Raw genomic sequence first — 72,089 nt, forward strand, 5'->3', positions numbered from 1 at the left:
AGCTGGTTTAAGGTGGGTGAGGGGCTGGATAGTAGTTGGGTGGGGAGGGGGAGGGCGGTTTGTAGGGACAAGCAAGCAGTGATATGCGCAGATAATCAAAAGTTGTTACAGACAAAGGAAAAGAGAGGTGTTAAAGGTGGTGATATTATCTAAGAGAATGTGCTAATTAAGAATGGATGGCAGAACACTTAAGGTACAGCTCTCGGGGGTTGGGTTTAAAGGCTGACAGGGTATTACAGTTATAGATTTAAAAATAATGGAAATAGGTGGGAAAATATAAATCTACATAAATTATTGGAAAAAACAAAAGGGAGGGGGAATAAACCGAAATTTGGGTGGGGATGGGGGAGGGAGTTTGAGATCTAATGTTGTTGAATTCAATATTCAGCCCGGAAGGCTGTAAAGTGCCTAGTTGGAAGATGAGGTGATGTTCCTCCAGTTTGCGTTGGACTTCACTGGAACAATGCAGCAAGCCAAGGACAGACATGAGGGCAAGAGAGCAGGGTGGAGTGTTAAAATGGCAAGCGACAGGGAGGTTTGGGTCTTTCTTGCGGACAGACCGCAGGTTTTCTGCAAAGCGGTCACCCAGTATCCGTTTGGTCTAGTTTGGTCTCCGCAAGATAAAACAGGTTTTTCACATCTGCTTTGTCAATACAATTCAGGGTCCCATCTGCTTCAATCAATTTATTCCAAACTTTTCAAAGATCCAAGCCAAGTTTGTCCAGCCCATTATTTATGACAACCTTTTCATTTCAGGTATCACTCTAGTAAACATCCTCTGGACCGCCTACAAAGCATGCAGGGAAAGTAGTAATGCATTCTGAGATAGTGGATACATCATTTGGAATCTTCCAAAATTATTTACGTTCTGGGAGGATCTTAGTCCATAATGCGTTTATTCATGAAAGGAGGGAAGCAGAGCGTCTGAATTACAGGGCAGATAGCCTATTATCTGGAATGAAGCAATTGCTGGAATACATTATTGTCTTCATAGTACTGTAATTAAAATCATAGTTTGATCAAGCAGTGTCTACGTGGTTTGATGTTTCAAAAGGCAGAAAGTGTTTCACTAATTTCTTACAGTTCTCTTGTGGAAGTAAAAAGAAAGGCTGATAAAGGCGGCATTTTCATATCATCCAATTAAATATGAAGAAGGACTTTGATAATTGTGTCAAATCAAAGGTTGCTATTAAAGATAAGATTACATGGCGCAAACACATTATGAAGGATGCATAATTAGTTAGCTAACAAAAAAACAGTGAATAGGGAAAAAATGGTTTTATTTGGCTGGCAAGTTGCGGCAGGTGGGGTGCCACAATGATCAGTGCTGGGACCTCAACTATTTATAACCTACATCAATAATGTGATCAGGGAACCAAATCCATTGCACACAATTTTCCGAAAACGCAATGGTGGGGAGGAACTTAAATTGCCAAGAGCAGGCAAAGAGACTGAACATGGAGGTAGGCTGGCTAAAGAAGAAAACAGATATTTGACGGATGGTGTATAATGTGGGGTCATGAGAACATGTCCACTTTAGCAGGAAGAATAGAAAAAACAACATACGATATAGGTGGAGAGATATGCAGAACTCGATTATGCAAGTGAATCCACTTGTCCTTGTTCACGAATTACTAAACGTCGGCATGCAGGTACGGCAAGCAATTAGAAAGGCAAATGAATGTAGTCACTTATTGCATGAGCAATTGAATATAAGAGTAGCAAAGAATTATTGCACCTGCAAAGGGCCTTGTTGAGACCTAATCTGGACACTGTGTACGGGTTTGGACTCCTTATTTGAAATACAAATATAATTGCATCATAAGCAGCACCGAGAATGTCCATTCGACTCATCCCCGGGAAGACGGTCTTATCTTAATCAGGAATTTACTGCAAGTTGGGAATATGCCCTTTGGAGTTAAAAGAAAAGTTAGTGGCGATAATATTGAACAATATAGTATCCTTAAGGAGGCTCGATGCTGAAAAGATGTTTCACCTTGTGTGGAAACGGAGAGCAGGTCACATTGTTTTAGAATAAGAAGTATACAGTTCAACCCGGAGAAGAAGAGATTTTATTTTTCACTCACACTATCGTTATCATGTGGACTTCCCTTCCCCAGGAAGCTGTGCAGGCTGGATAATTGTCGTTATTCAAGCGAGAGTTAGACATAACCTTGATGGACAAGGGAGAGAAGTGTTATCGGGCAGACGGCAAAGTGGATTTCATAATAGAACCAGATCATCAGTGATTTTCTGGGCATTTGTCCCTCACTTATCAAGCGAAAATATATAGTCCATCTAAAGCGTTGTTCATAAAAACCCGAAATATTAGACCCAAATATATTATATCAAATTTAGTTCGTTATCAAACACTTGCAAAGAAGAAAGTACAACTCAATGATGGGTGAATCGTTCTGGATAAAAGCATTGATATTACAAATTCTATTGAAGCTAAGTCAAGCCTTGGTCGCTTTGACACGACATATTCCTGATGTCAATGATTATTTCATTTTTCATGCGAAGGTTATTTCAGGGAGAATATTAAATTATTCAACAACAACACCCCTTTCTTTTCCACTTGCAGAGCTTGAGAAGAAGGACGAAGGTAAAAGCAGAAGCAAGTGACCAATTGTAGGATATCTACGTGGAAATAGACAAAATTTTATGTTGGTGGGAATGATGATTGCATCTGAATCTAATTATGTTGCGGAACAAACTGCGCAATAATATTGGTGTAAAGGAAGGTAGAACAATTTCCTCGCAGCTAAGAGCAAACAATGTACAGAAGTGTTTGAAGTATCGTCATTATTCATAAGGATGGAACTTGACTTCGATTCTGACATATAATTTGCTGAAATGTGTTGATAGAGCGATGTGAGTTCAAATATATCGACATGCAGATAGAATGGTAGCAATAACGTTAATTTCTAGCAGGTAAAAAAAAGTAAAATTTACAACAATGGACTGAAAACATGAAGTTGGATCAGTGTGAAAGACAAAATAAAGTAACAACAGATCATTGAAAAAGGGAAGAGAGTGTGAGGCACTGAGAGAGAGAGATATAGAGAAGGAGACACGGAGAGAGAAAACCGTAACAATCAATGAACCACTTAAAGTATAAAATCCAATTATTATCCATTGGATTAAAGTTATGTTTTGTTGTTTTTGTTTTGATATGACACATCATGACATCTCGTCAAACATGGGTCGTGAGTTTTGTTTTGCCGTCATTGCATTGTTAATTGTCCTTTCGAAAGGAAACGCAGAAGTATTTTTTTTTATTCCTTTAAACATGCAGAGCTTAAGAAGAAGGGAGAAGGTAAGCGCGGAAACACAATGATAAATTTGCCGGATTTATATGCAAAACAGGTGAAGATTGTTCATTCTGTATGTATTTTTAAACAAAATATATAAGCCAAGTTTGGCGAACAATCTGTTTCAGCTTTAGTCATTGGCAATGTTGAAGAATAATATTATCGTATGGGGAATCGTTTTTGCGTCAGAGTACAAAGGCAAGAGTTCTGACCTTTGTAATGATTTCGCAATTATGTGAGGAAACTTCAGCTCAAGAAATGTTGATGTTGAAAAATTATTCCCGCAAAGTACAGGATGAGGTCGAGTTCGGGGAGCTGAAATTGATACAGAGCTAAGGCTGCCAAAATAACCTTTCATCCTGAGATTATACATTTAAACGAATTCAATGAAAGGCAGTTGTGGATGCGAAACGGGAGTGGACCAAGTTTAGACCTTTTGAGTTTGAACATGTCATGACGATTTCAGTATCAACACAATGTTCGGGAGAAAGCGTTTTGCTAACATTTGGTTCGACTACCTGGGCAATAATGGGACGAAGCGATTTTATTTTTTCCAAATACAGCTCGAGCACGATGATGACACGTGAAGGAGAAGCAGGCTGTCAATTAGTGAAATGAATATTTGTTTTTATTTTGTCACGGCGACTTAAAATGGTGTTTTACGACTTTGTGGAAAAGGGAATGCACATTGTAAGCCATGTCAGCTGATAGGAATTTATGGAGTGAGGAGTGTAAACTATCAACATCTTCTAAAAGTAATGTGCGCAGTTACAATTTAGCTGCAATTTATTTAAAGTAAATTAATAAAATAAAGTAAGTTTCTTCCCAACTTTCACGAGGATAAACGATCTGTGGATGTGAATATCTGCTAAGTTAATTAGCTAAATAATTCAATCTTCTTTTCGTACTCTCAGTTGCCAAAGTTATAAATATGAAAGCCAGTGAGCAACTCTGCAAACGGAATGCGGATTGGAAGCAGAGTGGCTTGATACGGTTTTCTGAGTGAGAAGATTTCAGTATCAACACCATCTTTAAAAATGCGGTGTGCGGTTAGAAAATAGTTGTTTTCCTTTACTTAAATAAGGTAATTATCTGAAATAATTGTATACATTAAAGAAAGACAATGAAGTAAAGTAATTCAACAAACGAAATTAAGTTTATTCACGCCTTTACTAAAGGTAAACAAGCTCTATTGATAGCAACAGATTAGTTGAATTAATAAATAGCAAAAACTATTTGTTGTACCCTCAGGTCTTTCTGCAGGTATTTGAGGTTTTGAGGTATTCATGCAGGATTCCAAACGGAGTGTGGATTTTAAACAGAGTGAGCTGACGACAGCTTAGTGAGTGGGGCCTTTTAGTTACCCATACCTTTCGCAATATTTGGTATGTATTTAGCGCTTAACAGTTATCTACATGAAGTAAGTTAATATATGGAAATGATTTAATAAACGAAAGTTAATTAATAAACTAAAGTGATTGTTAAAAAAAGACATATATATATATTGGTCGAAGCTTTTTGTCTTGCATGCATCTGGGCAATCCGCAAAAAAAACCAACAATCAGGTCCCCTTGCAGAAAGAGGGGACATTTACCCACATTGTGCAGGTTTCAGCAGAACAAAATACATGACATCCATTCACAGAATTACACAATCACTGAATCACACAATGCAGAAGAGACCGTTCGGCCCATCGAGTCTGCACGGACATGTGAGGTACAAGTAACATCCTAATGTTATCCTAATTAGGATAACATCCTAATCCTATTTACCAGAATTTGGCCCATAGCCCTGAATCTTATGAAGTGCCAAACGCTCATTCAGGTGCTTCTTAAAGGATGTGATGCACCCTGCCTCTACCAACCTCCCAGGCAGCTCATTCCAAGCCATGACCACCTTCTGGGTAAAAAGGTATTTCCTCACATCCCCCCTAAACCTCCTACCCCTCACCTTGAACTTATGTTCCCTCGTGACTGTCCCTTTCACTAAGGGGAACCACTGCTTCGAAACAGCCTGCCCATGCACCTCGTAATCTTCTTCACCTCGAACAGGTCGCCCCTCAATCTCCTCTGCTCCAACGAAAACAACTCAAGGCAATACATCCTCTCTTCATAACTTTAATGTTTCATCTCGGGCAACATCCTGGCGAATTTCCTCTGCACCCCCTCCAGTGTAATCACATCCTTTCTATAATGTGGCAACCAGAACTGCAGGCAATACTCCAGCTGTGAACTCACCACGGTTCTATACAATTCCAAAATGACCTGCCTACTATGGTAATCTATTCGTCGATTGATAAATACAACTGTTCCATATGCCTTTTTCACCACCTCACTAAGATACCGCTCCGCTTTCAGATATCGATGGACACAGACGCTAATGTCCCTTTGTTTCTCAGAACTTCCTACTGTCATGACGTTCACTGAATACCTCGTTGGCAAATTATGCCTTCCAAACTGTATCAACTCACACTTTTCAGGGTTAAATTCTGTCTTCAACTCATCTGCCCATTTAACCTTCCAATCTCTATCTTCCTTTATACCAGGACACTCAATCTCACTGCTAACCACTCTGCCAATCTTTGTAAAATCCGCAAAATTACTAATCCTTCCCCCACATAGTTACCTATGTCGTTTATATAAATGACGAGTAAGAGGGGACCCAGCACAGGTCCCTGTGGTACGCCAATGCAAAACAGGCTTCCAGCCACGAAATAATCCTTCTGTCATTACCCTCTGTCTCCTACAACTAAGGCAATTTACAATCGACCTCACCAAATTACCTTGTATCACATATGCATTTAACTTCTTTATAAATCTCCCACGTAAGTAATTGTCAAAGGCTTTGCTGAAATCCATATAGACTACATAAATTGCACTACACTCATCTACGCACCTGGTCGCTCCTTCAAAAATGTTAATAACATTTGTTAGGCATGACCTAACTCTGAGAAAGCCATGCTGACTATCACTGAACAAACCGTGCTTCTCTAAGTGGATATAAATTATGTCCTTCAGAATTTTCTACAATAGTTTACCTCCCAATGACGTGAGAATCACTGGCCTTTAATTACCTGGCTTATCTCTAAAGCCCTTCTTCAACAGCGGATACACATTTGCTGTTCTCCACTCTTCTGACACCTCCCCCGTGGACAGAGAGAAATAAAAAAAAAATGGTCGGATCCCCTGCGATCCCGTCCCTTGCCTCCCTCAGCAGCCTGGGACCCAAATGATCCGGAGCTGAAGAGTTGTCCATTTTTAAGCCTCCCAACACCTCCATTCACTGGCTCATTCCCCAAGGTAATGCCCCGCCCGATCAGAGTCAAGCTTCCGGGGTGATATGTCAAATAAAACTTGACATGTAACTACCAGCCATCATCATCTGGTGCATTCAACCGTAGCATCGCCTCTACCGGTCAGAATCAGCTTCCAAACAATAAGCATACGGACATACAATTTAGGAGGAGGAGGAGGAGGCCACCAGGCCTCTCAAAATCGCTCCAGCATTCAAGAAGAACATGCCTGCCCTGATTGACACCTGAACCCCACATTCCAGCCCACCCTCGATAAAATTTCACCCTCTAGTTCAGGAAGAAGATAACTAGCTCTGCCTTAATATATTTCAAATAGGCTGCTTACATCTTCTTTTGAGGAAGAAAATTCCAAAGACTCACTGTCCTCTGAGAGAGAAAAAAAAAACTCCTCACTTCTGTCTTACATGAGCGACCACTTATTTTTAGCAGTGGCCAATGGTTCTAGGTTCTCCCAAAAGAATAAAGCTGCCCTCCACAAAGACCCTGCTAAGACCCCTCAGTTTTTTTGAATTATCAATTAAGTCGCCTATCACTGGTCTGATTTTCAGTGGCAAGAAGTCTAATCTATCCAGTCTTTTCTCCAAATACATCCCATCCATTTTTGATGCCAACATAGTCAATTTCCTCTGAACTGCCAGTGATGTTTCTCCATCTATCCTTAAAAAAGGATATAATGTAGATAATATTCCAGATGTTGTGCTGCTAGTGCCCTGCGCATCTGAAGAATGACATCAACAAAAACAGAATTACCTGGAAAAACTCAGCAGGTCTGGCAGCATCGGTGGAGAAGAAAAGAGATGACGCTTCGAGTCCTCATGACCCTTCGGCAGAACTGAACAATAGTTAGGAGAGAGGTAAAATATAAGCTGGTCTCAGGTGGGGGGCGGGGGGAGAGAGAAGTTGAGGGTGGGGTGGTTGTGGGGACAAGCAAGCAGTGATAGGAGCAGATAATCAAAATATGTCACATACAAAAGGATCAAAGAGGTGTTGAAGGAGGTGATATTATCTAAGAAAAGTGCTAATTAAGAATGGATGGCAGGATACTCAAGGTACAGCTCTAGTGGCTGTGGGGTGGAAAGACTAACAAGATATTTGTTGTAGATTTAAAAATAATGGAAATAGTGGGAAAAGAAAAATCTATATAAATTATTGGGAAAAAAAGGGGGAGGGGGAAGAAACGGGGTGCGGATGGGGGGAAGGGGAGTTTAAGATCTAAAGTTGTTGAATTCAATATTCAGCCCGGAAGGCTGTAAAGTGCCTAGTCGGAAGATGAGGTGCTGTTCCTCCAGTTTGCGTTGGGCTTCACTGGAACAATGCAGCAAGCCAAGGAGAGACATGTGGGCAAGAGAGCAGGGTGGACTGTTAAAATGGCAAGCGACAGGGAGGTTTGGGTCTTTCTTGCGGACAGACCGCAGGTGTTCTGCAAAGCCGTCGCCCAGTTTGCGTTTGGTCACTCCAATGCAGAGGAGACCGCATTGGGAGCAACGAATGCAGTAGACTAAGTTAGGTGAAATGCAAGTGAAATGCTGCTTCACTTGAAAGGAATGTTTGGGTCCTTGGACGGTGAGGAGAGAGGAAGTGAAGGGGCAAGTGTTGCATCTTCTGCGTGGGCATGGGGAGGTGCCATTGTTGGGGGTTGAGGAGTAGGGGGTAATGGAGGACTGGACCAGGGTATCCCAGAGGGAACAATCCCTACGGAAGGCCGCCAGGCGGGGTGAAGGGAAGATGTGTTTGGTGCTGGCATTATGCTGGAGTTGGCGGAAATGGCGGAGGATGATCCTTTGAATGCAGAGGCTGGTGGGTTGATAAGTGAGGACAAGGGGGACCCTATCATGTTTCTGGGATGGAGGGGAAGGCATGAGGGCGGATGCGCGGGATATGGGCCGGACACGGTTGAGGGCCCTGTCAACCACCGTGGGTGGAAAACCTCGGTTAAGGAAGAAGGAGGACATGTCAGAAGAGCAGTTTTTGAAGGTAGCATCATCAGAACAGATGCAACGGAGACGAAGGAACTGAGAGAATGCGATGGAGTCCTTACTGGAAGCGGGATGTGAGGAGCTGTAGTCGAGGTAGCTGTGGGAGTCGGTAGGCTTGCAATGGATATTGGTGGACAGTCTATCATCAGAAATTGAGACAGAGATGTCAAGGAAGGGAAGATAAGTGTCAGAGATGGACCATGTGAAAATGATGGAGGGGTGGAGATTGGAAGCAAAATTAATAAGTTTTTCCAGGTCCCAACGAGAGCATGAAGCAGCACCGAAGTAATCAGCGATGTACCCGAGAAAGAGTTGTGGGAAAGGGCCTGAGTACGACTGGAACAAAGAATGTTCCACATACCCCATTAAGAGACAGGCACAGTTGGGGCCCATGCGGGTACCCATAGCCATACCTTTTATTTGGAGGAAGTGAGAGGAGTTAAAGGAGAAATGGTTCAGTGTGAGAACAAGTTCAGCCAGACGGAGGAGAGTAGTGGTGGATGGGGATTGTTCGGGCCTCTGTTCACGGAAGAAGCTAAGGGCCCTCAGACCATCCTTTGGGGTATGGAGGTGTAGAGGGATTGGAAATCCATGGTGAAGAGGAAGCGGTTGGGGCCAGGGAACTGGAAATTTTTGATGTGACGTAAGGTGTCAGAGGAATCATGGAAGTATGTGGGAAGGGACTGGACAAGGGGAGTGAGAAGGGAGTCAAGATAACGAGAAGTGAGTTCCGAGGAGCAGGAACAGGGTCACACGATCGGTCTGCCAGGACAGTTCTGTTTGTGGATTTTGGGTAGGAAGTAGAAGCGGGCCGTCCGAGGTTGGGCGACTATCAGGTTGGAAGCTGTGGAAGGAAGATCTCCAGAGGAGATGAGGTCAGTGACAATTCTGGAAACAATGGCTTGATGTTTTCTGGTGGGTTCATGGTCCAGGGAGTGGTCTGAGGAAGTGTCTGCGAGTTGACGCTCAGCCTCCGCGAGGTAGAAGTCAGTGCGCCAGACAACAACAGCACTACCGTTCTCAGCGGGTTTGATGACAATGTTGAGGTTGGACCAGAGAGAACGGAGTGCAGTAATTTCAGAGAGAGACAGATTAGAATGGGTGAGAGGAGCAGAGAAATTGAGACGGCTAATGTCACGCCGACAGTTCTCAATGAAAAGATCAAGAGAAGGTAAGAATCCAGAGGTAGGGGTCCAGGTGGAGGGAGAATATTGGAGGTGGGTAAAATAATCCGTTGTACGGGGAGAGGACTCCTGCCCAAAGAAGTGAGCACGGAGACGAAGACGGCGGAAGAAGAGTTCAGCATCATCCCGAGCCCGAAATTCATTGAGATGAGGGCGTAACGGTATGAAACCAAGTCCTTTGCTGAGCACTGAACGTTCAGCATCGGAGAGGGGAAGGTCAGGGGGTATAGTGAATATGCGGCTGGGGCTGGGATTGGAAGATGGGGTGGGGACGGAGGGACAAGCAGTGTGTTTTATCTGTTTTACTGTTTGGATAATTGTTACACGGCGTTAATTATAACTATGTTAACCAATGCGGCCTTTCCTGGTTTAATGTAGAGTTAATTAATAAAGGTAACACACTTTCAAATGATATAATTTACGGTGGATCTTCGGATCACTAACCATGTCATCGGCTACCCAGTTTCATCAATACCTAAGTGACGAACTTCCACGCTTGCCAAAATTTTGTTTGCTTCCTACTGAAAATCATGATCAGTCGTCCCAGAGCTCCGCTTCCACCTGATTCACTGTCCTCGGTTTCGGTTTCCTCACTGCCCTTGGATGTGGTTTCCTGGAGTTAAGACACAACATGGACGAGCCACGTAAACACTCGGACTGGACGCTACCATAATTTGTGGGTACTATGTTGTGGAAAATAAAATCTCCATGTGTAAAGGGTAACATTTTTATATGGATAGAAGATCGGCTGGCTAGCACGGAGCAGAGAGTTTGAATAAACCAGACTTTTTTTCTGGTTGGCCGTGTGTGAAGAGTGGTATGTCACAGGGATTGGCTGTGCCTCATTTTTTTTCAAGGGACTGTAGGAAATGCACGTACTATGAAGAATGAAATCCCTACTTTTGTAATCAAATACTCTGAGAATAATTACTAGTTACTTGCTGTGCCTGCATGGTAACATTTTGTGATTCATGCACAAAGATACCCAGATCCCACCGAATCTCCGAGCTCTGCAATGTCTCCCGCAATTTAGACAATATGATTCAATTTTTATCCTTCCTGTCAAATGAACAATTTCACATTTATTCACATAATGCTCCATTTGCTAGATGATTGCCCACTCACTGAACCTATATATCATTTTGTATCTCCCCTACTCCCCTTGACAATTTACTTTCCTAACTATCTTTATGTTGCCAGCAAATTTAGCAACATTTCCTAGAGTCCCTTGAAAAAAAATGAGGTCCAGCCAATCCCTGTGACATACCACTCTTCACATACGGCCAACCTGAAAAAAAGTCTGGTTTATTCAAACTCTCTGCTCCGTGCTAGCCAGCCGATCTTCTATCCACAGAAAAATGTTACCCTTTACACAAGAAGATTTTATTTTCCACAACAGCCTTTCATGTGGCTTTTTAATCAAATACTTTGTGGGAATTTAATACAGTACATCCATCCATTTGCCGTTATCCCCAACACATGTGACGGCTTGAAACGACTCCTGTAAATTGTTGAAACGTGATCTTCCTTTCACAAAACCATTTTGAAGCTGTCTGATTTCCTTTTTTTATAATAAGTTCCCTGCTGTAGCATCTTTAATAATAGATTACAACCTTTTCCATATGACAGATTTAAGGTAACTGGCCTCTCGTTTCCTACTTTTGGCCTCCCGCCCTCTTTGAATAATAATGTTACGTTTGTCCTTTTCCTATCCACTTAATCCTGCTCAGAATATTTTTTAAAAATAAAAACCAATATGTCAACGATCTCGCTGGGCTCTTATTTCAAGACTTTATGGTGAAGTCCTTCTGGAGCTCAGGATTTATCAGCCCGCAGCACCAGCACTTTGTTCAACAGTACTCCCCGAATGATTATATTTTTTTCCCGATTTCCACACTCCCATCCATGTTCTGAATTACAGCTATTTCCGGGATGTCACTTGTGCCTTCTCTAGTGAAGATCGAAGCAATATACTTGGTTAATCCTTCAGCCTTCTCTCTATTTTTCTTTATTAATTTCCCAGGCACATTTTGTATAGGACGAATGCTCACTTTGTTAACTATTTTTTTCATTTAAACATCTATAGAAACTCTTACTCTCCGTATTTATATCACTAGTTAGCTTTCTCTCGTACTCTTCTATGCCTACTTATTAATGTTATTTTCATGTTTTTGCTGTTTTTATATATTTTTCCAAACTTCTGACCTGCCACTGGTCTTTGCATTATTATATATTGTTCTGTTTAATTTTCATGCTGTCTTTTACATTTTTCATTAACAATGGGCTGTGGGCCCTCCCCTTGGATTTTTTCTTTAATTCCAATTGGAATGTGTATATTCTGTGCATTCCGAATTACAACTTTAAATGTCTGCAACTGAACGTCAATTGACCTATCAGTTAACCACATTTGAAAGTTCACTGTAGCTCGCTTTGTTTTAGTTACTACATAATTTCCATTATAACATTTTGAAATTTTCGTATTGGTCACATATTATTTCTCCCTCAAAATGAATGTAAAATTCACCATATTATGATCGCTGCTACCAAGGATTGCCGTCAGCAGCTCTCTCTTCCCATGTAGTTTAACTGTGCTGTTTCTCCTCACATGTATACTTCCTTGCGATTTGGCCCGATGAATGTGATTCTCTGCAGCAATTCAGCACCACCAAAGGCTAAACTTAAGTAAGTTTTCTCCAGCCATAGCCAGAGATAAAAAAGTTATAATGACGAGCAACTGATTAGTTTATTTGCCAACTAGTCCAATCTTATCGTTGTATTCTCAGCTCCAAACTCTACAAACATAGAAATACGGATGCAGCTTTGCAAACAAGGCCCAGATTTCATGAAGAGTGAGCTGATTCCCTTTCTGCGAGTGGGGAGGTTAAAGTATCTATGTCTTTCTGAAAATCTGGTTTGCAGTTGACATTTAACTGGCATTTGCTTAATGAAAGTTAATAAACTTAAGTCAATTAATAAGGTAAAGGAACTTAATAAGCAATAGTCACTTTTTCCTATGCTTACACATGCATTACTGGAGAAAAGCTGATTATTTAATTTGCTAACTAGTTAAAGGTAGTTTGTGTAGTCTCAGTTCCAAAGACTATCGTGATGGAATATGAATTGTTATATATTCCGTGTTCGTCTATATATTCTGTGTAGGTAACCTTGGTCTATAAACACTTAAACAAATTTGAGATTGATGGAGTCTAATAGCATGTATAATTTATGGGAAACAGGAATAAATATATTAACTCTTTGCAATTGCAATTATACCTTATGATGGGCTTTCGTTCATTGGTAAACATAATTGTTTTGCATATTGTATTTGGCATTAAGTGTTAAAATTGTTACACAATTATTACCTTTCAGTAAAGGTGCAAAGTTGACAGGTGCTATTTTCACCTAAAAGGCAGTTAGTGAGTAAACAGTAGCAGATATCTTAATCATTATTTGTCCATAAATAGAGGTAATATAGGAAGATTAAATGTTTTAATAATTGGTGACCATAAGAATAAAGGGACTTGTGAGGGCAATGGAAGGGAAGACGATTTCAAAATTTGAAGAAAAAAAAACATTTATTAGAACAGCTTTTCAGCTGGTGTGGATTTACTGTGGAGGCAGCCCATAGAACACTGCTATCTTGGTGTTGCAGTTGCTGTGGGGAATGTCACTGGAAGCCAGTTCCTTTGTTTTGTCTGTGCTAGTTCTAACTGGAAAAAAAACTTGTGAAACTTGTTTGAATCTTCCTCTGCAAAACCTTATATGCTTCTTTGGTTTGAGAATTTCGTAGACTATAGATCGGCTTTCTGCAATAGACAATTTCTTTTTTGTGGTAATGTTTCCAGGATTTTCCAGTTAAGAACATTTAAGGGTATTTGCAAATGAATATATTTATTGCGTACCTTTTATTAGGCATTTTTGGGGTTATCAGTTAATATGTAAACTAACTTTAACATGTTATATTGTTCTGTAAATATTCATCTTCCTTTCTACGATAATAATAAAAAAAAACATGTTCCGGTCTTCCGAGATGCATTTCTGTCTGTGATCCGACTTATTCAGAAATAACATCAGCTTCCATCATAAAAATATAAATAATTAGGTCTGCGAGCATCTTTGCAACAGAGTGCAGTTTGCAAGCTGGCCAACTGATGCATATTAGTTGGTGTAGAGTTCGGTGGTGGGGTTGGATTTGTACATTGTGATATACATAGGGCTATTTCTAACATCAATTCAGAAAGCATTTAAAACCATTTAACTAATAACGTATGTAAAAATGGCAGAGCTGGTTCTCTGTAGCAGATATGGCATTTGTGGATTCATGTACATTAATGCAATCCAAGAGAAAAACTTTGGAAGAATGTGCAGGCAGCTAGACAGATTCTGGATCAGGATAATTGATTTGCAAGCTGAAGGCAGACACTGCCCAACAACAGGGAGAGGGAGAAATAGCTGGACACGATATAGCAGATGGTGATGACAGCCTGTAGAATAGTGTCACCTGCTTTGATTGCATTGAGGGATAGGAGGTTGTGACCATGACTGAGGAAGGCGCAGACTAAAGTGGAAAAAACCTCAAATTTGCAATTGTTCAACAAGCTTGAGGTAATTGTAAACTCGATAGACGAAAGTGAAGTCTGCAGGGCGGATCAACCATAACACCAGCACCAGAAGCCGTTCGAGTGGTGGGAGTAAAAAGGAATGTAACATTTGAAGGGGAAGCCTAATCAATGTAATATACACTGTTCTCTGCAGCCGAGAGTGATAATTCAGAATGGTGCGTTGCCTGCCTTTTGCCTAGGTTCTGGATATCTGCTCAGGTCTGGAGATGAACTTGAAGTGGGAAGGGGAGAGCCCAGTCATTCTGGCCTACGTAGCTGCCGGCAATATTGGTAGAATTAGCGAAGAGATGACCTGCGGAGATTATAAGGGGCTATGCGCTAAATTAAATGAAGAACTTTAAAGCTGGAATCCTAATATATATTAACCGATCCAAGTGCAAATTGGCATTTGGTGAATATAATTCGGTAGATGAATGTGGGGATCAAATGCTGGAGTGAGGGAACTGCCTTCGGCTTCTTGGGGCACTGGGGCTACTATTGATGAACGAAGGGGTTGTGCATTCAGGGCGTTCAGTTCCACAGGTCACTGAAAGTGGCAACTCAGGTGCATAAGGTAACGAGTAAGACCTATGACATGCTTGACTTCATTGGCGGGGGTATTGAGTATAAAAACTGGGAAGTCATGTTACAGCTGTATTAAAACATGGTTAGGCCACACTTGGAATATTGCGTGCAATTCTGGTCGCCAGAAGGATTTAGAGGCGTTGGAGAGGGTGCAGAGTAGGTTTATCAGGATGATACCTGGTCTGGAGGTTATTAGCTATGAGGAGAGCTGGAGAAATTCGGACTCTTCTCATTAGAGCGACAGAGATTGAAGAGCCCCTTCATAGAAGTTCACAAAATGATGAGTGACATGGACAGAGTAGATAGTTTGAAGCTTTTTCCCAGGGTGGAAGAATCAATTACTAGGTGACATAGATTTAAAGTGAGAGGAGAAATCTTTAGAGGAGATGTGCGGGGCAAGTTTTTTTATTATGCAAAGTGTGGTGAGTATGTGGGATTCGCTGCCAGAGGAGGTGGTGGACGCAGGTACGATAGTGGTGTTTCAGAGGCAGCTTGACAAATACATGAATAGGATGGGAATAGACGGATACGGACCCCGGAAGTGCAAAATATTTTAGTAGGACAGTCAATATGATCGGTGAAGTCTTGGTGGCCCGGAGGGCATGCTCCTGTGCTGTAATTTTCTTTGTTCTTTATTCTCCCAATCCTACCAGTGCATAGATATCGTCCTTCACCCTACAGCAATACTCTTCGCCATCAACAGAGTGTCGAAATCTTGTGCCGCCCACAAACCTCGTCATAATCATCCCTATGCAGCGATTTGGATGGTGATTGCGGGGCGAGCGAGTGGGGTGGGTTCCCTCTGTAGACGAGAAAATCTCTCGTCAACCATAGTCTCTGTTAATTGTTCTTTCTAAAATAAAAACAAAAATAACAAAGAATATACGGGTTGATCTTTTTTTATTTGCCATGCAGAATTAAAGAAGGCCGCAGGAGGTAAGAACAGAATGGCAGTATTTAAATCAATCAATTAAATTAAGGTCGTCGATCAACCTGTTTCAGCTTTAGCCGCTGGTCATTTTGACAACGGTTACTCGAGTGTGTTGATGGGTTTGCGTGTCGTAGGTAAAAGGAATTCTCGTTGGCCTGCCTGAATATTAATTGCGGGAAATCTTTGCTCATCAAATTTTGGAATTAGATAATGTGTGTATCAATTGTTCTCAGAAGTACGACTGGGGAGATGTAGGTTTGATTTATGGATTCACAGCGTCAACATAAGTACCTATCTGGAGATTAAGAATTTAGATTTTTGGCCCCGAAGGGAAAAGTGTTAATGGCTGATGGGAGCCCACCACGTTTTGACCTTCAGAGGTAGCAGGCATAATTTTAAAGGGCTTTGCTAATAAAATAAACGATTTTTGTTGACATTTGATCTACGACTAACTAGTTGATAACTCAACAAGGCAGCTCATGTCAAATCCAATTCGGTGACTAGAAGGACAAGTGGGGAGGGATCATTCCCTCCAGCAGTAAAGAGGGAGAATGTTGCAATCTTGACACTGCAAATTATGAGATGATTGTAAGACGTTGTAAAATAATATTTAATTCTCTACCAGTGGTGGTAGTGTGATACCAGCGATTACAGACGTGTGTTGCCATTACTTAGGTGACATCTCTCGGTCAATGAATCAGAGAAATACATTTGATGCATAGATGTTGCCGAGCACAAGTAAGAGAGGGCAGACCGTTTGTCCAATTAACATCTAATATTGAAATAAATGCTACTGGAATTTCGATTTGAAATGGATTGCAATGCCGAACAAGCTTTAACGTGGAACGTGAGTCCTTTGACAAGTGCGGATTCAGGCTATGTTGCTTTTATGGGTTCCGTAAATACAAAAATAAATCATGGTTCATGAAATCAAGACATCCTGGTTTACGCAGCGAAATACGAAGGGCTTCCTCTTTCACTAGTGTTCAGATTAGACTTTAGAGGGAAGCAATCGTCTCTCAAACACATACGCCAACGCACAACCTGCTTTCCTTTTTCTCGCTTCTTGACTTTCAATTGCCTCCGAGTGATGTTGTGGTGGCGCACAACCAAATAATTTATGCCTGGGCACATAAGTCTTGAAACTGTGTCTGTGAATGAACTATTTGTCATAAAATGGCGCGATGCCTGCTGAAATTTCCGAAGAATGTGTGCATTTACTTATGATGCTCCTGATGTTCACCAGTTTTCTATTTTCTCTCACAGAAATGAAAAAGTGCCAGGATGGTAAGGCAGAAACAATTTATTTGCGTTTAATTTTGATATTGGGTGATACTGTTTGTTGGTACCATTTGCAGAGAGGAAAACAGATAGGGGTGGTGGTGGAGAGAGAGAGAGAGAGAAAAATCCTCGCTCAGATGGATAAAGCGATAGAGATATACAAATACGAATGCTGCCATATTGGCTTGAAGCTAAACCCCTTAATCATCGTTTTGGCATCACAGAGCAATACGTTTCGTCAACACAGCGTGCCGAGTCTTGTTTTGCAGTTATTACTTTGATGGTCGGTCTTTCGAAATGTGTTGCGAAATGAAATGCATTTGTTTTCATCACTTTAAACGTACAGAACTAAAGAAGAAGGAAGAAGGTAATGGCAGTCCGGCAATATTTAATTCAAACAAATAAAACAAGGTTAGCGATAAGTCTGTTTCATTGCTCATTTTGACGGATGATATGAGGGCATGTGGAGTGGCGTTTCCATCAGTGGACAAAGGAAATGACTTTGACATTGTTAATATTTAAGTCGGGGACATTTCTTCATATCCAATTTACGGTGTTACACATCAGTCTCCCACTGTACAGGTAAGGACGGGCTTGAGGGAAATGGATATGATGTACTGCTTGGTATCGTTAAAGTAAATGTGGATGGCGAGATTATTCGTGTAAAGGATGTATGCGAGCAACGAATTGTTAATGAGGTACACGAGAGGATCAAGTTGATTTCGTTGGCGACATCAGAGATAAATGTGCTTGAATTTGAAGGGAAAGAATTGTTGGCAACATTTTGGTGCGACTGGATATGTAATAATGTAACAATGCCCAATTCCGCTCAAGGACGAACAATAGACGTGAAGGAGGATCTTGTGTTGAATGTGAAGAAGGGAGGAAGATTTAACATAATTTTATGATAATGTCCTGCGACATTGTGAAGAAGCCTTTTGCTATGTTGGCAAGCGTTATAAACTGATGATAAGGGTTAAATCATAGAATCTTCATAAGAAAACTATCCACTTGATAGGCGCTGAAGACAATTATTAGTGAAGGATAGCAAATGACGATAACGTGTGTTTTGGTATTTTGAATGCACTGTGCTTCCAAGTGTTCGCTTTTTCCTTGCTGATGCATTTGCGGATAATTGTACAGAATATGAGAAGAATAAGCTGATAACGATTTAGCGAACGTGGGAGCAGGAAATCGGAACTGAGTATCCTCAAAGTTCCAAAATAGTGAATGGAGAGCTGGTTCTGCATTGAAACAGGAAATTTTAGTGCAACTCTTTCTTAAATCAATCAAAAACCCATATTTGGTGAGCCAATGATGCCTAATAAGAGTGAATCGGTTTAGAAAGTGCAGGACACCAGTCAACCTAACATCAAGTAATCCATTAACTGCTACTGGTTTTCGAAATTAACAGGGATTGCGATACAGAAAGCACATTAACCGATGCATAGATGATTGGCTAGCAAGGCTTCATACTAGAAAGCTTTTATAGGTGCCCTCCGATATTCCAATAATTTGTGGTTCAGGAAATAAGTCTTCATATCTGAAATGTTTAAAATTTGCCATAAACGCAGAGATTCCATATTCCTGCAACGACATATCTAATTTAGATTGCATGAGCAGAGCCTGGATTAGCAAAACCAAAATTAAGGGGAATCTAGCAGGAAACAGCCAACAGGGAATGCCGTCCATTGGTTGTGCTCAGATGGGCAATAGATTGATAAAGACACGCCACAGGTTATGGAGTATTTGAAAACCCACAAGTGAGCGAATGATTTATGCTGTAAATGAAATGAGTTGTCTCCATCCATGCCGCACGAATAGCAAGATGCCATTATACATTTATAATTGTAAGGTGACATATATATATATATTTCTGCTAGTAGCCTTCATGAGATGGTATAGTCCTAATTTCAGTGTTAATTAATGGCTCAGGAATATGTCTGGAGTCCCTAACTCTTTCCCTTACTCTGCTCTTGCTTAAGTTTAATGGGTCTCACTTCACCACACCTTCATTTTTAAAGAATATTTTCCTGTTACAAAACATCAATATCCCATTTTGCAACAAATTTAAGATTATCCTGCCATTTAAACATTGGAGCTGCATGCTCGCTCCAAATTCACGATACTGTTAGTGACTTTAAATTCTGGTTTTGATGTTTGGGAATTCAGTTTCTGTTAGCAGAACTTCTGGAATTTACTCGTGAATTATTTTTAAATATCCATCTATTTCTCTCCTTTAGTTAAGATAGTAATAACTACCAGGGAAATATTAATCCTGAGGAGCAAAGTTACTTGTTCTCAGGCAGCATATGGCTTGGATCAGCGTCTGTGATTGATAAACTTGACATGAGGTAGCCTGATATGTTGTTAATATGGGCTGTAACTTTCGATCGTTGCAACGTTGTTCTGGGCATTCAGCAGTTTGTTGTTAAATTTCGTAGAATTGACAGAGTGCCAGGAAGTTTTGGGCAGTAACATTGTGTTTGCATATTAAGGATAAATTGTTTGAGACTTTTTGATGAGACGACAGAGAGAGAGAGAGAGATAATTGTAGGCAGGAGCGTATTGATATGTCAGAGCCTGATGTCTCTTCAAGCAGATTGCTGAAAGGTGTTACAGTCACTCGGCTGTGTTAAATGTTATATTGGCAAATATTCCAGACGGAATATATTTTTGTATCCTTTTAACCATACATAACTAAAGAATGTTGGAGGAGGTGAGAGGAAAACAGGTATATATCACTCACTCATATATGGCAACTTTGGCAAGCAATCTAGTTCAGCTCTATGTTTTGGCCCTGCTGGTCAATGTAATCACAATATATGGGATTTTGATGTCTTGAGCGCCAAATACATTGCATTTGGCCTCCGGAATAAGTAACAGGATGAAATAACTTTTCACCGAATTCCAATACTGCAAATGTTGATCCCAAATTTACAAAAGGCCCGAACGTGAAGAGAATAGTTATACAGGAAATATGCATCTGAAACTCCGGGTTATAAATTGAAATGACTTGCGCTGTTGGACAACGTGCAATTTGGAAATGGGAGTCGCCGAGTTAGAATTTTGGCGGTGGAAGGTGTTTTTGTTCAGGACTCTGAAGGAAACGTGGAAGTCTATAATGCGGTCACATATGGAGGTGGGAGGTAGTGGGGAGGAGGCATGGGGCGGGGGCTGAAAACTAATTATTATCTTTTTCTCAGGGGCTTAGTGTACTATTTTGCGACTTTGAAAAGAATGTTTTGTTACGATGCAGTAGGTGGTAGACTGACACAAGGAATTTTAAATAAACGTTACAAGGATGAGTGACATAGATTGGCGAGACAACTTCATAATCAATTGTGGAAGACATGGAATAGATTAAAAACATGGATTATTTTTTAAGCGGCCCAGGTGCCTAATTTTCAATGCTGGTGCTTGCAGGTTCAGCATTGTGTTACAAACAATGGGTAGATTTCTACTGAGAAGCCAGCAATAGGAAAATTAAATTGTCTGCTAACTTTGTCACACGGATACCAAGAATGTGTTCAGTGTCTGTACAGGAACATAGTTTCGGCGACATCTCTCCATATATCAAACGTGCAAACCAATTTGTTGCAAGCATGACGCCCAGTATAAGTGGGATAACTTAGGCTGTGCAGATCCCTTGTCAGGTTTTCAAGAAATGCTGCTGGCATTTCAATTTAAAATGGATTGCAAAACGGAACACATCATACAGGAACGAGCGACTCTTGACGAGAGCAGCATCATGCTTTGTTGCTATTCAGGTTCCATGCCATCTTTGCTAATCTCCTGGCTCATTAACTTTGATATTATACCTGTTATGTATTTGAGCTTCGAGAAAATCCAGCCAATCAGATAAAACAAGGAAACACCTAGGATAAGCTGCAGGCGCAGTTTTTAACAGAGCAAATTAGAGGGAAGCAATCATCAGAGAAAGTTGTCACATCCAAGTATTCCAATTGGTTTCGCTTGAAATAAATAATTTACACAGCGTTAAGGATAACACTCCCATGAAATTTCTTGGGAAGTTGAAACATGCTATGAGTAACATTAAGAACAGGTGGTTTTACTGTTTCTTTTGATTTGCCTATTTCTCTTGATAGATGATTCTGTAAGAGAAAGCAATATCACGCGACAAAATTGTTGCATATATCAAAAGCACCTTTTTCAGAAATTTAATGCAACCTACATTACCAAGCGGATTAAAACGTTGATGATATTTCAGCCCATTCCACGATCTTACTTCCTGTTCTCGTTCTTGGCATTCAATTTGTTCCGACCGAAAAAACAACAGTTCATTGTTCTAGTGCAACTTATGGCTTGGTGCTCTAAAAGTTCCATAACTGTTTGGCTTATGTTGTGTTGTCTATTGACAGTTGAAGTTGAATATGAGGGTTTATTTTTGTCAGGCTTTTCTGGATATTCTCACCTTTACTATTCATTCTCACAGAAGAGACAAAGAGCCAGATTGGTAAGGCACTTACAAGTTGCATTTCTATGTGAAATTGTGTAAGGCTGTGTGATTGTATCATTGAGAGAGGGGAGCCATGAAAGAGAGGGAGGGTGGGACAGAGAAAAGCATAGAGAGAGATAGAGAGAGAGAGAGAGATATGTATATATATAGAGAGAGAGGGAGAGAAGCCATGGGTAAACCAGCAGTGGAATGTCAAGAGTAAATATCGGTCTACTGGCTTGAACTAATTCCTGAGTTATCATTTCGACATCACGCAGCAGTAGCTTTGCTTAAAGCAGTGTCCTGTTTTTTTTTTGGTCTGTTACTGCTGTGTAATTCGTTGACTGGGAGCGAAATGAGCTGAGATAATATTTTTTATGTCTTGCACTATACAGAAGTAAAGACGAAGGGAGAAGGTAAGTGCATGATTATTTTAGACATTGGTCATTTTGACGAATAACATCAGTGTTTGCGCAATAATGTTTGTTGCAGACATACTCCTAATTAATTACGTCCAGACATATCTGCTCAAGAAATTAGGATGGTGGAAAGCCATCTTCGAACATATAGGCTATGACGGAATTCAGAGAGGTGTACGTGCTGTAGAGTTGTATGATGCCAACATTGTTGTATTCAAACAGGGGATGTGAGAGTCTCTAGCTAGGCCAGGAACTTTTGCCACCCCCAATTGTGCCTGAGAGGATTTGAGTGAGCTGCCATCTTGACATGTTACAGTCTGTGTGGTGCAGGCAAACCCACCGTGCTTTTAGGGAAAGTGTTCTGGGGTTTTGACCAAGTGAAAGTGAAGAAATGGCGGTATATTTCCAAGTAAGGATGATGAGTGGCTTGGAGGGAAACTTACAGCTGGTCGTGCTGCAATTTGGCTGCTGCCCTTGTCCTTCTAGATAGTAGTGGCCGAAGCTTTTGAAGCTTTTAACAAAGCACCCCTGGTGAGTGATTACAGTGCATCTTGTAGATGTTGCACACTGCTGTCAATATTCGTCGGCACTGGTGGTAGTGAGCACTTGTGCATGGGTTGCCACCAAGCAGTTGTGTTTTCCTGGAAGGTGCCAAGTTTCCTGAGTGTTGTTAGAGCTGCACTCGTCCACACAAGTCGGCAATATTCCGTAACCCTTTTGATATCTGCATTGTAGGTGGTGTGAAGGCTTTCGGATTTGAACGGATCAGTTATTCATTGCAGGGTGCCGAACATCTGACGTGTTCTTGCAGCCATAATATTTATTTGCCTGATGTAGTACAGGTTCTGGTCGTTCCTAATCCCAAGGATGTTAACAATGGGGAATTCAGCGATTGTAATGACATCGAATGTTAAGTGGTTAAGGTTAAATTTTCTCATGTTGGAGATAATTATTTCCCGGGACTTATGTGGCGAAAATGTCCCTTGTTGCTTGTTACTCCAAACATCGGCACCATCAAGATCTTGTGGCATTTCGACATGATCTGTTCAGTATCTGAAGAGTGCAGAAGGATTTCGAACAAGGTCCATTAATCAGTGAACAACCCGACTTCTGACTTTAATATGTAAAAATATCATTGATGAAGCAGCTGAACATGTTCGGGCCTCGGGCACTACCCAGAGGTACCCCTGAAATGATGTTCTGGAAATCAGATGATTGATCTCCGACACCCACAACCATTTTCCTTTGTACTCGGTATGAATCCAATGACCAGGGCGGTTTCGCCCTGATACTTTTGGCTCCAGTTTTTGATGGGCTCCTTGATGCCAAATTCAGTGAAATGCTGCCTTACTATGAAGTGCAGTCAGTCTCAACCGATATAAATGGGAAAGGCAGGGTTACTGATTTGGATTATGTCTCCATAGATCATAGCCTAAACGAGATACGGGAGTAGGCCAAATTTCGATCTTTGGAGGAATCTGGTATATCATGTTCACGCAAAACCATTGTTGAACATTGGTCAAACCATTGAATTTCTGGTTATCACTGGTTAGTTAATAATGCAACAAAGGGACTGTTGCCCAATTCAGCTCGATGATGATGAAGTCAAGTTGGGCAGTACCATATGTTAAATGGGTAAAAGGGAGTGATTGTTTACACGAGAACTAGGAACGGAATTAGACCACAGGGCCCTACAAATATGCTCCGCGAAACAATAAGATCAAGACTGAGCTGATTTTCAACTCCCACTTATTTCGGATATCCTCCCCAACCAAACACCGATCCCCACCACCCTCGCCATCCCCGGTAATCAGTAAACTATCTACGTTGGTTTTTTTTTGAAAATACAAAAATACTGTTTTCACTGGCTTGTGAGGAATATAGTAACAATGTATCGCGAACCACTGAGAGAAAAAATGATTTCCTCATCTCTTCTTAAATGAACTATTCTTTATTTTTAAACCATAACCCGTAGTTCCATATTATTCCATAAGAGGAAGCCTTATCTCCACATCTAATCAGGCAATTCCTCACAGGATATTAAACGTTTTGACCAAGACATATCATAACATGGTAAACGCCAGCGGATACAAGCCTAAACTTCTATCCATTGTTCATAAGATAACGCGCCAACAACTGGCATTAGCCGAAAAACAAAACGTAATCTGAACTTCTTCAGGCGTGTTTACATCTTACCTTAAACAGGAAGGCCAATGATGTATAAAGTACTCCAGTTGTCGGCTCACCAGTTCCCTCTACCACTGAAGAATAGCCTCGCTACTTGTGTAGTCAATTACCTTCGCCATGACCGACAAAATTTGGTTCGTTTTTCTAATTACTAGTGGTGCCTGCATGATACACTATCATGTTTCATCTTCTGGGGAACCCAGATCCATTTGACTCTCAAAGGCTGCAATCTCTCACCATTTACACAAATGCGTCCTTTTATTTTTCCCACCGAAGTGGGCAATTTCACATTTTCCCACGTTATAGTCCATTTCCTAGGTCTTTGTCCAATCATCTAAAACTATCGATGTCACCCTGTAGGTTGTTTACGTCCTCTTCACAAGTTACTTTCCGACCATTTGTTGCGTCATCAGCAAATTGTGCTACGAAACCATCTGTCCCTTCAATGAAGTAATTTGTAAAAATTGTTAAAAGCTGAGGGTCTAGTATTGGTCCCCAAGGCACACCACTCGTTAAATCCTGCAAACCGGAAAAAAGTTCAATTTATGGCTACCACCTGTTTACCGAAAGCTGGCCAATCTTGTATTATTGCCAACCTATTACCCCCTACAACATGAGTTATTTTATAAAAAATATTTTGCAATGAGCTTTAATGCGGCACCCAATTAAATGCTTTCTGGAAATCTAAGTAGAGTGCCTCCAGGGGCGCCTCTTTATCCACAACACATGTGATACGTTAAAATGACCCCAAAAAAATTTTTAAACGTCATTTCCTTGAAAAAATAATTCATGGGATGTGGGCTTCAATTGCTGTGCCAGCATTTATTGCCCATCGCTTTTCCTCTTGAGAATGTTGAGGTGAGTGGTCTTCTTGAACAACTGCAGTCCACATGGTGTAGGTGCATGCAGAGTGCTGGTACGGTGGGTGTAATAGGATTTTGTCCCATTAACCGTGAAGGAACTGCATTATATTACGAAGCCAGGATGGCAACATACGTGCATTGTGGTCTTGGAGGAATCGTTTAATTTATCTCTCAGATATTTGGTCCCAAGTCATTAACATCGATTTTAAATTGTTGAAGACCCAGTACTAAACACTGCGGTACACAATTAGTTTCAACTTGCAAGTTTAAATAAAGCCTGTTATCTCTCTTGTCTGATGCTATCGTTTGCTTAACATCCTTTATCTATTCAATATACTAACCTTGGCAACTCTTCCTGTGTGATTTCATCCTCCACTTTTTTGGCAACTTATCAAAAGCCTTTTGGACTAACTACACCACATCAACAGATTCCCCGTTACCTATCTTAAATGCTACTTCGTCAAAAAGAAAAAAAAATAATCATTCTCCAATGTGTTATTTGTCAAAGTCAATTTGGCTCTGGCAAGTCACATCGTGATTGTCAAAGTATTCGGCTGTAACGTGCTTAATGATGGGCTCTCGCACTTTAGTTTATTTTTGACTGCTTCCAGCATTGCTATTTGAATAAAGTATTTGCACGAGCTATGCTCCAATGCTCAGGCACCCTACCAGAATAATTGGCATTCTGGGCCTGTTTTAACTGATACACGAAATATCTTTACCAACACTACCTTTAAGACCACAGGATGCAGGCCATCCGGTGCCTTTTCATTCTATAGGACTTATACATTTCCTCGTGACGGTGAGTGTCTTAATCTCATGTCCCCCTGTCATTTCTTGATTTTCAGTTGTAATTGGAATTTTTTGAAGTCTTCCACCCTGAAGACAGAGACGAAATTCTTGTTCAACGCCATATATGTATTTTATATTTACAATACCACCCCCCCCCCCCCCCCCCCACCCCTCCCACTTCTATCTGTTGTGGACCACGGCCAGTTTTAGTTGCTCTTTCCCTAATCATAGTCTTGCGGAAACAATTTCCATTTGCTATTGTACTGCTTTATAAATTCCTTTATTGTCCGTTTTCTGCCGATTTCTTATCCCTTGAGTTGTCTTCCAACTTGCTGACTGATGCAACGTATCTATTCAGTTCCTCCACAATTTCTTTGTTCCCCACTACTACTTCCCCAGCATCATTTTCCAGCGGCCCAATGTTCACTTTCCCCCCTCTCTTACCTCTTATATATCTAAAAATAGACTTGCAATCTTATTTTATAATGGTGGCTAATTTAACCTCATATGTAATCTTCTCCCTCCTTATTTATTTTACAGTTGTCCTCTCTTGGTCTTTGTAGGCTTGCCAATCCCCTGGTTTCCCACTGCTCTTCGCTGCATTGTATTATTTCTCTTTACCTTTTATGCTGTCCCTGAATTCCCTTCTCAGCCATGGTTGCGTCGGACTCCGTTTATTATGCTTCTTCTTCCTAGGTATGAATTTTTGCTGTGTCTCCCAAATTATTCCCAGAAACTCCTGCCAATTCTGTTCCACTGTCTTTCCTCCTAGGCTCATCTCCTAGTCAATTCTTGCCAACTCCTAACTTATGCCTCTGTAGTTGCCATTATTCAGCGGTAATAACGTTACATCTGACTACAGCTTTTTCCGCTCAAATTGCAGGGTAAATTCTATAAAATTCTGCTCACTTCCTCCTAAGAGTTCCTTCACCTTAAGCTCCCTTATGCAATCTGCCTTACTACACATCACTAAATCTATAATTCCTGTTGCCTAGTGGGCTGCACCGCAAGCTGCTCCAAATAGCCATCTCGTAGACATTCCTCAAAGTCCTTTTCTTGGCATCCACTAACAACCTTACTTTCCCAGTCTACCTGCACATATAAATCCCAAATGATCACTGTAATTTTGCCTTTCTTAGACGCCTTTTCTATCTCCTGGTGTATCTTGTGCCCCACAACTTGACTAATGTTCAGGGGCCTGTACATCACTCCCATTATTGTTTTTTTTTTACCTTTGCGTTTCCTCAACTCTACCCACACAGATTCTACATCATCTGACCCTACGTAATTTCCTGCTATCGATTTAATTTAATTTCTAACTAACAAAGCAACCCTACCCCCTCTGCCAACCTGCCTATCTTTTCGATAGGATGTCTCTCCTTGGCTATTTAGCTACCAGACCTGATACCCTTGCGGCCATGTCTCCGTGATGCCCACCATGTCATGCCTACCAATTTGAATTTGTGCCTCAAGCTCATTTACCTTTTTTCGTATACTGCGTGCATTCAGATATAACACCTTCAGTCTTGTATTACCCGTCCCCCTTCTCATTGTCATTCCTTCAGCTGATGTGCTTGAAATTAGATTCCTAGCACTTTCCAAACACTCTGTTCTGTTTTGTGTTCTGGATACTTTAATTGTATTTCCTGGGCACCCCTTTCCTTTCAGATTTTTCATAATTTCCATGATGATGAATCCAAGCCCACCCCCCCCCCCCCCCCCCCCCCCCACCCAACGCGCTAACATGTTGCTTTGTTTCCCATTAGCCATACTTCTTGGAGTTTTATCATTCCCTCCACCCCGCACCCCCCTCCCCACATTCTAGTTCAAAGTCCTGTTGACCACACTATTTACCCTTTTCCCTAAAAGATTAGTCCCACTTCTGCAAGTCAGCTGATGGAGTTGGGAGGTGGATTTGTGCTTAGCACGGAATACGGGCTCAAGTGTTGCCTTTTATTGCTGATGCTTGTAAATATGTGTTAATTGTACATAGCATTAGAAGAATCTGCTTTTAAATATTCAATGAGCATGGGAGACGGGAAGGAAAGTGAAGGGTCCACTAGTGTCGGTTACAGTGGCAGGGGGCGGTGATAATCCCTCTGCACTGGAACAGAATGTTTTCCAACAACGCTTACTAAATAAATTCATATTTTGTTCTCACATGATGCGGATGAAGAACTAAGTTTTAGATCCTGCTGAATGCCAGCCAACCCCCACATGTTGTATTACAGTAAATGCAACTGCTATTTGATATTAACAGAAACTGTGGTACAGAAACCATTATTACAGAGCCTGAGAGGCTTTGCGGGCTTAGCTTCATTTACTTTTTCTGGTACGGTTTCCTCCGATGTTTCAAGTGCTTCAGGTTCTTGACTTGTGGCCTCGAACCGGAAATGTATTTGAACTTACCAGACATCGAGTAAACTCAGATTCGGAAATGAAAATACCAATGATCCAATGTAATGTCAGTGACGAAGCGAACACCATTATAATGTGCGATATAGACCTAAGCAGTCATTAAGGAAGTATATCGTGTGTATGTGCTGACATGGACTATCACTTTATTAACAAATGACACTGGTTAAGGAACAGATTAAAATCCAGTAGCAAGGTGAAGATTTAGGCAGTTACCGGAGTAGCTGTTTTGATCCGTGCATCACCAAATGCAAGGCTGGTTGAAGATGATTGTAAGGTGTAACATTTTTGCATGGCATGTTTTCAGAATACCTTGATATGTCAGTGGTGCGAGGCAAATTATATATCTTCTTAAATGACCTTCTATATGGTTGCAGTGACTTGGGTTTTCCCTTAACATTGTCTTGGCTTCCCATTTCGACACGACTCGAATTGCAGTAAATTGTTCCTCCTCCGAAAGCACAAATGCATGACTGGCTTTTTTTAAAAACTCATTCCGCTATTTCAAATTCAGAGCAACTTAATAACTCCTACATCGAATTCCCGATCGTGCCATTACTTTTAATTGATTCAACCACTGATTCAGTGCAGTGTCCTGTGACATGCGTTGTTGTTTATGAGTTTTTCATTCATTTGAAACGAAGCTCGGAAAGGAATAACATGTTATCCCTTTAACCGTACAGATCTAAAGAATAAGAAAGAAGGTAATGGAGCAATGGAATTATTTAAATCAAATATATAAATCATGTGATCACTATGTTTCATCTTTAGACATTGGCTATTCCAAGGAATTCCATCAGTCTTTGTGGAATGTTATTTGTACCAGAGGACAAAGGCAACAACTTTAGCCTTTAGAATAATTTAATTGCACAACTTCCTCCTAATAAAATTACGATATAGGAAAGTAAGGTATCGATCTACGGCCCCCGTCCCTGTAAAGAGCTGGGCGTGTTGCCGAGCTCTGTATCATCGAAATAAATATAGATGAGATTTTTTACTTAAAACATGTCTCTAAAGAGCAGAGTGTGCATTAGATACAAAAGTTTACCAAATTTAGATCGGAGTTCTATTGCTTTAATTCGAAGGGAAACAATTGTTCGTGAATTTTAGCTAGCACTGGATAGGCAATAAAGGCACCTGTTGCCCATTTCAACAAGAGAATGATGAAGGCGTTTTTGAGAAGGTTAGGTTGAATATGGTAATGGATAAAAACGTGTACATCTTCTTCATAGAGGCTTTTTTTTTACGATTTTGTCAAGAAACCTTTTAAAATGCTGACAAATATGGCAAATTGATAGTGGCGCCAAGGATGCGAATCAAGAAAACACACCAATTTGAGAACCTCACACACAGAGGCAGCAAATGAAGTTCTGAAAGCTCTTCTTATTCAGCTTGTACAGAGTGGACAAGCTTTCCTTGTGGATGCTGGTAATAGTACGCAATAGTACGAAATTGTAATAACTTCCACTTCGGCCAAACAACTGTTTATATGCACTGCCGTCGCACTGATGTGCTTATTCCAGCTGCTGTTTGGCAACACCACATCAAGCATCTTGGGAAGTTTCACCATGCTAGCAACAGCATTCAATAAACGTGGATATTGCTGCAACTCTCGAGAGATGGCCATATAATCGCAAATAATGCCAATGTATCTAATGACTTCCAACACTTCGAAAATCTCAGAAGGCACATTCGGAGAAGTATAACGTAACGTAATCTTGTTAATGTGATTAAAAGATTGATGATTTCGACTTTCTCCCCAACAGCTGTTTTGCTGTTTTAACTTACTGCCTTTCGAATTCTTCTAATTCAAATAGCTACTTGGAGAGAGAGAGAGAGAGAGAGAGAGAAATAGAGAGAGAGAGAGAGAGAGGGAGAGAGAGAGAGAGAGAGAGAAATATGCTTGCAGTGATGGACGATCCTATAGTGGGAGATAAAAGCCCATTGTGGGCCACTGGTTTGAAGCTAAGTCTTCATCACGAACATTAAGATAAAAGCAAAATACTGCGGATGCTGGGAATCTGAAACAAAAACAAGAATATCTGGAAAAACTCAGCATGTCAGGCAGCATCTTCGGAGAGGAATTCAGTTAACCTTTCGAGTCTGTATGACTAAGGAAATATAGAAATGAGGTGAAATATAAGCTGGTTCACTGGGGTGGGACAGTTGTAGCTGGATAGGGGGCCACCTATCACTGGCCCTATATCCAGCTCCACCTATCCCACCCTCCTCAACCAGTTTATATTTCACCTCATTTCAATATTTCCTTATTTCTGATAAAGAAACATACAGACTCGAAAGCTTAACTGCAATCCTCTCCGCAGATGCTGTCAGGTCTGCTGAGTTGTTCCAGATATTTTTAGCATTTTTCAGTTCAAGAAAACCTTGATATGTTGCAGCCCGACGTCTTGTCAACTCATTTTTCTGAATTGGATTTGCTGTTACTGCTGTCATTTCTTTTTCATAATTAATGTGAAATAAATATAATATTTGTATCCCTTCAACCATAAAGAAGTTAGGAAGACATGGGGGATGTGAGGACAAAAGGACACTATCTAAAAAAAAATCATATTAAATAATATTGGCGAAAAATCAATTTCAGCTTTAACCATTGACTCTGTTGAGAAATGGCATTGAACTCTCTGAAATGGTATTTGTTCCTGAAGTCAAAGGCATTGTCTTTGGTCTTCTTAAAAATGAATGGGAGAACATTTCTGCTCAACAAAGTCGTAAATTGGAAATGTTGTCTCCAAATTAAAAGCAGAGGAATTCGTGGGGAGAGCTGTCCGTGACGCAGCAATTAATAAATTCAATTTAAATGAGAATCGTATTTACATAATTTGTATAATTGGAACTGAAGTGAAAAATGGACTTGGAAGTGGACCGATTTAGATCTATGGAGGTAACAGACATCATACTGAAGCTATTCTAGGTCACCAATTTGAGTAGAACTGGAACGGCAATAATTCAGCAATACATTAATTGACAAATTCCTTTTGTGAACAATAAGAATATGTGAAGCTGTACCATGCCAAAAATTAGGAAAAACGAAGGGTTATTAACTTTGTCATGGAAACTTAGCCTACAATTCTGCGATTTTAAAAGAAAGATCTGTTTTTACACTGTAGCATGAGTAGTCAACTGATACGAGTGGTTATAGAACAATGTTGCATGAAATATAGGCATGGATTTGAGAACAGCAAACGAACAAAGGTAGAAAACGGCAAATGGAGAAAATATGCGCTCTGTCATTGATGTGCAACCGAGTAGACGTATGCTTACTTTTCATTTGCAATGCTGGATTACAGAACCTGAATGGAGGTCGACTGAAATTTCATTAACAGTAGGATGCATGAAGAAAAATTGAATTGTCAGTTAACTTTGGGAACAAGGAGAGCGATAATGTGCTGATTCCCTGTAATTGTACTGCAGGTTCTGTAACACATCTCGGTAAACCTGTCATACAAAACAAATTTGATGTATCTAAGGTTCCCAATATACAGTAGTTAAATTACATTTTTCAGGCTGCTGGCCAAATCAGCAACTCTTATCACAATATGTGCTGTTTGTATTTGAACTTATAAACGACTGTGATATAAAACATGCCATTGTGGAATCTGCGACATTTGACGAGAGCAATTTTACGTTCTGTTGCCATTTTTGGATTACATCCTATCTTCCAAAAACGGATGGTTCTAGTTTTTGATCTCATACCAGTTATGCATTTGGAATTACAGTAAATTGAAACGCTCGGAATTACGCAAGGAAATGCGTAGGATACACTGTACGATCAACGTTTAGCTTATAATGGAACGAGGGAATCGTTGATCAGGGAATGTGACCATTTGGGATTGATCCAATTGGCATGGCGAGATAAAGAAATTACCTAGATTTAAGGATAACACTGCCATGAATTTGGGAATTTTACCATTCTAAGAATAATATTCAGAGCCCGTTGATTTTGCTATTCCTTTAGTTGGATTATTCCATAACAGCATGCAAAGCGACCCGATTGAAACACTCCTATTGTTTTGCATATCTGAAACGCTAAAATTGGAGACAAATAACTTGACCTACATTACTAATGTAATTGAAATGCTGATTATTTTTGCGTTTCTTCCAACACATGTCACTTTTGTTCCCCTTAACTGCCGTTCAGTCTCTTGCAAATGGGCTAGTTGTTTTGCAGAACAATATAATTGGGACTAGTACTCCATACGGCTTGATACTTTGAATGTGGCTAAATTGCCTCCATAAGATGGAATGATGTCTCCTGAAAGTTCATTTGTAATATGAGTGTACTGCAACTTTTCTCTGGATATTCACCAGTTTGCAATTCATTCTCACAGAATTGACAAAGTGCCAAAATGGTAAGGCAGTAAGAATGTTTTTCCGCTTCTATGTAAAAATGGGTGTGGCCATGTGGTGGTAATATTGTGAGAGGAAAAACACAGACAGAGAGTGCGCTGCAGTGATGGTCAACTGATAGTAGGATACTAAACCATATGTTACCCGCTTGGCTTGAAGATGAATCTCGTCATTATCATTTTGACATGACGTAACACCAAGAATCTTGAATGCAGAGTGCAGATCTTTTTTCGTTGCTGTTATTGTTATGTTTTCAGTTCATTACAGATGAAAAGTGAAAACATGTTCCTCTTTTGGTATTGCTATAACGATATAGAGCTAAAGAAGAAGGGAGAAGGTGAGTGCAGGGCGGCAGTATTTTAATCAAATACTTTAAATTATTTTCTCTAAAAATGTGTTTCAGCCTCCAGAATTGGCCATTCAGAAGAATTACGTCAGAGTATTTTCGATAGTTTTTGTGTCAGTGGTCAAAGGCAATGCCATTGAACTTCCTAAGAATTAATTTGCGGCGGTAGGAGTCTCGAGCAGGTCTGCTCATCAAATTACAATGTTGCCAGGTTATCAACTTGCTTACAGGCGATGACCCTGTTTAGGGAGTTGAGCCATTTGTCCCTCTGCGTATAATCAACATAAATGGGAGTGACGAGGTCCTCCAAATAAACCATGTCTCTGAGGAGCTGAGTGCAAAGCAGATTAGGGAGTTAACCAATTTAAAATTTTCTGAGTCTCCTGATCAAAGGCGCATGAATATTGTGCAAGAAAATTGTTAGTGACGTTTTGGCACCGGCTAGTTAGTTACAAACGAGCAGGAAGCAGTTGTAAGTCATTCAGCCCCTCGAGCCTGCTCCATTATTTAATAAGGTTATGGTTGATCTCAGAGTAAGATGAAACCTGCATGCCATCTAGCACGGATAACTCATCGCCCCCTTGCTTATCAATACTCTCTCCACATGTGCCTTAAAAATATTGAAAGTTCCCCGGAAGAGTATTCCAACGGCCCACGGCCCTCAGGGCAAAATGAAAACCCGCCTATTTTTTGTTTTAAATCGACCTTCCGATACTTTTAAGCCCTTAGTTCAAGATAGTAATGAGGCAACAGGGCGGTTGTTGCCCTATTCAGCTCAAATATGATGAAGGCACGTTGGAAGATTATCATGGGTTAAAGGTGGAAAAGAAAGGATCAATGTTAACCTTCTTAGGGCGACATGCGGGAATATTTTGCAACATTTTATGAGACTCATAAATATAATGGCAAGTGTTGGAAACTGATAGAAGTGCTTAAAGCCGGGAATTCGTTGAAATGTAGACACCTGTTGGACAAACAACACAATTATTGGTAGACGGAAGCAAATGTATTTGACAGAAGGCTTGGCATTTAGAAGAGAATTCACAGTCAAGCATTTGCTTTCTTTTCGTGACGCTTGCGCATTCAAGGGTAAACACATATAGACCGAGAACAGAGAGGTTTAAACAGTTCAATGAACGTGGCAGCCTGAGGTGATATGAGATGTCCCTCTATTATCGGGAACATGGATAGTGGATATGTTCATGACATTCTTTACTGCAACAGGAAATTCTTTAACAACTGTCCTTAGTCCCAACTAAATTTAAATATGATGAGTACATGCTGCCCAGTAAGAGCTACTTGATTTGTGCAATGAAGGACGCCAGTCAACCTAGCATCAAATGCAGGAATAACTCTTCCTGGTAAATGGATTTCGCAGAGGATGCAATGCGGAGAACTCCTGAGTGGCACTTGAGATGCTCGAGCAGCGTAGCTTCACGCTGAATTGTTTGCAAAGGTTCCCTTCGACATTCCGAAAGCTTGTGTTTCACGAATTCAGGCCTCATAACGGATATGTATTTGAACTTAAGAGCAAAAACAGATATTTCAGGTCCCCTCACTCAAATACCTCAGGCAAACTACATGCGTTGTGCTTGAATAAGCCCCACCATATATAACATCAATTTACTGGGAAGCAATCATCAGAGAATGCGTTCAATTGAAATTGCTCACACGGGCTATATCTGTATAAAGAAATGACACCGATTGAGGGGAGAAAAAAATCCAACAGTGAGTTGTTGATTCTTGCAGTTAATCAAATTACCTCTTTTTATTTGTGCAACCTCAATTGCAAGGACCGTTATGGATGCTGCCATAAAACCGTTACAATTGTAAGGTGGCAGTTTTTTTTTTTCAGTGGCAGTCTTGCTGCCTTCTTGATGTAAAATTGCATAATAATAATTCCATAGGAGTAGAGGAATGTAGAGCTTAGGGCAGAGATTTGGCCTATTGGCCATTCGAGCTGGTCCAACATTCAATGAGATCATGATGATCAGATTGTGGCCTCGCTCCACTTTCCTGCACCCCACACGTAACCCATGACTCCTTACAGAACAAATATATATCTAACTTAGCCTTGAATAGGTATGGTAGCTAAGCATTCACTATTTCCTTTCGAAGAGTAAGCCACTATAATGACCCTCTGAGAGAAATTTATATCTCGTAATCTCGCCATTATAAGGGAGCACTGTTGATATTCAACCATATTCCCGAGTTCTTGTTTCCCCCACAGTATGAATCATGTCCCTTGTATCCTCCTATCCAGTCACTTCAAGTTCTTGCATATTTCAATAAGATTGCCTCTCATTCTTCTGCATTACACTGGGAATTATGCAATCCCCTTTCAAAATTACTTCAAAAGATAATACTTTCACCCAAGTATTTAAAAACACGACACCATAACTATACTCTGTACTCCAGATGTGCACTAAATAACACCCTGTACAGCTGAGCTATATATTCCAACCTTGCAATTTCCAACCATTTGCTATAACTTTTAACTTACAGTTTTGCTCTCTAATCACGTGCTGCACATGCAAAGAAAAAATTGTGAGTCAGAAAATCAGCACCAAGATCCCTTTTTACCAACGAGTTTTGCAATCACTCTCTTAATACTCATCCTGCCAAAGTGGGCACCTTCACATTAACCCACATTATACGCAATCTACCATTCTTTTGTCCACTCGCCTAATCATTCTGTACCCATTTGAAGCCTTTTCTCCACTTTTGGACAACTTATGTTTCCACGTACCTTGGAGGAATTGGTTAATTCAGCTATCATACACTCGGTCCCCAGTCATTGAAGTCGATTCTACGTGGTTGAGGAAACAGTCATTTTTCCAGTGGCACTCCTCTAGTTACAGCTTGTCAATTGAAAAACAGCCGTTTATCACTCATGCCTGAAACAGCCTGTTAGCTAACCATCCCTTTAACTTTGCTAACGTGTCGCCCACGGCAACAGCTGCTCTCATTTTGCCCAGTAACCAACTTTGTTGGAAATTTTCAAATGCCCTTTTAAAATCCAGCTGCACCAATACTGCCTGTTCATCTGTATGCACCTTGAATGCTACTTGGCCAAAACAAATTGTCTGACGGATTGTTGGAAAGAACCAATTTGGCTTAGGCTAATCAAATCATGACCTTCGAATTATTCGTCTTCATCCTCCTTAATAATATAGTCCAGTTATTTCCCAAAGACAGATGTTAAGCTAAATGACCTACATTATCCTTCTTTCAGCATTTCCCCTTCCTTCAATAAAGGATTTGCGTCAGCTATTTTCCAATGCTCCGGCACCCTTTCAAAATCTTAGGCATTGTGGAATATTATTACTATTATTTTCTTTGCCACCACTTCTTAGGCGTAAGCATGCAGGCTGTCCGGCTCTATGTAACTGTTACCCTTTAGGTGTAATTGTTTTCCTAGCACGATTTATTTGGTGATGCTGAGTGTTTAATCACATCAACCCCTATCATCTTTTGATATCAAATTACCATTGGGAATTTTTCGATGCCTTTGAAGCCTTCAACTGTAAAGAAAGGAAAAACATTCCTGTTCAACACCTCCGCTATATGTGTGTTTTCAGTTACAAATTGTCATTTTCTCTCTGTTGAGGCCCAACCCTAGTTTTAGTTGCTTTTTTTTTGCTAATCACAGTCTTGTTGAAACTCTTACTATCTGTTATTATTATAGGATCTAGCTTTCTCTCATTGTCGGTTTTCTTCTGATTTGTTATTCTTGTAGTAATTATTTATTGTTTCTTGATGTCAGAACAAACCTGTGACCTGCCAGTAATTATTGTAGATTTGTACAGTATTTGTGTCAATTTGGTATTGACCTTGACTTCTTTTTCCAAAAACGGAAACTGCTTCCTTCTCAAAAAAAACCTTTACTGCTAACTGGGATAACCATTTGCCTAGAGCTGCTGAATACGGACTTAATCGTTTGTTATAGATAATGTAAAGGCCCAGGCAATTACAGGAGTGACCTATGTCTTCCTTAGTGTCTGTCCACCGTGAATTGCATTCAATATGCCTTTTAAAGAAGTTATTAAAATTTTAGAAATCAGAATTACTTCACCTCGAATCTACTTTCGTTCCTCCTGCGTTTCTTCCCGAGAGGCCTCTGATGGCTCCAATAATGCCCTCTCGTGTGTAACTTCAATTCAATTTACAAGATGTTCATGCTAATCATTTGTTTAGCCAATTAAAGATCATATTGAATTTATTTGCAACATATTTTCAAATGTTCATTTATCCTTCATCTTTTCAAAGATAAATAACTAACCTCACGTCCAACCTTGTGATCATTGGCCATAATATCTCAGCAAGTGGATTAGTAATATATGACGGCTAATCGCATATTTTGCAGCACCTTAGAGAGTTTCGCCGGGTTATGATGTTGCTGTTTCTGTTGTTAGCCTATTCTAGACCCGCAGGAAACTCTACAATACCAAAACTGCTTTCAACTGCTCCCATATTTCAAAGGCTGTATTGGGAAAAAATGACGTGATCTTTTTTACTAAAGCGATTAAAGGATTGATCATTATCGAATCGCATTGCACCGTATGTGACGTTGTTGACATCTCCTGACTTTCAAACTCATCTGACTGAAATACTGTGCCAGCGGAGCTATATCTATCGTGCTTCTACACAATATGACTTGGAGCTTTGCCTGTGCATGAGCAGTTTGACATGAGACAGCCCAATATATCGACAAATTTCAGTTGAAATATGAATAAGCGTTAACGTTGCTCTTGATATGGTTTGTTTTATGTGGAATTGGTTGAGACTCTATTATTGAGCAGGCAGAAAAGGCGAAGAAAGAGACTGAGAGAGACAGGCAGATGCAGAGATTGAGAGAAGAAAAGATAGGGAGATTGACAGACTGAGAGAGAGAGATAGAGAGACAGAGAGAAAGAGAGAGAGATAGAGACAGAGAGAGAGATAGAGAGACAGAGAGAATAAAAGAAAGAGGCAGAAATAAATATGCTTCGTCATTTATCCCTTGAAACATGCAAAACAAAAGATTATGGGAAAAATTAAGAGTAGTAATGCTGCTTGCTATATCGACTATATAAAAAAAGATTGGGGAACAATGTGCTTCAATTATAGGCATTGGCAATTTTGACGACTTGTTGTATTCATTCACGGGACGTGGGCTACGCCGCCTACAGCAGAATTAATTGTCCATTCCTAGTTGAACTTGAGTAAGTGATGATGAGCTGATTTCTTGAGACGCTACAGTCCACAGTGCTGCTGGGAATGCATTTATAGGATTTTGAACCAGCGACAGTGAAGGAAGGCCGATATAGTTCCATTTCTGGATGGTGAGTGACATGGAATGTAATACCCAGGTGGTGGTGTTCTCTTCTATTTACTGTCCTCGCCATTCTATGTGGTAGTGTTCGTGGGATTATTAGGTGCTGGCTCTGGACCCTTGGTTGAATTCCAGCAGAGCATCTTGTAGAAGGTTCACACCGCTGCTACTATCTGTCGCTGGTAGAGGGAGTGAATGTTTGTGGATGTGTGAACTATCAAGCGGACTCTCCTGTCCTGTATGGTGGCCAACTTATTGACTGTTGTGGGAGTTGCACACACCCAGTAAAGTGAGGAGTATTCTATGACACTCCTGACTTGTGCCTTGTCGATGGTGGAGAGGCTTTGCGGGAGTCAGGAGGTGAATAAACCCACGCACTATTCCTCGCCTCTGACCTGCTCTTATTACCGCTGGCTACAAATGAATGAACTTCAACTGTGGTTGTGCTGGATGAGAGGTTACATGTTTTGCCTTTCTTAAAACGAATTGTAGTGAATATCTGCACTTCACATACCCATGTTGGAAATTGTTATCCAAATTGACAAACTGCGAGGCAGCTGAAAGGTATGGCACTGATGTTGTGACATTTATAGTCAGCTTTATTATGCATGAAGCTGTCAATGTTTTAATCAATGTTGCAAAGTGTAAATTATATCCTGGAGTGAACCGAGTTGTGCTATTCGGTGGCACCAGAGGTAAAGATGTATGAGGGTGAGTACAAAACAATGTTGCAGACATACTTTGGATCGCTGGTTGATAATTCAACAAGACGACTATTGTCCAATTAAGCTCGATTGAGATGATGACGCGTTGGAGAAGGATGTGTTGTTTCAGGCGGACAATAAAATACAGTGCAGCTTTATAAACACAACTGAAGGGGATGTTTTTGCGAATTTGTCAAGAAGCTATTTAATATGATTGAAAAAGTTGTAAAGCGACAATTGGGCTTAACGCCTGATGTCCATTCGAATATAGAGAGAGATTTGAGAGCTTACATAATCTTTTGTGGAAAACAGAAAATGGAGATGCGATATGATTTTGTATTTAGGACGGTCTAAGGGGTCAGATGTTTTCATTTCCTTGGCGGTGCTGGCTGATTTTAGCTTTATGCTATAATGATATTAACAATTCAAGAAACTTGAGAGCCTGGACCGAAATTTAATGGGCCACGACAAGATATTCCTTCTCCTTCACTCGAACGGTATTGTCTTAAATAACTCTCACAAGGTCAGCCAAAGATCCCTATTTTAGGCTTATATAATTAGCAGTAAGAGCTGTTTGATTAATGGAGTCTCGAGCACCTATTAAAATTTAGATGTATAAACGCTTTTGATAATTGTCTTTAGCAGATATTGTGCTTTAGAAAATAACTTAGTGGAACATGAGGCTTCTAAATATCGCTGAATCATGCTTCCATTCTTGTATGAATTCCCTGCAATATTGCAGATTCTTGTAGCTCTCGGAATGAGGCCTTAGACCAGAATTATATGCGAATTTAGCAGAGATGCAGGTTAGTAATGTTTCCTCAGCATGTGCCTAGAATAGCAGTTTGGGCCTTTCAAGCTTCTGAATAATTTCAGCTAAGTGACATCTAGAGGAAAGCAGTCATCAGGAAACCTGGCGACTTGGAAGTTCTCTCATTGCTATCATTTGAAAGCAACTGCAGTTATGAGGAGCTTAAAAAATGAAAAGTCAGGTGCTGGTTATGCTGTCATTTTAATGAGTTACATTGATTGATACAGCACCAATTGAAAGAGCTGTTGAAAATAATGCCATAATACTTTTTTTCGAAATGTAAGATGACCAATTTTGATTGGGTCGTTTAGACACTGCCTTGGTATAGCAATGGTGTAGGGGTAATTGCTTACCGATTGCCCAGGCCGAAATACGATTGGATTGACCTAGGGATCCAGCTGTTAACTGCATTGCCTCTAGATTCTGCAAGCTTTGATTTTAAGTAAGCTAATCATGTTTTAAAATCTCGAGGGCCTCACCACCATTCTTTTTTAAGATCCACTGCCTTTTGAGCCTCAAGGTCTCTGAAAAGCCCAATTGTGCTCGCTCGATTTCCAAAAGAAATGCTTTCTTTAACTCATTGATCTTGTTTCGTTTAAAACTAATTAATAACTTTATTGGCCGTTAAATGGTGACCTGCACTAATAATGTACTGCGAGGCTTAAATACACGCTTGGTTTTTTTTTTAAACTCCCGTAAAGCACTCTGTGAACATCAATCATGCCATGAATAGCAATGCGGCCATCCGGAAGTTGCTGCCTATCGATATAGATGATTCTATTACAACAAAAAAGCCAGTGTACAGGACTATGTACAGCGCTTGCTATATATCAGGCACTGCAGTCGGAGAAATGTAAGGAAATATGCATTGGTCACTTGACCAAAGCACTGATTTTTGTCGATTTTCTCACGATAACCTGTCTTATGGTTGTAGCTTCCTGGCTTTCCATTTACCTGGACTGAAAATGAGAAGTTCAGGAACTACTTTCTTGTTGCATGGGCGTCATATGGCGTGGATTGTGAATAAACCGTGTGCAATGAAATGGCCTGATATATCGCAAAAGTAGATTTGTCACACGTGTTTGTTGTCATGTTGTTCTGGATATTCACCAGTTTGCTATTGACTCTCACATAATTGACATAGAGCCAGGAAGTTAAGGCCATAAGATTGTATTTGAATTTCGGTGTGAATATTTTGAAACAGCGTGATCGTATTACTGACAGAGAGAAAGTAATAGAGGGAGGGAAAGAGTGATATTCCTATGGTCAAAGATGATATGATGGAGGGGTGTGAAATCAACTGCTGGCCGAATAACTTGGAGCTAAGTCTCTTCATTAACTTTTCATATATTGGATCTCAAGTTATCGTCAAAGCAATGCCCTGAGGTTGTTTTTGCTGTCACGCTGGTGTTAATTATCATTTAGGTAAAAAATGCTGAAATGATTATATATGTTAATCCTTTAACCATACAGAGGAGAAGAAGACGGAAGCTGGTAAGTGCAGAATGCCAGTATTTAAATTAAACATATCAATTAAGTTTGCTGGACAATCTGTTTCGCATTTAGGTATAGGCAATATTGACGAATGATATTAGGATATTGTGAATGTTTGAGTTGTAGGCACCGTCTTTGGGGAGATGTAGGTGATGTAAGGATTCATATTGTGAGCACAAATATGGATATAGAGATCATGAACTTAAACTTTTACCAATGAATGGTGAAGGGCAAATGGGCTAAAGGAGTGGAAAAAGTTTAGATTTTTGGAGTTAGCAAACATTATGTTCCAGGAGTTTATGAATAAATCATTCCGGCTGATATTTTGCCTCCGAATGGATATGTTGTAATGCAACCGTTGTTCAATTCATTTCAAGCTCGATGGTGACACCTAGAGTTTGAACATGCAGTTAAGGGCAAAAATTAAGAATTGTTATGTTTGTTACTGCGACTAAAGAAACACATGTGCGACTTTGTGAGACACATTTTAATAAAATGGCACTTGTGGTAATATGATGCTAAGTTTTAAAGAAGGGTGTTACTGAGACATAGGAAGAGAAAAAAAGACAGGAAGAGAGAGAGAATGATACTTCATCATAGCGATGGATGGAATGTTGGAGGGATATAAATGCCAATGCTGCCCTATTGGCATGAAGCTGCTTCGCTACATGATGGTTCTGACAAAACGCAGACTGGAGTTTCCTCAAAGCAATATCATAACTTTTGTGTTAGTGTTACTGCTGTGTTAATCTTTCATTCCAGAACAAGTCTGAAAACATACTTCCATTATCAATTTAACGATGCATACCTAACGTAGGCAGGAGAAGGTGAATGCAGATCGGCAATGTTACATCAAATCTTTAAATCAGAGATTGTAAACCATCTTTTTCAGAATCTGTCATTGGCAGTTTAGACGATTGGAACCTGAGAATGGGGAATCGTGTTCGTGTAAGAAGTTAAAGGCAGTACGTTTGGCGTTGATAATAATTTACTTGGAAATATTCAACATATGAACTTTCCATGCGGGAAAGCATTCTCCGAATTTACATGCCAGTACCAAGTTGAAAAGTTGACGCCTAGGCGCCGACGCCACATCCCACAAACAACCGAAAAGTGATATTGAAACATACGTCTTCAAGACAAATGTTAATGGAGTGATTACTAATTAATTAAATGTCCCTAAAGAGCAGAATGTACGCGAAATAATTGAGTTGATCACTTGAACTCTTAGAAAACCAGAGTTAACGTGCATTAATTAGAATATAAAATATTTTGGTGACTTGATGGCTACCATTGGATAACTGCAAATGCACCGAAACAACTGTTATCAACTCACATCAAGCATGATGGAGAGCAATTGGAAAACTATGATGTGATCAAATCTGAAGGCTGAGAGGTATTTAACCTTTTTCATTATGACTTCATGTAATACTCTGCGATTTTGTAAACAAATGCTGTAACATTTTGTCAAGTGTGTTGGAATGAAAATAATGCTTGAAACTTTGACGGTAGAATTTTAGGTAAGGTGAGCATTTAACAAGGAAACATTTGACCCAGTGTGGCATCCTGGAGCCCTAGAGTAAGTAGAGTCAATAGGAGTCAGGAGGAAGCCTGTCCTCGAGGTGTACTCGTACCGAGCACGGAGGTCGAAGGCTGCAGATGTTGTAGTTCTATCATCTCAGCTCCAGGGCGTAACGACAGTGCACCTCAGGGCAGTGTCCGTTGGCAAACAATCTTCAGCTGCCTCATCAATGATATTCTCCCATCATGATGACAGAACTCGGGATACTCGCTAACTGTATGGCAGCATTCGTAACTAATCAGATACTGAAGCAATCCATCTCCAAATGCAGTGAGACTTGGAAGGTATCGAAGCTTGGGCTGACAAGTGGCAAGTAACATTCGCATCACACAAACGCCAGGCAATGACCATCTTCAACAAGAGAGAATGTAGCCAACGACCCTTCAAAGTCAACCATTGCCGAATCCCCCATTATAAACAACCTGAGGGTTAACACAGGCCAGAAACTGAACGGGATTAGCCACTCACCGGTAGTATCCCAGGAATCCAACGTAGAGTAACTCAGTCCCTGCCTCCTGAAAGCCTGTACTCCATTTAAGAGATTTAAGTCGGGAGTGTGATTGAATACTCCACTTGCTTGGATGAATGCAGCCTCACCAACACGCAAGAAGTTTCACTGCATTTAGCCGTATGCTGCCCGCTTGTTGGAACCCAATCCAAAAATATTCACTCCCTCCCCCAAAAACGTAGAGTGGCAGTAGACTGCACCATCTACAAGATGCATTGCAGGATTTCTCCAAGGCACCTTAGAGATCTCCTAGCAACGCCAAGACCTCCACCAAATAGTGGGACAAGTGCAGCAAGCCCATGGGAGCCCAGGAGATGCCCTAAACTTGCTCACCATCCTCATTTGGAATCATTCCCCGTCCCTTCATTGTCGCTTAGTCCAAATCCTGGAACTCTCCCGCGAATAACAATGTGGGTGTACCTGCACCACAAGGACGGCAGCAGTTCCAGTAGGCAGCTTACAACCACCGTCTGAAGGGCAATTAAGGAGAGGCACTAAATACTGGCCTAGTCAGCGACCCAAAACCCCATGATTTATTTGTAAATACATCGATTGGATGGGAAATATGAAAAGCTTTATCGGAATAAAGCAAATCTAGTGGCGATATTCCTTGGACTATTGAAGGGACGGATCAATTTTCAATTGGCTCTTCACTGTGACCGTCGCCATGTCATGATAATGGTGCTAAAGCTGAGAAGAGAGAGATCTTCACAATGCAGTGAACATGGGAGCCTGGAACTGAAAATGGATGGTGCACAATAGTCAGCAAGAAATGGCATATTGTGCAGGCCTCTGCAATAGAACTGGTGATACTATATCCACCCTCGTCAAATAATCGAAATCCGCACTTTTCATGATATTGCATGACATCGTGATAGAAAGTGCCAGAATGCTAAGGCAATTACCTTATGTTTGCATTTCGGTGAGAACTTGATTGAAGCTGTGTATTGGAATATCAGCGAGAGAGAGAGAGTTAGAGATTCCAAGATATTCCGAGTAAATCGGAGAGGGAGTCAGGGGGAGGGCTTTGAAGGGGGGAGAGGGAGAATGAGAGAGAGAGAGAGAGAGCGACAAAGGCAGATGGACAGAGAAAGAGAGGGAGGATGTGAGATCATAGCAGTGATGAGTACTTAGATAGACGGATATAAAATCCACTTTTGACCTCATTTAAATGCTGATGAGCGTTTATTTTCTTGCCAAATCCAGCTTTGATTTCTCGTTTCCAGCCTTTCAAAGTGCTTTGAGGGAGAGAGTGCATTTCTGGAATTGCGTTATTGGAACTTTTGCCGATACATGCTTAAACAGTGTCTGTTAATTAGCTGATTGACATTAAATTGTCTGATGTCCACTGAAGGTACAGTTGCAATATCATTCCTACTGTTAGGAAGCTTTGATATTCATATGTTTTCTCTTCATTCTCTCAGAACTATCAAAGTGTTGGAATGGTAAGAGAGTAACAAAAGTGTTTAGATTTCTACGTCAAATTGTGTGAAGCTGTTTTATGGTAGTATTGAAAGAGGGAGAGAGAGATAGAAAGAGAGAGGGAGAGAGAGAGCCTTGCTGATTTGGGTGAAAATATAGAGTGATACAAAGTGTAATGCTTGCTGTTTTGGAACGCGGAGGTGCCTTTTTGCACCGATCTGCTTTGTTTTCCCATGTCTTCTTTCAAATTGATTTGAATCTCAGTGTGTCTTTGCAGAACTGCATCGTAGGAACTCGTGCACGAAATGGTTTTAAGATGTTACTGTTAATAATCTGATTGGCCTCAGAATATCTGATGTTACCTGAATGTTTATTTAAATCATTGTTTTTTACTGCAAAAAAGCTCCGGATATTCATCTGTTTGCCCTTCATTCTCTCAGAACTGACAACATGCCAGAATGGTAAGACAGTAAATAGACGTGTTTGTATTTCTACGTGAAATTGTGTGAAGCTGTTTGATGATGCTAATGAACGAGACAGAGAGAGATAGAGAGAGAACGAGAGAGACAGAGAGAGATCACGAAATAGGGAAAGGATGATGGATAGAGTGAGAGAGTGACGTTGTTGGAGAAAGAGAGGCAGAGAGAGAGAGTGAAAGAGAGAGAGAGAGAGAGAGAGAGAGAAAGTTAACCTGGCAGCGATGGGTATTCTTATAGAGTTAGAGTTATAGAGTTATCCCAATTGAATTGCTAAAGTGCTTTTCTGCCACCATCTGCATTTGTTTTATCGTTTCCAGCCTTTCAAATTGCTTTGACTGTAAGGGTGCTTTGCAAACATACATTATTGAAAGTTCTGTTCACGATATGCGTTTAAGCTGTGTCTTAGATCGATCTGATTAACATTAAAATTTCTGATGTATCCTGAATGTTGAGTTGAAACATGGTTCTTTTTGATACGTCCCTCTCGTTATTAACCCGCTTGTTATTCATTCTCTCAGATATGACAAAGTGCCAGGACGGTAAGAAAGATATAGAAGTGTTTGTAATTCTAAGTGAAATTTTGCGAAAATGCCTCATGATGCTATTGAAAGAGAGAGAGGCAGACAGATAGAGAGAGAGAGAGCGGGGAAGAGAGAGAGAGAGAGGGCATGAGAGAGTCTCAAAAAAAAAAGACATGCTTCTTTTTTATCCCTTGATCCATAGGAAACTAAAGCTGGTGGAAGAAATTAAGAGTAGAAAAGCTGTCTGATATTTCAGCTCTATAAATCAAGTTAGGGGAATAATGTGTTTCTATTTAGCCAATGGACATTTTGACGACATGTTTTATCCATTCAGGGGACGTGGGCCAAGCTGGCTGTGCCAACATTCATTGGCCATCCATTGTTGCGTTGAGAAGTTGATGGGGAGCTGCCTTCTGGAATCGCTGCAGCCCATGTGGTCTAGGTACACCCACAGTGCTGTTAGGAGGGATGTTGCAGGATTTTGACACAGCGACAGTGAAGGAATGGCGATATAGTTCCAAGTCAGGATGGTGAATGACTTGGAGTGGAACATCCAGGTGGTGGTGTTCTAATCTATCTGCTGCCCTTGTCCTCCTGGCTGGTAGTTGTTGTGGGTTTGGAAGGTGATGTATCAGAAGCTTTGGATGAAGTCCTCCAGTGCCTCTTCTAGAAAGTACACACTGCTGCTACTGTGCATCGGTGGTGGAGGGAGTGAATGATTGTGGATGTGGCAAATCTCAAGCTGGATGTTCTGTTCTGTATATTGTCCAGCTCCTTGAGTATTGCGGAAGCTACATTCATCCAGGAAACTGGGGATTCTCCCATCACACTCCTGACTTGAGCCTTGTCGATGGTGGACATGCTGAGGTGAGTCAGGAGGTGAATTACCACCCGCAGGATTATTAGCCTCTGACCTGGTCTTTTAGCCACTGACTGCCAATAAATTAACATTAAATGTGGTTGTGATGGAGGTGGGGGTTAATGTGTTTTGCCTTTCATAAAACTAATTGTAGGAAATGTCTGCTCCTCACATACCCATGTGGAAAAGTGTTATCCAAATTGACAAACTGGGAGGCAATTGATAGGAACGGTCATGATGCAACAATGCTTATGGTCAACTTCATTATGGACGAAGATGTCATCACTTAAATAGCGTTTCAAATTGTAAATTATATACGGGAGAGAACAGAGTTCAGATCTTCGGTGGCATCAGAAGTTACTATGAATGAGGCTGATAACAAAGCAATGTTGCTGCCGTTTTCTGGATCTCTGGGTGATAATTCAACAAGCGACTATTGTCAAATTATTCTCGAATGTGGTGAAGACACCTTGGAGGAGTATGAGTTGCTTCAGCAGGAAAATAAATAAATGCTAATATTGACAATAGCGACGAAAGGGAATTTTTTGCGACTCTCTCAAGAACATATTTAATATGATTAAAAGAGTAGTAAAGCAAAAAACGGACTTAATGCCTGAAGTTCGCACGAATATAGACCTAGATTTCAGAGCCTACGTAATCTTTGGTGGAATGCAGCAACTAGAGGTGATATATGAGTTGGGATTTAGAAGGGACTAAGCGATCAAATGTTTTCTTTTCCTTGGCGAAGCTGGCTATTTTTAGGTTAATGCTATAATGATATTAAACATTCATGAAACTTGAGAGCCTGGACAGAAAGTTAATTGCCAATAGATTTCAAAAACAGGGGCACTACAAGATAATGATTCTTCGCACTCAAACGGGATCGTCAATCATAACTCTCACCAGCTGAAACAAAGATCCGTATTTTAGACTTCTATAAAGACCAGTAAGAGCTCTTTAAGTTCAGAACTCCTATTATGCTGCATTGGTACAAACGCTTTTGGTAATTGACTTTAGAAGGTATTGTGTTACAGAAAACACCTAAGTGGAAGCTGAGACTTCTCAACAGCGCAGATTCATGATCCCCTGCATGTATAAGTTCCTTGCAATATTGCAGATCCTTGTGTCTCTTGTAATCGGGCTTCAGGCTAGTAACATATGCGGGTTTAGCTGAGATCCAGATTATTCAGGTTCCCTCAAAGATGTGCCTAGTATGGTTGTGTGGACCTGGCATGACTTAGATAAAATTAAGCTAAGGGAATTGTAGAGGGAAACAGTCATCAGGGAATCAGCCACTGTGACGTTCTGCCATTGCCATCATGTGAAAACCACAGCACTGATTTCGGGAAATTAAAAAACGCATATGCCACGTGCTGGTTATGCTTTTATTCAAATGAGTTATATTGATTGATGCAGCACCAATTGAAAGAGCTGTTTAAAATAAATCCATAATACTTCTTTTTCCAAATGTAAGATGACCAATTTATGACTGGGAAGTTTAGAGACTACGCTGGTGTAGCAATGGTGCAGGCATAATTGCATACCGATTGCACAGGCCTAAATACTTGATTTGAGTGACCTGGGTTCTCCCTGTTTCCTCGGTGCATGGCATCGCCTCTCGCTTCTGCACGCCTTGATTTTAAAGAAGTGAATCCTGTTTTCAAAGGTCGAGGACATCACCACCATTATTTTTCTGAAGATCCTCTTGCCTTATCCTCCTCAAGGTCTCTGATCAGCCTATTCCTTCTATTTCCATTTCCAATCAACTTGTTTTAATTAACTCATTGATCTTTCTTCATTCAAAAACAAATTGCCTACACGATTGATCATTATATGGTCACCTGCACTAATATTGTACCCCGAGGTTTGAATGCGCCTTTTGTTTTTACAAACTCTCGTAAAGCGTATGTAATCTTCTAACATGTTATGAAGAATATACAGAATACGTCGATTTTGCTGCCTATCTTGATAGTCGATTCAATTACAGCAAAGAAAGCCAGCGTACAGGATATATAGAACGTTTGCTATATATGAAGCGCTGCATTCGGAGAAATATAAAGAAACATACAACGGTCACGTGCCCAAAGCACCGAATATTCTCGACTTTCATCCAATCACGTGACTTATTGTTGTAGTTTCCAGCCATTCCATTTATTTGTACAGAAAATGAGAAGTTGAGGAACTGTGTTATTGTTGCTTGGGCGCCATATGGCTTGAGCTGTGATTAAACCATGTGGTCTGAAATAGTCTGATATATCGTGAAAGTGGAGTTGTCACCTGGACTTGTTGCCATGTTGTTCCGGATATTCACTAGCTTGCTATTAACTCTCATAGAGTTGACAAATTTCCACAAAGTTAAGGCAATACGGTCGCTTTTGAATTTCAGCGTGAACGTTTTTGAATTAGCATAATGGTATTACTGACAGAGAGTAAGAAATAGAGGGAGAGAAAGAATGAGATTACTACGGTGAAAGATGAAATGATGGAGGGGCATAAAATAAAATGCTGGCCTAATAACTTCTAGCTAAGCCTCGTCATTACCTTTTCATACGTTGGATTTCACAGCCTCATCAAAACAATATTCTGAGCTTAGTTTTGTGTCACACTGGTGTTAATCATCCTTCCCAACAAAAATGCTGAAGTAATTATATATATATTAATTCGTTAATCATACAGAGCAGAAGATGATGGTGGAAGGTAAGTAGAGAATGGCATCATTTACATTAAACATAAAATTTAAGTTTGGTGAACACTGTTCCAGTTTTAGGCATGGGCCATGTTTAAGGATTATATGAGGCTATGTCGATGTTTGAGCCGTCGACACTGTCTTTGACTTTCCTAATTAATAATCAGAAGGAATTTCTGATCATCAAACTCCCATATTGGAAATGTGTTCTCCATAATTACAGGAAATATTCGGGTTTGGAGAGATACCGGTGATGCAGAGAATTATACTGTGAGCACAAATGTGGATTTTGTGATTTTTAACTTAAACCTCTTGCAATGGATGTTAAAGTGCAAATGCGCTTCGGGAGTGGACAACGTGTAGTTATTTGGACTTAGCAAACGTTAAATTCCAAGAATTTGTGAATAAACCATTCTTGCTGATATTTTGCATCCGAATGGATGTGGTGTAATGCACCCATTGCCCAATTCAGCACGAGCACGATGGGGACACGTGGAGTTTGGTCATGCAGTCAAGACCAAAAACGAAGAATGTTTATCTTTGTAACTGTAATTAAGCTACACTTGTGTTACTTTGCGCAAGACATTTTAATAATATGACACGGGTGGCAGTATGATGATAGGGATAAAAGGCGGGTGTTGATGTGACGAAGGAAGAAAAGAAAAGACATGAAGGGAAAGAGAGATTGAGAGAGAGAGAGAGGAAGAGAGAGAGAGAGTGGTAGTTCTTCACAGCGATGGATGGAGTGATGGAGGGCTATAAATGCCAATGCTGCGCTTTTGGCATGAAGCTACGTCTCTACATAATGTTTCTGAATTGACACAGAACTGAGTTTCGTCAAAGCAATATCATAACTTTTGTTTCCTGTCCCTAAGCGTGAACTGTGTTACTCTCCACAGAAGCTGTCAGACCTGCTGAGCTTTTCCAGCTATTTTTGTTTTTGTTTCAGATGTCCAGCTTCGGCTGTATTTTGCTTTTATTCTAACTTCTTTTGTTGGTGTTACTGCTATGTTAGTCATTCTTTCCAATCCAGGTCTGAAATCAAAAACTTTCATTATCCATTTAACCATGCATAACTAACGTAGGCAGAAGAAGATGATTCCAAAACGGTTATATTAAATCAGATCCATAAATCAGTGAAGGTAAACAATCTGTTTCAGCATCAGTCATTTGCCACTTTGACGACTGGCATCTGATGAAGGAGAATTGTTTTATTTTAAGAGTTTAAAATAAGACTTTTGGCCTTGATAATAATTAATTGGGAAAAATTCAACATGTTAATTTTCGAGGAAGGAAAGTACTCTCTGAATTTACAGGTCAGTACCAACTTGAAAGGTGAACGCCATGCCGCCGACCCCGCGTCATATGACCGAATAAGAGGTGATATTGGAACGTACATCTTCAATACAAATGTGAATGAAGCGATAACTAATGTGTTTACTGTCCCTGGAGATGAGAATATATGCGAAATAATTGTGTTCATGAATTGAACTCTTGGAAGAATCAGAGGTAACGTGCATGAAATAGAACTTAAATGTTTTGGTGACTTTATGCATACGATTGGATAACTGCAAATGCTATGAAACAACTGTTATCGATTCTGATCATACACAAATAATGTTTTTGCGACTTTTTAAACAAGCACTTTTATAATTTTGAGCAGTGGGGATGAATCAAAATAACTTAAAATAATTTACGGTAGAAATTTAGGTCAGAAGACCTTTTAACAAGGCAGCATTTGGCCGAATTTGGCATCCAGCAGCCCTAGAGTAATTAAAATCAATGAGAGTCACGAGGAATCTCTCCACGGTTTGTACTCATACCAAGCCAGAGGGCGATGGCTGCAGATGTTGGAGTTTTATCATCTCAGCTCCTGGGCACCACTGCAGCACTTCCTCAGGTTAGTTTCCAAAGCCCAACCATTTTCAGCTGCCTCATAAATTATATTCTCCCATCATAAGGTCAGAACTCGTGATTGTCGCTGACGATTGCGAAATGTTATGCAGCATTCATTACTGATCAGATACTTCAGCAGTCCATCTCCAAATGCTTTGAGACCTAGATGGTATCGAGGCTTGGGTTGACAATTGGAAAGTAACATTAACATCATAAAGGCACCACACAATGAACAAAAGCAACAAAAGCGAATGTAACCATCACCCCTTGAAAGTCAATAGCTGAATTGCTGAATCCCCACTATAAACAAATTGGGGCTTACCACTGGCCAGAAACTGAGCTGGAGTGGCCGTATGAAAATTTTGGCTACACCGCAGGTCTTAATCTTGAAAAAACAACGCAGAGTAACGCAGTTCTTGTCTCAAGAAAGCCTGACTACCATCTACGATGTTTTAGTCGGGAGTCTAATGAATAGTCATCATTTGCTTCAATGAATTCAATGTCACGAACACGAACGATGATTGACACGATTGTGGCCGATGCAGCCCACTTGTTTGGTACCCCATCCACAAACATTCACTCCCATCCCCAAAAACGCACTGTGGGAGTATGCTGTACTATCTGTATCTTGATGCATGATATCTCCAAGAGACCACCGTGCAAAGCCACGACCTCTACCTTCTACTGTTACAAGTGCAGCATAAGCATAGGAACATCACCGTCAAGAAGAAGCCCACCAAGACACTCACCATCCTCATTTGGAAACATTTCGCCGTTCCTTCACTATTGCTTAGTCCAAGTCGTTGGACTTTCGCATAAACAAGAATGTGGTGTACAGGCACCACAAGGCCTGCAGCAGTTCAGCCGGCAGCTCACTACCACCTTCTGAATGGAAATTAAGGAGTGGCTTTAAAACCTGGCATAGTCAGCGATGCGAACAACACATAATTTAAAAAAAAAACATCACTTGGAGAGGACGTAACAAAAGCTTTATTTGAACAAAGCAAATGGAGTGGCGATATTCTTTGGAATTAATAAGTGATAGAACAATTAACTGCTTGTTTTTAATTGTCACCGTGGCCTTTTGATGGTAAAGGTGCTAGAGCTAAGCAGAGAACGTTCTTCATAATGCAGTGAACGTGGGAGCCTGGAACAGAAAATCAATGGTGCATAATGGTTGGCACCAGGATCGATGGCGAATTGTTCAGTATTCTCCAATAGAACTGGTGATATCATAACATTTCTTGCTAAAACAAACAATCCCCACAGTTTTCATTATACTGCTAGTCATCGAGTTAGAAAGTGTCAGAACGATATGGCATTGACATTATGTTTGCATTTCGGTGAGAAATTGATTGTAGCTGCGTGATGGTATAACAGAGAGAGAGAGAGAGAGAGAGAGAGCTTTTCAGTGAGAAAGGGAGAGAGAGAGACACGGCGAGGTCGATGAGGGCGGGGGAAAAAAGATAAAGAGAGCGAGAAATACATAGAGAAAGGGAAAGAGAGGGAGAAAGTGAGATCAAGGCAACAAGTACTTAGATATAAGATCGAACGTTAGCCTGGTTGACATGCTGATGAGCGTTTTCTTTTGCCAGGATCAGCTTTGTTTTCTCGTTTCCAGACTTTCATACTCCTCTGACAGAGAGAGTGCCTTGGCGGAATTACGTCATTGGAAGCTGTGCAACATACATGCTTATACGCTGTCCGTGAATGATCTGATTGACATTAAACTGCATGATGCCTCCTGAAGGTTTGGTTGCAAGATAGTTCTTATTGTTACGAAGTTCAGGTACTCATCCGTTATCTCTTCATTCTCTCAGAACTGAAAAAGTGCCAGAATGGTAAGAGTGCAATAACAAGTGTTCTTATTTCTGCGTGAAATTGTGTGAAGGTGTCTGATGGCATTAGTGAACGGGATGTAGAGAGCGAGAGAGAAAGAGAGAGAGAGAGAGAGAGAGAAAGAGAGAGAGAGAGAGAGGCCTTGCTGCGTTGGGTGAACATATGGAGAGATAAGAAAATTCCATGCTTGCCGGTTTGTAATTCGGTTGAGCTTTTTTGCAACCACCTGCTTTGTTTTCCCATTTCGAGCCTTTCAAAATGCTTTGACTGAGAGCGTGCCTTAGCGGAACTACATCATTGGAACTTCTGCGCGATATGGGTTAAAGATGTTCCTGTAAATTATCAGATTGACATCAGAATGTCTGATGTTTCCTAAAGGTTTATTTGAAACATGGTTTTCACTGTTGCAAAGATTTAGTTAATCATCCGTTTGCTCTTCATTCTCTCAGAACTGAAAAACTGCCAGAATGGTAAGACAGTAAAAAAAAAACGTTTTTGTATTTCTACGTGAAATTCTTTGATGCTCTTAGATGGTGCTGATATAACAGAGAGAGAGAGAGAGAGAGAGAGAGAGGGAGAGAGATTGCGAAATGGGCAAAGGAGGATTCATAGACTGAGTGAGAGGCGGTGGCTGTAGACAGAGAGAGAAAGAGAGAGAGAGAAAGAGAGAGAGAGAAAGTGAGAGAGAGAACCTGGCAGCGATGGGTAACCTGGTCGGGTTACATAAAAGCCATTGCCCGCCTAACTAAATGGCTCATGAGATTTCTGCCATCATATGCTTTGATTTTATCGTTTCCAGCCTTGCAGACTGTTTTGACTGAAAGAGTGCTTTGCAGAACGAAATTATTGGAAGTTCTGTGCACGACATGTGTTTAAGATAAAGACAAAAATACCTGGACAATCTCAGCAGGCCTAACAGCTTCTGCTGAGAAGGATGCAGTTGATGTTTGAAGACTGTATGACCCTTCATCAGAACACTTCTAGAAATGAGATGAAATATAAGCTGGTAGAAGGGTGTGGGATAGGAGAGCTCGATAGAGGGCCATGATAGTTGGAGGCCAAGAAGAGACTGCCAAAGCTCTCGTAGACAAAAGGAAAATCCGATGTTCAAGGTGACGATATTATCTAATGGATGTGCTAATGGGGACATTAAGGGATGCAAGCAACTGGCAGATCGCTCAATTCCGGGTCGGGTGGGGGGAAGGGTTCCAAGTGGGCTAAAAGGTGGTCATGGAAAAGTAGGTTGAAATAAATTTTAAAATAGTGGGAAAGGGAAATATATAGTTGTTAAAAGATCAAGCTTTTGGAAAAAGTGGGCTCGGAAAGTCGATGGGGATGGAGAGAGAACTTCAGAATCTGAAATTGCTCAGCTCAGTATTATGTCCAGAAGACTGTAAACTGCCTCGTGGGGAGATGAGGTTTTGTTCCTCCCGTTTGCCTCGAGCTTCACTGCAACATTGCAGCAGGCCAAAGATGGACATGTGGGCATGAGAGCAGGACTGTGTATTGAAATGTCAAGCGACCGAGAGGTCTGGGTAATGCCTGCAGGCAGACCGAAGTTGTTCCGTAAAGTGATCACCCAGTGTGTCTTTGGTCTCTCCAATGTAGAGGACACCGCATCGTTAGCAGTGAATGCAGTAGACTTAATTGAGGGAAGAGCGTGTGAAGTGCTGCTTTACTTGAAAGGATCGTTTGGGCCTTTCAACGGTGAGGATGGGGAAATAAAAGGGGCAGGTGTTGCACCTTATGTAGTTGCATGGGAAGCTGCCGTGACAGGGGTTTGAGGTGCTGGGGGTGATGGAGAAGTGGGCCACGGTGTCCCGGATGTAGCGATCCCTCCGGAAAGCCGTCAGGGGGGGCAGTGATTTGAAGATGTTTTTGGTAGTGGCTTCATGCTGGATTTCGCGGAAATGGTGGAAGATGATCCTTTGATTTGCTGGGGTGATACGTGAGGAAAATGGGGACCGTATCACTGTTCTGGGAGGAAGAGGAATGTGTGAGGGCGGATGGGGGGGAGATGGGCAGGACATGGATCAGGGCACTGTCCACAGCCGTGGGTGGACAACCTCGGTTAAGGAAGAAGGAAGACATGTCAGAGGAACTGTTTTGGAAAGTGGCATCATCAGAACAGATGCGACAGAGGCGACGGAACAGAGAGAATTGGATGAAGTCCTTAAAGGAAGCGGGGTGTGAGGATCTGTTTTTAAGGTAGCTGTGGGAGTCGGTAGGCTTGACATGAATATTGTGGACAGTCTATCAACAGAAATTGAGACTGAGAGATTAAGGAAGGGAAGGGAAGTGTCAGTGATGGACCACGTGAAAATGATGGAGGGGTGGAAATTGGTAGCAAACTTAACATGTTTTTCCGGATCCAGATAAGATCATGAAGCTGCAATGCAGCAGTCATCGCTGTACCAGAGAAAGAGTTGTGGGAGGGGGCGGGAATCAGATTGGAACGAGGAATATTGCACATACATTTAAAAACAGAGTCATAACTGAGGCGGGGGGTTACCATAGGCACACCTTTTATTTGGTGGAGGTGAGACGAGCATAAGGAGAAATTGCTGAATGAGGAAACAAGTTCATCCAGATGGAGGAGAGCAGTGGTGGGAGAGCATTGTTTGGGTCTTTGCTCAAGGGAGAGGCAGATAGCCCTGAGACGATCCCTGAGGGGGATAGAGTTGGTGAGGGCTTGGACGTCCGTGGCGATGAGGAGGCGGTTGCACGATTCCTGTCATGCCTTAAAATATATCAACATTTTCCAGTTCCCTGGCCCCAAACGCTTCCTCTTCACCATTGATGTCCAATGCCTCTACATCGCCAGCCTGCATTGGGAATATCTGAGCGCTCTCCACTTCTTCCTCGAACAGAGACCCGTTAAATCCCCATCCACCACTACTGTCCTCCATCTGGCTGAACTTGTTCTCTCACTGAACATTTTCTCCTTTAACGCGTCTCAATTCCTCCAAATCAAAGGTGTGGCTATGGTACCCGCATGGGCCCCAGTTATGACATCTTCATGGGGTATGTGGAACGTTACTTGTTCCAGTCCTACTCAGGCCACTTCGCACAACTCTTTCTCCAGTACATCAGTGACTGCTTCGGTGCCGCTTCATGACCTCGTCTGGATCTGGAAAAAAATATTAATATTGCTTAAAATTCCCACCATTTCCATCATTTTTACGAGGTCCATCGCTGAAACTTCCCTCCCCTTCCTTGACCTCTCAGCCTCATTTTCTTTTGATAGACTGTCCACCATTGTAGATTATATAGCTACCGACTCCCACAGATTCCTCGACTACTGCTCCTCACACCCCGTTTCCTGTAAGGAATCCATACAATTCTCTCAGTTCCGTCGCCTCCTTCGCATCTGCTCTGATGATGCCACCTTCCATAAGAGTTCCTCTGACATGTGTCCTTCTTCCTTAACCGAGGTTTGCCACCCACGCAATTTGAATGGGCCCTCAACCGTACCCGGACCAGCTCCTGCACATCTGCTCTCACACCTTCCTCTTCCTCCCCGAGCCATGATAGTGCCCCACTAGTTCGCATTTATCACCCCAGCAGCCTCCATGTTCAAAGAATCATCCTCCGCCATTTCCGTCAATTCCAGCATGATGTCACCACCAAACACATCTTCCCTTCACACCTCCCTTCCCCACCCCGGAGGCATTCCGCAGGGATCGTTCCCTCCGGCGCAACCTGGTCCACTCCTCCATCACCCCCTACACCTCAAGCAACTCCCACGGCACCTTCCCATGTAACCGCATAAGGTGCAACACCTGCCCCTTTAATGCCCCCCTCTTAACCGTCCAAGGGCCCAAATATTGCATGCATTTGAAGCAGCACTTCACTTGCAATTCCCTCAATATAGACAATTATATTTGCTGCTCCCAATGCGGTCTCCACTACATTTGAGAGACTAAACACAGACTGGGTGACCGCCTTGCAGAATGCCTTCAGTCTGTCCGCAAGCAAGACCCAGACCTCCCTTTCGTTTGCCACTTCAGCACACCACCCTGCTCACATGCCAATATATCCGTTATTTGCCTGCTGCAATGTTCCAGTCAACCTCTGTGCCAAGTGTTGGAACAGCTCCTCATCTTCTGACGATGGCACTTTGTAGTCTTCTGGACTTAATATTGAGTTCGAAAATTTCAGATCATGAACACTTTTTTCCATCCCCTCCACTTTCCGATCCACCTTATTCCAATAATTTAGAAGTTATTTACAACTCTATATTTTCTCTTTTCCCTGCTATTTATAAAGCTATTTCGATCTATTGTTTCATCTCACCTCTTATTCCAATTCGAACCCTACCCACACCCCACCCGCAGTTGGGTCATCTGCCATAGCTTGCTTCTCTTAATGTCCCCATTAGCACATCCTTTAGATAACATCACCACCGTCAACACTTCTTTATACTTTTGTCTATGACATACTTGGAAGTCTCATCTTGACCTGCACCTATCACTGGCCACTTATCGACGTCAGCAGTCCCTGCCCCTTCTACCAGCTTATATTTCATCTCATTTCTAGATGTCTTAGTTCTGATTATGGGTCATACGGACTTGAAACGTCAACTGTATCCCTCTCCGCAGATGCTCTAAGACCTGCTGAGTTGTATCAAGTATTTTTATTTTCTTTCTAGATTTCCAGCATCTGCCTTATTTAGTTTTTATCTATGTGTTTATGATGTGTCTGTGAATGACATGATTGACATTCAAATTTGTGATGTTCCCTGAAGGTTGACATGAAACATATTGTTAATTGTTACTATGCTCTCGATATTCATCCATTTGTTCTTCATTCTCTCAGATTTTAGAAAGTGCCAGGATGGTAAGTCAGTTATAGAAGTTTTTGGATTTCTACGTGAAATTTTGTGAAACTTTCCGATGGCGCTGTTGAACTATAGTGAGAGAGTGAAAGAGATTTTCAGCGATAGAGGAACGTATCAAGAAATGTAAGAGACAACATTGACCCTATAGGCTGGAAGCTCTCTTCATAACCAGTTTGACATGGTGCCGGACTTTGTCTTGAAGATAAATATTCTGACTTTGGTTTTGATGTTGCTGTTGTTTCAATTATTCCATAAAACGAGATTGAGACAGTAATACATTCATTCTGCTCGTTATGCTTACAGACCTAAAGAAGAAGGATGAAGGTAAAGCCAGAGTGGCAGTATTTAAAATATAGAAATCCTGATTGTCAAAATAATCGTTTTCAGTTATTGGCATTGATCATTTTGCTGAATTATCTCAGATCATGCGCAATGGTGTTTGTGTAGGAGGCCGGAGGCAATAATTTGGGCTTTTCACCGTTTAATTTTGCGGAAATGTTTGCTCATGAAATTACTATCTTGGAAAGTGGCCTTCACATTTGCCGCAAAACATTGGGGATGCTGGAATCTTGAAGTAAATGCAGAGAGTGCAGGTCAAAATCAGCAAATATGAAAGCACCTGTGGAACGAGGGAGACAGAGATAACTTTTCGATTTGAGGTAGGCTTGCGTGTTGTAGAGAAGTGTATTCTCAAAATAATTGCGGGTGACGAGATAATTCTTTAAAAGTATAGCGCCGAAGAGTAGAAATTAAATGGGTTGCCTGAGTGGACCCAATTTAGAAAAAAAATGGTGGCATCAGGATCAAAGCTGCAAAACCTTGAAGGGGAAAAAAAATGTTGGCATCGTTTGCCATAATGAAACAAGATGACTTTTGCCAAGTCAGCTTGAGCAGGATGGAAGCACGAAGGTGGGTAATATTGTTTTAAAGGTGGGTAAAGTTAACATTGCCTATATTTCTTTATAAGCGATATATAGGTATATAGGTATTAGTTTGTCACATGGTCATTCAGTTTTCTTAATACGTTGGCAAGAGTGGTAAAGTAAAAGTCGGGATTAATTCCTGGAATTTGTTTAAAGATGCACATCGCTTTGAGAGGCAACAACACAATGTTCGGGGGAAGGCAGCAATGCCAAAATATGCAATTGAGGAGCTCCCTGAGAGAAGGCTTGTCATCCCAGCATCAAGTGTTGGAATGCATGCTCCTTTTGTTGTATGAAAATTAATTTGAGATGTAGAAAACACCCTAGCGGTTGGTGAGGCACTTGAATCGAGCACGCCTTTTTGCTCAAGTGCTTGTACGGCTTTGCTTCAATTTTAAAATGTGCATGGTTCCCGATTTTATGGTTCATACCCTACGTGTCTTTAAAGTTACCAGAAATACAGAGAATTCAGGTTGCCGCAACCAAAAATTCGCGCAGCTAACATTTCTCACAGAACTGGCAAAGTGCCAACATGGTAACGCGATAACAAACTCTATGCCTTTGTAGAGAATATTGGTGAGTCTGTGTGGGAATTGTTAAGAGAGATAAACGTTAGAGAGCGGGAGACTGTGTGTGTGGCAGCGGGAGAGAAGAAAACGGAGCGAGATAGCGAGAGACATAGAGGCAGGTTGATTCGCCGCCACTGATAAATCGGTAGTGAATACTTGAAGCCAAGTCTCTTCGTAAATGTTTTGACATGATGCTTCCCAGCTTCTCATCAAAGAGATACGCTGAGCTTCAACTTGTTGATATTGTTTTGTTATTCTTCAATTAGAAACAAAATAGGAACAGAGCGTAAGCACATAAGAAATAAAAGCAGGAGTAGGCTTTTCATCCTTTCGAGAACGCTCGGCCATTTTATCAGATCATGGCTGATTTTCAACTTCATCCTTAATTTCGTGCGCAACCTCCTTATCCCTTGATTATTTTTTTAAATATAAGGATGTAAGAAACAAGAGCAGGAGTAGGACATTCTGCCCCTCATTCCTGCCCCACCAGTTAGTATGGCCTGTGGCAGATCTGCCACCTGACTCAAATGTTCTTCGGTGCCAAGGACTCATAAACCTCAAACCTCCGATGTTTCAAAACTCTATCCGCCCCTTCATTAAATACTTTCGGTGATCTAGCCTCCAAAACTCTCTGAGGTAGAGAATTCCAAGCTTTCACCAACCCCTGAGGGAGGAAATTCCATTTCATCGAAGTTATAAATGAATGATTCTTTATGCTGAAAATATACCTCATGGTTCTAGGCTCCTCCACTAGTGGAAACATTTTCGCAACATGTTACCTCTCAAACTTACTCAGAACCTTTTACATTTCAATATGTTCAGCCCTCATTCTTCTCAAGTCTGACGAATAAAGGCCTAAATTGTTTAAAACCAAAAAAGCTGCGGATGCTGGATATAGAAAAAAAAACAATACCTGGAACAACTCAGCAGGTCTGGCAGCATATGTGGAGAGGAACACAGTTAACGTTTCGAGTCCGTCTGACTCTTCAACAGAACGAAGTAAAAATGGAAAAGAGGTGAAATGTAAGCTGGTTTAAGGGCGGGGGGTGGGGAGGGGGGGGGGGTGGTGGGGGGACACAAGTACAGCTGAATAGAGGGCCAGTGATACGTGGAGAATGCCAAAAGATGTCATAGACAAAAGGACAAAGAGGAATCAAGGTGATGATATTATCTAAGGAATGTGCTAATTAAGAGTCAAAAGCAGGACAAGCAAGGTACAGATAGCCCTAGGGGGCGTGCAGTGGCGTGAAGGGAAGTGATCCAAATAGGTTAAAAGTTAGAGATAAAAAATATATGAAAATACATTTAAAATCAATGGAAATAGATGCGAAAATAAAAATCTATATAACTTATTCGAAAAAAAAGGGGGAATGGAAAGGGGGTGGGGATGGAGGAGAGAATTCATGGTCTAAAATTGTTGAACTGAATATTCAGTCCCGAAGGCTGTAAAGTGAGTAGTCGGAAGAGGAGGTGCTGTTCCTCCTGTTTGCGCTAACTGGAACAATACAGCAGGCCAAGGAGGAAATGTGGACATCAGAGCAGGGTGGAGTGTTGAAATGGCAAGCAACAGGTAGATCTGGGTCATGTTTGCGGAAAGACAGAAGGTGTTCTGAAAAGCGGACACCCAGTCTGTCTTTTGACTCTCCAATGTGTAGGAAAACTTGGATGCAGTCCATCCTGTCCTGGGGACATGACAGCCTTTTGGTCTAATAATTTTCCATGCCCTTGTTCCCTGGGAGATTGCTTTAAAATGAACAATCACAATCGCCTGTTATTTTTCAACCATCTTAACGATTTTGTTGAGTTTCTCGCCGTGAAGACAGACTCCAACAACCCATTAAATGTCTCTGTCATTCATACTTTTCACATGATCACTTCCCTATTTTATTTAATTTGATGAACAGCACTAGTTTCAATTTAATCATCTCCCATAAATTAATCTTGTGAAACTTTTGCTATATCGTCAATATTTTTTTTTCCTTATGCAATATCTTCTGCCTATATATTGTATTTTTAGGCATTATTTGCTGCTTCTAAAAATCTGCCTCCTACACTGATTTAGACAGTGTTTCATTAAATTTAGTACTCTCGTTGATTCATTTATTTTGCCTGCACCTGATACAGAGAAGTGGCAAATGATGGGAGTGGCCGAGCGCTTCCTCTAGATATGCCCTTGTTTAATTGCATTCAGCTCACCTTGATTACACAGAAGTTATTGTTTTATTTTTGAATTCTGAATTACCTAGTCTCCAATCTCATCAAGACCCTCCTGGCTTTTTTATTTTACCAGTTAGGGCTCCGATAGCTCAAATTCTGCCTTAAAACTTGCAATTTCAAATCCAGTTGTCCCTAAATTGATGTTCAGGGTCGCATTTGACGATAACATAATCTATATAATATATTGCAAGATATTTTAAAAGATAAATTTGTCTAATAAAGTAATGACTACTGTTATGGGCAAACTGATGATCACCATCCTTCATACCTCAAAAGCTGGATTGGTATGAAATGCTGAATGCTAAAACCCCATTGAAGCACGTTGGGAAGTTCGGCCGCTTCCTGAAACATATTCAAACGACATATGTAATGATTTTTCTATTGCTTGAGTAATCTCAAACTCCGCATTAGGAGAAACATTACGTAATCATCATTTCGACCAAGATTAAGGGGCTGATTGCTTTGGAGATTCTTCCCAACCAGCAGCCGTGTGGGTGTGGTTTCCTGCCAAAAAACGTGATAATCTGGCCAGGAAATTCGATGGTCCACAATTTGGAAACAGGAAATAGAAGATGTCCCACATTTACAGCTGGAACAGGAGATAAAACCGCAACTCGCGCCAGGTGAATCAGAAATCATTATTTTATCCGTATGTGATGCATTTTATCCGTATGTGAGGGCTAACTGATTTACAAAGTACAGATCACTAGTCAAAATTTCATTAAAAAAAGTGGAGTAAATGCTATAGTCAGATGAATGTATCGGTGATTGTGATACAGAAAGCACCCTAGGGGAACCTATGGTTCTTGCCAGGGCAAATCCATGCCCCATCGCCTGTTTTTTGTTCCTTCAGAATTTGCAAATGTTTTCCGTTCAGGAATTTAAAATTCCTATCCGAAATATTTGATTTTATCAGAAACCCAAATAATTCAGATTCTGGAAAACAATTATCGAGGATACGCTTTATGAACTGCACTTGATTTAGGGTCACTAAAAAAGAAAATGGGCGATCCAGGGGGAAGCTGACATCATGGAACCTGATCAAGCAGAATGACGCCCATTGCTACCGTTTAAACAAAAAAAAAACACTTGGGTCTTCCGCACGTGCTGTGTTATTTGTTCACTAGAAAGGAAATGGATAGATTTTATTTTTAATCCCTTTTAACCTTACAGAACTAAAGAAGGCGGCCGAAGATAAGGGCAGAATGGCTGTTTCATTTCAGATATATGAATATGGTTGCAAACAATCAATTGGAAAGCATTCTCCCTATTTACACGCCGTTTGAGAAAGTTGGACGTAATGCCTAACTGTGTATCCAGAAATAATTGTGGACGAGGAGGTTATCCTTCTAAATGACGTCCCCGAAGAGCCGAGCATAAATGAGATTTGGGCGTGTTCCATATTTTGATCTTTGCAGACATCAGTTGAAAAGGTGGACGAATTTGAAGGAAAACGGTTGTTGGAGACGCTTTGTCCACATCCGGACAGGGAATAAATTCAACAAGGCGATCGTTGAGCAATTCTGTTCGAGCGTGATGACGAAATGATGGAGGAGAGTCATGTGGACAGGTTGCCAAATATATCATTGCTAATGTTTTGACAACATTTTACTGTGAATAGTTTAAGAATTTGACGAGGGACGTTTTAAATATGGTAAACTGAAGCCTCAGGTTCGCAAAAAAGATACACATCGATTGGAGAGGCAAAACCACAACCTGTGGGTAAATGCAGCAAATAGATTTGACATACGGCTCGGTACTTTGAAAGTGCTGAAGGGTCAAATGTTTGCTTGGTCAAGTGTTTGCTTTTCTTGATGGTGCAGGCGCGTTACAGGGGAACATTACAGAACCGGAGAAGAGAGATCAATTGAAAAATCAGCGAATGTTGGAACATGGAAGGGACCTTTGATGATCGATACAATCGGCAGGAAAGAGGATCGTATGAACGTTCAAAATATCCTACTTTAGCTCTTGCTAAATAAATCAAAACCCCACATGTGATGTGCGTTTGCTGCGTAGTAAGAGCTATTTGATTTAAGGGGATCAAAACGAGCAAATCCAGCATCGAATATTAGAATGCGAACTATTGCTTTTTGATATTGACAGATGCTGAAATGCATACAACTCCTCAGTGGAATCTGTGACGTATGGCCACATTGGGCTCTTTTTAACCTCTTTGGTCTTCTTCAACATTCCTAACCATTGTGGTTCTGGAAATTAGGCCTCATCCCTGATATGAATGTGGATTTGACGGAAAACTAGAGAATTCAGCATCCTGTAAACCAACACAGATTACGCAATGTATTAGCAGGGCTTGGATTAGCACCATCAAATTAAGAGCAATCTAGATGGAAGCAGCACCAGTTAATGAGGTCACTTCGAAACTTTCCTATTGCCTATCGTTTGATGAACGAATGAGTCATATGTAAGGAGCTGATAGAAATCCAGGAGTGAGGGGATGCATTACGATATTAATGAAATTAGTTATTCAGATCTGCGCAGCGCCACTTTCAGCGGCGATTCAAGATGATGTCGTTATACTTTTCTAAATATAATGTGAACAAGGTTTGATGCGCAAACTTGCAGAATAAGTTCTTAAAGCAGTTGTATACTAGTAATCGCATAGCTACTCCAAAGGCGAAGTACATATTGTGCTCTCTTCCTCACTCTAGCCCTGTCCTCGCTGATTTGCATTTTTCCTCTATTCAGCCAACCAGCATTGCTTTTAAACAACGTACTCTTCGTTCCAAATTGCAAACACCTGCTATGCTTTAACTGTATGCTCCTCCTTCTTTTTAAACATCACAGTGCCCTGATAAATCCAGTTATGACTTCTCATTTTGAACGTCAAATTCTATACAGATATAGATGTTGGAGATTTTAGTTTTCGATAACATACCCCAAGGAATTTCCCTCCAAAACATTTTCCATAAGAATTTATCATCTATATGTTAACAGGACAATAATTACTGCACTAGCCAAAATTCATTCTATTGTTGTAATGCTGCTCGAAGTGGATTGATAGAACATAATATTTGCTAACTCTCCCAAGGAGGAGATTTGGCATTTTCATTACGTTTAATTAACATGCAAAATGCGTTGATTTTGATGTTCATCTTGTAATATGATTCGAACATATCAAAAAATGCCACTGTACAGAAGAACTCACAATGTTTTGTATATCTCAGGCAGTGCTTTACAATAATTAACGTTTCATTCGGGCTACTAAGGTGGTTTTAATGATCCGATAGTGGGCTCTAGAGATATAGAACCCCATGCCGACCTATTGGCTTCAAGCTGGTCTCATCATAAACGTTTTCAAACAGCCTAACCTCTCATCAAAGCAGTGTACTGTGTTAGTTTTTCCTGTCACTGTTTTCTTAATTTTATATTCAACAACAAAGGTGAACGTTTGTTTTTTCCCTTTCACCATACAGAACTAAAGAAGACAGGAAACGGTAAGGGCAGATCACCAGTGTTCATGTCAAATTCGTACATCGCTGCGTCTGAGCAATCTACTTCAGCTTTTGGGGACTGGCTATGTTGAAGAAGGACAGTAAAGCAAATAGAATAGTGTTTGTACTTGATGTCAAAGCCAATCACTTTGGTTGTCCAAGTAATTAAAAGGAGGAAAATTCTGCTCCTCAAATTCCGATGTTGCACAACACTCCCAAAACTGCAAGCTAGGATCGATCGATAGAAAGGTATCTTGATGTAGTGCTGCCTCACGTCAATATAAACGTGGAGGAAACGATTCCTAATTTAAGTGAAGTCACTGGAAATTAGAGCCTATATGATATATGGAATAAAAAAACGAAATTCAACTCTCTGGAGGCATCAGGTCTAAACATGTATGGACCATAGGAAACAAAAGTTGTTGCCATTTTGACTATGCGTGGATACGTAATAATGCAACGTGGCAACAATTATCCAATTCAGCTCCAACATGATGCAACACGCTTGGGAATAATTGTGTGTTCAGGATAAAAAGGAAACAATACTTAAATTTTAAACAGCAACTTAAGGTTTACCTTGCGGCATTGTCTAGTAGCCTCTTAATATATTCGCAAGAGTGGTAAACTAAAAATAGGGCTTGTTATGATTCCAGTTGATGCTACTGCGAGACAAGCCAGGTCCCAAAGCGGAAGCTGTTTTGATCTATCCAAACATTTATTTTTGTTTGGATACGTGCAGATTGACTACGAATAGACTAAGAGGAGACAGTCGAGGAGCAATTAACAATGAAATAAAACATCAATTATACAAGAAAAACGATATAACAATACTCTTCCATTCATAATTATACATTTACAAATATATGCAGATTTGTAAGGATAACGCAAGTTACAAATGCTGTCTTATACTCTAATGTACAGCATACGTACACAGCCCATGTAAACAAATTGGCGACCAGTGGCCAGGCACACGACACTTTGAAACCATGTTACAGATGCCACTTGATAGAGATGCTAGGGGTCACTCAACAACTCACCTGCGCCACCCCCTCACCCCGCAATAGGCGCTTGTCACACAATGAAACAACTGCTCTCATAGAACTCTAACCTTTACACAAAGAGAACCATTCTGCACTCGAAATAATGGCTTTGGAATGTTCTTCAAAACTAATTCTTTCTCGGACATGAGTTCTGCAAGGGTTCAACCCCACTGTTTTTAACTCTCTTTCCGATGTTCCTCTGTGCTGTATCTCCACGTGCATTCGAGATTTCTCTCATGCATGGTCTCTCACTGACTCAGCCATGACAACAGACGAACGCTGCCTCACTTGCCTTTAGGCAACGATTTATAGTCTTTCTGCGGTCTATTTGGATCATTTAGCTTCTCGAAAACTAGTTTTGCTTAAAGCCTGTTTCCTGCAGTATTATTCTCTTCAGCTTGGAACCTTTCTCTGTGCCTCACACTTAAATTCACTTGACTGAAACTTTTTTCAGGTTTCTGTCGTTTTACATTAGCTTAACTATCCCCTTGGGGCGTTTCCTGTTCCATTCCTCAATATTTTGACACTTTCTTCTTTAGTTTCTGGAACCAGTTGCTGCAGTTTCCTTACCTGTCCAACCTCTCTAAAATCCTGGCTCAACTCAAGTATGGGAATTGTTATCTGTTCCTCTGCTGTGCTGCTTCCAACTGAAGTCAAAATAATTTCAAACAAAATGAATCAAGTCTTCTGCCTCTCTGAGCACCGCCACCCACCGCTCCACCACCCCCCCCACCCCCCCACTCCCCCCCATCCCCGCCCCACCCCACCCCGCGCACTCCGCCTCCCGGATAGGCAAAAGCAGTACCTTCCCTACCTTGCTTTAGCTTCACTTCAGACGAAACAAAATATTCATTAAAGTGCTGTCTCCTTTTAAAGTGCAACTAAAACTCAACTTCTCGTTTTTCAAGAGCAAGTACAGAAATACAGATTAAACTTAAATTCAAATCCCTTGTGGTTAACACATGCACATACATGTCTAACTTGATTATGCTTTCTCATTTTCCTAATAGGCATAAAGCCTTGAATATTTGAGAAAATGGATAAACATAGTGTGGAAACGTTAAAACATAATATTTGGTGGAGGAAAACAAATACATTTGAGCGATGGCTTATTATTTAGATTGGACTGCGGGCTAAAGTATACATGTTTTCCACGTGTTGCAGGCCAAACTTGTGGATAATAGTAGAGTGTTAGTGAGGTTCCAAACCCCGGCTCTGAGGAAAACACTGCAACTTAGATACATAGGTGGAAACTACTTATTGCTTGATGCAGAGCTCCCTTCTGCAATCTAGCACCAGAAGTGCAGTGCTGGCTGAGTATTCTTGAGAAACACATCCGAGTATAATTAACTAATCAACACTCCAATCCTATTCAACTCATTTACTTAAGCTAATGCGCATTTAGTAACCAAGAACAGAACGTATTAGGTACTAACAGCATTCCCGGTTCATTTCAAATTAAATTTAAAACTATTGATAGAAAACGGTTCAAAATGATAATACACGTTATTTCCTTGGAAAATCAATATTTAACATATTCCATTTCCCCACCTTGACGTCATGAGACCAAAATAATAATAAAATTGATAATAATTGTAGGTTAACAACATGAAACTTTGTATGCCATTATAACTTCATGTGCCCTTTTTATACATGAGGTCTCTATTCAAGGGAATCCAGTTTTATTTTCTTTTTGAACAAACAGTTTTTGGTATGAAATAATCCAACAACTGATGACTTGTGTCGCCCCATTTTTATTTGAAACCCATTTCCTTTCCAATTTATATTTTATGCTCTCAAGATCGATACTCTACTACATTTCCATAACATAATTTCTCCAATGGACATGGTTGTAGAGAAGCGCAATGTAAATGAAAAACAAGGGTGAACAAAATTATATCATTGGGGCCATAAGAGGTAAAGGTTTATAAAGTTAGGTGAAATTTTGGATATGACTGGATTTAGTAATTTTGCACGGAGGCGACTTTTGCTAATTAAGATCGAGTATAATAAACTCACTTTGGAGGATGATCTTGCCTTCAAGGTAAAATAAGGAAGGATTGTTCGTCTTCTCCACTGCGAATGAAGGCAATATTATGCGACTTCATCAAGGAGCCTTTACATGTGGCAAGTGTGGTAAAATGATAGTAGGGAGTTCATAGAAGGGCAGGCACCAATTCGAAAAGCAGCAGCGTGATCGTTTTTGGGAGGCAGAAAATGAGTGAAAATGTGATTTGGAATTTATATAGGGCTGAACTTTCAAATGCATTTCCTTGGCGTTGCTGGCACATTTGAAGTTATTATTATAGAAACTGAGAAGAGGCGGTTATTTGCAACTTTGTGTATGTGGGAGTATGAAAGTAAAATTTGATAGTCCGCAATTTTCGGGAACAGCGACCCTTGGAAAGTGTTTACCTTTGAGTACTAGCACATGCATTCTACAATATTTCACACGAACTCAATCAGAATCCATAACATCATTTCTTGGTTTAAATGGTGCTGATAATCTGCTAATTGTCATAAAATAAGTGTTTTGATAATAAGTCAACTTAGCAGATCCTGAGACGGTTGGTCGTCCCAGCTTCACGTCCTGTTGCTTCTCAAGGTTCCCCTCGTTTATACAAAGGCTCGTGGTTCACGAATTTTGGCCAATTAGCCGATATCCATTTGAATTTACAAACAAATCCAGAGAGTTCAGATTTCCATAACCCAATGCAGAATATAAACTGCATGAGCAGTGCTTTTATATGTGCAACAAAATTTAAGGGCAACTAGCGAGGCAGCGGATATCAAAGAATGCGATCAATTGGAAGAGCTTAAATGAGCTATCGTTCGATAAACACCTGGCGTAGATTTAGCGGGTGATAAATATACAGAAATGTGGTGAAATGTTGTTAGTGAAAAGTTTTATTTTGATCTACGTTTCAATGATTTCAAGGCCGATTGAAGATTGTATCAAAGTTCATTTATAATCGTAATATTATTTTTACTTCAGCGACACACCTACTGACCACACTGGTTTAGCAGTGGCACAGTGGTAAATGTATAGGGACATATGATTTAGTTTAAGGAATATGCCCATTGCCCAGTCGAAGCTTTTCAAACATTCAGTGAGATCATGGCTGATCTTGTTCCGCTCTAAGCTCAGCTTTTCTGTCTGCACCCCAGAACCCTTGAATCCATTTTCTACCATAAATCAACATAACTCAACCTTGAATATATTTAAGGACCAAGCCTCTACTGTTTTTCTTTTTAATAACATGCCAACAATAAATGACCCTCTGGGAATGTAATGTGCCTTAATCTCTATTATTCATCAGTTATGTTTCCAAGTTCCAGTTTCCCGCACAAGCCTGCATATCTTTGCAGCATGCAATTTATTAAGTTCAACCTCCCTACCACCCCGCCCCCCGCACCCCACCACCCCCCCCCCCCCCCCCCCACCCCACCCCGACCCCCCAACCGTGTTGAAAATATTTCAAAAAGATCTAAGATCACCACTCCTTCCTCTAGACTCCAATGGCTATAAGCCTCACCTGTTCGGAATTTTTTCTGAAGCTAAACCTGTCATGCCAGGAATGAGTTAAATGAACATTTTCTGCAGAACTTCGAAGCAGCTATATATTTTGCTTGGAATTCTGCACCCAAAAGTATATACATTACTCCAGATGTGGACACACTAAGACTCGTGCAGCTGCAGTAATTCATCCCCCTTTTATAATCCATCCTCTTGCAATAAATGCCAACATTCTTATTGCCTCACTAGTCACTTGCAGACCTTGGATACAAATTTCCTGTGAATCATATACGAAGAGAGCCAGATCCCTCTGTCACAGAGTTAAGAACCCACTCTCCAGTTATTCTGAATTATGCCTTTTTTCTTTCACTAACACATTGTGCAAGGACACATTTACACAAGTGATACTCCAAGGACCGCACTTTTCACATGTACTTAATTGGTGACATTCTGCTAATTGTTGAAAAGTTACTTCCCTACCCCTCTCTGAGTCATGAGCAAATTTACTTGGGATAAATTCGGTCCAAATCATTCATCTGGATTATTCAGAGGACATGTCCCAGCACAGAACCCTTCACTCACCAATAGTGTCAGCTTGAGAATTCGAAAATATGTTTTATCTCACTGTCAGATTACTGTTAGCTACACAACTATGTAACCATGGTAACATATTGTTCGCTAGAGCAATTGCTCGTGCCTTATGTAGCAAACTTTGTTGCGGAACATTACCAAATTCCTTTGGAACTCCAGCTACCCCAGATCTACCCGTACACCATTAACAACATTGAACGTTACTTCTATTTAAAAAAAAACGATTATTAAAGCACGATTTCCCATTGAAAAAAGCAATGTTCAATCAGCCTGGTCACATCGCGATTTTCTAAGTATATGGCCATAAGGCCCTTAAACCTGGATTGTAACACCATCAGTACGACTGCTGTTAACATAACTGGTCTACAGTTTTCTGTCCCTCATTCCTTTCTTGAAAAAAATGTTATATTAGCCTTTTCTGAAGCATCCTACAGTACTCTAGAAGCTTGTACAAATTTGGATGACTATAAGCCTTGCATCTAATAGTCTCTCAAAGCCTTGCATCTGCCGAAGGGTCGTGAAGACTCGAAACGTTGACTGATTTCTTCTCCACCGATGCTGCCAGACCTGCTGAGCTTTTCCAGGTAATACTGTTTTTGTTTTGGATTTCCAGCATCCGCAGTAGCTTTTAGCTTTTTGTTTTTATCTCAGTGCAGAAATTATCACCATCAGTTTTATATTACTATCTACCTGTCTCTCATAGTCTATTTACTTCATTCACGGGATGTGTGCTTCGCTAACTGGGCCAGAATATATTGCCCGTCACTTGCTGCGTTTGAAAGGGTGGTGGTGAGCTGCATTCTTGAAACGCTGCAGCCTATGTGGTTTAGGTACACGTACGGTAGTGCTGTTTGGAAGGCAGTTCTTGGCTTTTTACCCATCAATAGGGAAGGACCGGCGATATATTTCCAAGTCAGGATGGTGAGTGACATGGAGTGGAAGTTCCAGGTGTTGGTGTTCACATCTCTCTGTTGCCCTTGTCATTCTTGATGGCAGTGTTTGTGGATCAATTATGTGGTTTAAGGAGCTTTGGTGAAATCCTGCAGTGCATGTTGTAGATGGTAATCACTGCTGCTACTGTGTGTCAGAGTTAGAATGAGTGATTATATCCGGATGTGGTGCCAATAAAGCAGGACAATTTTTCCCGGTGATATCAAGCTTCTTTCGTGTTGTGGGAGCTGCATTCACCCAGGCAATGATAATTCCATCAAACTTCTGAGTTGTGCCTTGTAGAAGATGGGCAGGCTTTGGGGAGTCAGGAGTTGGGTTACAGTTAATAAATATAGTCATGCTTAAATAAATTAATCATAAAGAAACACAAAATTGAAAAATTACGTTCTTTTGCTCATTATTCATGCAGATCTAAAGAATAAGAGTGAAGGTAATTGCAGAGCGCCAGGATTGAAAGTAAACATATAAATCAAGGTTGGCCAAAAATCTGCAGTGTCTTTTTGAAGAATGACAGCAAATTATGTGGAAAAGTGTTTGCGTTGGCGATCGATGGCAATGCATTTTGCCTTCCTACGAAGTAACTTGTGGAATTTCCTGCTCATCGGATCATGACGTTTGGACGAAGTCCCCAAATCTGCAGTCTATGGACTACTTGAGGGATCTGGGTAAGTTTTAGTGAAATGTATCGAAAACGCAAATGAAGCATTTTTCGTTTAAATTATGCCTCTGAGCACAGGCCGTAAATGCAATAGCAGATTGAATGAGGTTTCGAAATTTGGAGACGTCAGAGGTAAAGATGCATGAAGTTGCTGGGGAATAATGTTGGTGACTCTTTGG

This window comes from Cetorhinus maximus, chromosome 33 (assembly GCF_964194155.1).
Source record: "Cetorhinus maximus chromosome 33, sCetMax3.hap1.1, whole genome shotgun sequence".
NCBI lineage: Eukaryota > Metazoa > Chordata > Chondrichthyes > Lamniformes > Cetorhinidae > Cetorhinus > Cetorhinus maximus.